Source organism: Eurytemora carolleeae, unplaced genomic scaffold (genome assembly GCF_000591075.1).
Source record: "Eurytemora carolleeae unplaced genomic scaffold, Eaff_2.0 scaffold154, whole genome shotgun sequence".
Classification (NCBI taxonomy): domain Eukaryota; kingdom Metazoa; phylum Arthropoda; class Copepoda; order Calanoida; family Temoridae; genus Eurytemora; species Eurytemora carolleeae.
In genome coordinates, this window is record NW_019396344.1 from 202,834 (window position 1) to 269,309 (window position 66,476).

Genomic DNA, 66,476 nt, shown 5'->3' on the forward strand with positions numbered 1-66,476 from the left:
AATTGAGACTTTGCCACAAACTCTGATTTTCTAATCCCTTTATCTTTGCAACCTACTGTCGTAGACCTTTGATATTTGAAACTATGAATTCTGTTAAAACAAAAGTTTGACGTATCAAAGGTTTAAACCGCTAAGATAAAAATATTAAGGGATAGAATAATCTTAGTTTGGGCAAAAACTCAACTTCTTTGCATAACACTTATTTCAGCTATGTGAATGGCAGTAGAATATAGAATATACAGTACGGATCTTAGCTATGTGAATGTAAAGAATATTCAGTAGTGACCCAATTAAAGGGCTTTAGCCTTTAGGTTTGTTTAGAAAATAAGGCAGCATATGCAATAAACATTGCCTAGGACGCATTAAAGTAAAAGCCCGGTTCAAAGTTTTAAGGCAAAGTTAGAAACAATCTACGTAAAACACTTTTAGTGCATATTTTTTTTTAAGTTGGATAATTAACTCTGGAGTTGGAGTAAAAATATAGTGAATTAATATATATATATATATATATATATATATATATGCGTGCTCTTTTCTTATCAACAAATTTAGCTTTTAAATGTTGCTCTGAAAGTTGCTATTTTTAATCATTCTCAAATTTTGGCGGATATTTCTATTCAAAAATAATAATGGTCCACATTTTTTACGAGCCACGTGCACTTTCTATGGGGTCATGTGAGTTGCCATAAAAAAAAATTGGGCCTTATCGGTTCAGCGGTTGTGACGTTTATTGGATACAAAAAAAACATACAATTACAGTTGCTTATCTTCTACATTTATAAAGATGTGATCTCTGTGTGTCTCTCTGTTTTTGTCGATCATAACTCAGGAACCCCTGGACATATTTGCCTCCAATTTTGATTTGTGAACACTGGAGGCCCACGGGAATGTTCTTAGCTTGGTTTTAAGATTCTAAGTTAAGTGAGTCGACTTTAAGAGCGAAAATTTAGTTTCCCTGTAAAATCGTTCCAGTGCGGGTAAACGGCGGGAGTAACTTTTAGTAACCTTGGCAGCGCTGAGTTTCAACCCAGTATTCTATATAATTACATCCGAGCAGACTCACTAAACATTTTAACTCAACGTAGAGAAACCAAATATTTCAAGTTTAATTTAAAATTCAACTGAATGCAAATTGAATATAAACTAAACTAAGGAATTTTATTTATTAGAATTATATGTCAAATAATGTTTAACAAACTTAAAGTAAATAAATACTGAAGTACATGAATACTAAAGTACATGAATACTAAAGTATATGAATACCAATGTACATGAATACTATAGTACATGAATAATAAAGTACATGAATACCAAAGTACATGAATACTAAAGTACATGAATACTAAAGTACATGAATACTATAATACTTGAATACTAAAGTACATGAATGCTAAAGTACATGAATACCAAAGTACATGAATACTAAAGTAAACGAATACTATAGTACATAATACGAAAGTACATAAATACTTAAGTACATGAATGATATAGTACATGAATACTAAAGTACATCAAGACTAAAGTACGTAAATATTGTAGTACATATAGTAAAGTACATGAATACTAAATCACATGAATGCTATAATACATAATACTTAAGTACAAGAATAATAAAGTGCATGAATAATATAGTACATGAATACTAAAGTACATCAATACTAAAGTACATGAAAACTATTGTACATATATGGTGCATAATACTAAAGTACATGAATACTAAAGTACAAGAATACTATATTACATAATACTAAAGTACATGAACACTAAAGTAAATAAATACTAATGTACATGAATTACAAAAGTACATTAATACTAATGTTTGAAATATTAAAGGATAACACCATTATGTTAAAAAGATACAGGAATTAGAAAATTTGAGGTTGTGACAAAGACTAAATTTATTTCGAAAATCGGGTTTTCTTCTAACCAACCGTTCAAGAACATATTGGGAAAATTACAAAAATTCCAAGTTCCAGCAATTTTTTATTTTTTTATTTTAGGAAATCTGAAAGAACGAGTTCCTGAGCTGGCAGGATTCTGGTTACTTAGGTTTATTTAATTATCATTACTATATTAATAGTTATCTCTCATTTCTGATTTAACTATCTACTCCAACAGTAAAATAGGAGTCCATTTTTTGAAGTTGAAAGGACTCTACGATCTTCAGCATTTGTTTTAACAATTTTCTCCTTAAATAGACGCAACAGATAGAAGTAAGATTAGTAGCGATCAGAAGCGCTTAATTTTCGCCGTAAGCCTCTACCCCCTTTCATTTTTCGCAAACACTCCCTTTAACACATTTTGTAAGAAGAATTAGAATACCATCGGAAAACTTTCACACTTTCTTGCACTGTAAAACCTTTTCTGAAAATTGCATTCTGTATCAATATTTCCATCTATCTATCTTTTTCAATTTTGAATTCTCAGCCTTTGGTGACATTTAATTTATTCGCATTTTTGGTTTATTTAGCTCAAACACATTATACGAAACTGTTCTACAAAACTTCTGGCATTCTTAGAATTCTCAGAATACTAGAATACTAGAATACTAGAATACTTGAATACTAGACTACTAGAATACTAGAATGCTAGAATACTAGAATATTATGATACTAGAATACTAGAATACCAGAATACTAGAATATTATAATACTAAAATACTAGAATACTGGAATACTAGAATACTAGAATACTAGAATGTCTGCAATTATGGTAATGCAATGCAGTCGACTTTGTATTTACAACTTGCATTTTTCAAATTACAAGTTAAAAACTAAACCTAAAAAATAGAAGCATGTTAATTATCAGCTGCTCATTTTTATCATGTTTATATGTCTCTTCTGTTTGAAAGATTGGTAGCAATCTAAATTGAAATAGAAAGTCGTCTTTATTGTATGGATATATTAGACGACGCGACAACTGTAGAATACTAGAATACTTTAATCTGGGAACCCCTTTCAGCTTTTCTCTAAAGCATTAGTTGACCAAGTCGTATTTTAGTTAAGTCCGGGAATGCGCTATTCTGATTGGTTGGATTTGCGATTGCCAACCAATGGCAATAAATCTGACCCAGGGTCTGAGTACCCGCCAAAGAGGGGAAAAATTAGTTAGCCTTGAATCATTGTTTTATTAAAGCAAATTCTGACAAAGTGTTCAGCTGATCAAATTAATATTATTTCTGTTCTTAAAGTATGTCACACATGAATAAGATCGCAATGAAATTAATAAAATGGTCAACTTTACTTAATTTAGTGTAATAATAATATAAACAAATCTAGTGTACTTCTTCAGCTTCCCTTGGCTGCATTTCTTCTCTTTAATACGGATCTTATCCTAGTTCCAATAGAGACTGCTGCAGATATAGTAAGTATAGATCTTATCCTGGTTCTCATAGAGACTGCTGCAGGAGTAGTAAGTATAGATCTTATCCTGGTTCCCATAGAGACTGCTGCAGGAATAGTAAGTATAGATCTTATCCTAGTTCCAATAGAGACTGCTGCAGATATAGTAAGTATAGATCTTATCCTGGTTCTCATAGAGACTGCTGCAGGAGTAGTAAGTATAGATCTTATCCTGGTTCCCATAGAGACTGCTGCAGGAGTAGTAAGTATAGATCTTATCCTGGTTTCCATAGAGACTGCTGCAGGAATAGTAAGTATCGATCTTATCCTGGTTCCAATAGAGACTGCTGCAGGAGTAGTAAGTATATATCTTATCCTGGTTCCCATAGAGACTGCTGCAGGAATAGTAAATATAGATCTTATCCTGGTTCCAATAGAGACTGCTGCAGGAATAGTAAATATAGATCTTATCCTGGTTCCAATAGAGACTGGTGCAGGAACAGTAAATATAGATCTTATCCTGGTCTCAATAGAGACTGGTGCAGGAATAGTAAGCAAAGAACTTATCCTGGTTCTCATAGAGACTGGTGAAGAAATAGTAAGCATAAAACGTATCCTGGTCCCAATGGATATTGGTGCAGAAGTAGTAAGTATAGAACTTATCCTGGTTCTCATAGAGACTTCTGCAGGGACAGTAAATATAGAACAATTATACCTCTGGATTGCACTGCAGGAATAACAAGTATAAAATTCTATCCAGGATATATATGGGGTTACCCACAAAGGATGAGACCGTATAGACAATGAAACTCTTTAAATATGATAATCTCAAGCTTAAAATATTGACTTTTGGTTGTAGTCCTTAAATGGCTTATTTAATAATTTGCCAAATAAATAAGTTTTAGTTTCAAGGAATCATAAATATACTAAATAAGATATTAAAAATTTCGTACTTTAGTCTGTACTGTCTCATGATTTGTGGGTAACCCTGTATCTAACTGAATTTATTTCAAGATTATGGGGTTTAAAGTTTGAATTTACCTCAGGGAATTGGTAAATGGAGAGAAACCATATTTTATTGATGCTAAAACTATAAATATATAAACCTTGAGATAGATGGGTAATATATAAACCATGAGATATATATAAACCATGAGATAGATGGGTAATATATAAACCATGAGATGGATGGGTAATATATAAACCATGAGATGGATGGTAATATTGATATTTAGGTCTAATTAAAAATAATTGTCTTTACAGGGAATGTAAGCGTAATGACCCTCCGTGCAAATGGCCGATTTACAATGGTACCGTTAAAAAAGCTTTGTCTGATTAATTTTAAATAATACACTGGATGTTTATATTTTAGAAGTATTTTAGAAGTTTTGTAGCTGAGATTTAGCTTATTAGCTCCAGGAGCAGCTGAGGTTTAGCTTATTAGCTCCAGGAGTAGCTGATTGTAGGACGAAGGAATAGTGAACTCGTGGATAAGAAGTTTAAGCTTGAGATTGTCATCCTCGTCCAATTCTTGAGCTGTTTCTGACCAGGAGGCTGTGTTTTCGGCCATGGTTCTTTTGTTGTCTGGGGTCACCACTTTAGAAGTACATTTATTGCTTCTAGATATAAATACATATTAAATAAAGAGTGTATAAAAGGAGAGGAAGTTGAGAAGGTCTTCTCCGGTTCTAGGGTCCGACACAACTGATTTGCGGATTTCCTAATCCTCTTTCGGGGATTTCATATCCTCTACAATATTTCATTTAAAACTAAATATTTTCAATTGAGGTTTCTCTACAAAAGTGATTTGCGCATTTCTACTGCAGGAAAACACAAAGGAAAATCTAAAAACCTAGAAAAATGAAAATATTTTCTATATCATTAATAAGATAAATGCCTTAAGGGTATCATTGTGAATTGGGCATTGCCATCTCTGAAAAGGGTCACTTGAATTGAAAAACGCTTTTAACCTTCTTGAAATTTTTTTAAAAAGATTTAGAACATCAAATCTATCTAATCTATAAATAGATTTGTTTAATTTAGATAATGTTTATATTCATCGTGGCAGAGCTGTTTATTGGATTTTTCTCACTTAGAACCATGACGAGGCATCAAGCTTACAGGTATACAGCGAGTATCGAAACATGTCCCCTGTAGGGCTGGGCGCGTTCCTGGTGGAACGATCGTTCTTTACCGAGAAAGAACGGAACATCGGAGTATCGAAACATGTCCCCTGTAGGGCTGGGCGCGTTCCTGGTGGAACGATCGTTCTTTCCCGAGAACGAACGGAACGATCCCATTGTTTCGAAAAAACGAACGCTTAGAACGCATTCTTAAAAATATTGGAAAGATTAGTAAAAGAACGGAACGGAACGGAAATTGCTTGAAAAGAACGGTCGAAATCGTTAACGCGTTCTAAGTATTTTAGAACTCCCGCCCCTCCCCCCGCTCTCACAAAATTATAAATTATCTAAGCTTATTCTTTTAACCCTAAATTTAAAATTTATAATTTAAAGTATATTTACGGCGAGGAACTTTTTATTTTAACCAACTCTTTTCTATAAAACTTTTGTCTTGGATGGAATTGTTCGTTACTAAGAACAGAACGAGGGATGGAAACGTTCTTTGACTAACAACGGAACGAGAGGGATGGAACCGTTCTTTAAATAAGAACGCCAAGAACGGAACGGAACAGGAAGACCGTTCTTTATCTCAGAACAAAACGGAACTGGGCGGAACGGAACGAGAACGGAACAATAAAAAAGGAACAAGAACGGAACGAATTAGCTGAAGGCCCTCGTTCTAGAACGGAACAGAACGATTTCAAAAAAGTCGGAACATGCCCAGCCCTAGACTCCCCTGTATTTAGCAAACAATATGAAGTGTGCGCACTGTAATAAATTATGCATTTTTGAGAAGCCCTTGGCCTAGCGAATTCAAATATGCAAAATATTTTAAAACTGAATGTGTATTGAAGGAAAACTGAAAATGTGCAAATTCCCTTTAAAGGCGTCTGTGCTAAAATGTATGCAAAATGTTTTTGCAAAAATTTTGCAATCTACTACCTTGTGTTAAAATCTTCGAAATGTTAAAATCTAATGACTGGAAGTAGGTTTAAATATAGCTTTAGTCTGGTATAGGTAAAATAAGGCATTCAGGCAGTATTCCTGAGGACTTAGGCAGTAGGTATAAAAGCTCCGCTTTATACATAAAGTTAGGGCCGCATGTGTTAGCTGGAATAGGGGTACTAATACACATTACAATAGATATTACGAATAATCAATAGAATTTCAATTAGAAATGAGATTAAAGGTAATGTAGACGTCCATCTCATTAATAAAGATAATGTAGTTGTTATATCTTGAAAAGTGATAATTTCTCCAATGGTGTCTTACAGATTTTAACGCGCAAGTAAATTTTGTAGAGAATTAAAAATTATCAGATTTTACAATTATGGATATGTAATTACTACTTGATCACACAAAGTTTTAAGGAGTACTTTTGGAAGAGTTGTATAATCATAATTCAATGATTTATTAAAAAATAAGTCTTCAAAGAAAAGAGATAAATTAGAAATGAAGTGTCTTTTATATATATTTTCTTTTTCTATTTTATCAATTTATGAAACATTTAAAGGGACTGTAAGCGTAATTTCATGTGACCCTCCATACAAAGATGGCGATGTCCGATCCATACAAAGAGGGCGATGTCCGATTTACACTTAAAAGCTGCGTCTGATCAAGAATGAATTATGTACCAATTGCCTTACTCCAACAATACTTTAGTCTGTATCAATCCAGATATAACTCGCTTTAGAACTCTATACTCTCTACACGAGAACTAATACTCTAGTCTGTATCAATCCAGTTACAACTAACCCTGTATTCTTAAGAATGTATCAATGCTGATATAATTCGCTGTCGAACTCTATACTCTCACATGAGAACTAATACTCTAGTCTGTATCAATCCAGTTACAACTCTCTCTGTATTTGTCAGAATCTATCAATGCCGATACAACTCTCTCTCTAACATCAATCCAGATACAACACTCTCTGTATTCGTCAGTATCTATCAATCGAGATAAAATGATAGTATCTTCCACATTTTTGATCAGATAAAGGTTTCAAGGAAATCATCGAGAATCTGGCATTGCGATTTTTGCATGGAGGAACACTTGAAATTACGCTTACAGTCCCTTTAATATTTTAATTTTCTAGATTTCATCTGCAAGAGATAACTCAGATGAGTAATCTCGAAGGATATGTCAACAAGGAAAACAATCAAAATATCATTTATCAATCTAGGGCTCTTCATTCAACTTTTACAGATTTTAGTTTTTTTTTGGTATTCTGTCTGCAAAAATATTTAAAAAAATATACACCAACTAGCTAGAGTGCCTGGCTTTGCCCGTGGAATTAAATAAAAACGAATTTTGAAGAGAAAAAATCGATTTTGAAAAAAAAAGATTATTTAGATAACCATAAAGAATTTGTAGATTTTCGTGTTTTCACAAGAAAAAGGCTAAATTATTTTATTTTTCTTTAAGTAAAGCAAAAGTTTTTTCCGTAAAAAAATCGTATCAACATAAATAATTCAAATAGTTTGTTTACATAAAACATGGGAAAACGTTGAATTAGTTAATTTTCTTAAAAAAAACTTTTCAGATTAATTTTGATATATCAGATTTCTTCATGTCCCATATCTACTAATTAAGTTTATTCCCAAATGAGTTCCGTGGTCATAGGACTCCCTCGAGATATGTTTGTAATATTAACAATATTGTGCTTGATAATCTATATCATATAGTCTTAAAATATGGTGTGTTATAAAAACTGAAAAAGCTTGATTTTTTTTAAATTGCAAATATTAAGCGAAATTTTTATTATCTTGGTGGATTCTATTGGCTTTCTTCATTAGTGAAAGGAAAAAGGTATCAGAGTCTTAAAAGAGGAAAATCTTGCAATTGTTTAGTGGATTAATGTATGGAAAACTGAATTTTCGAAAATCTGAAAATTAAAAGATCTTTACCAGAGCATTACCTTTCACCCCTTCATCATATTATGTGTTAAACCCTTTCTTCACTTTTAAAATTGGTTTTGTGAAAAATATGTTTACACCAAAATTTGTAGTTTTGCAACTTATGATCTCTCGCATTTTAACTGAAAAAGCAAAAAATAGATTTTAACGTTTCTCTCTTTGAAATTTCAATTTTTTCTTTGTTAATGTGTTTGAACCATTAAGCTAAAGTACTTGTTTAGTGTTAACAATGTGGGGGGGGGGAGGTGGATAATAAGCTAAGGCTTTTAATATTTTATAAAGTATAATGAAGGTTTCTAATATCATTTGTGTTGCTTCAGCCATCATCATTTTAACAAAAAGATATTGATTGTTTAAATTATCAGGCCTATTCTCCAGACCTTGAAACCAATAAAGTTGTCTAAAACTATTAGAACTACGCTACGTTCTTTTATCATGATTATGTCAAGACTGTTAGTTCTTTAGTTCTACGACTGTATCCTGTTCTGTACACTGTACCGTACTGTACAAGCTGTGTACGCGGGCCGCTGATACGATATGCAGGAAATAAAACCATTAGCCAGCCCTAGCAGCTGTCCGGCTATACTTATTGGAACTGTAAAGTGTAGACCTAGCGGTTTGGCATTTCAAAAACAGTAGCCTTAAAAGCTTTGTAAAATAGAAAATAAATACAATATCCAGAATGTTTCTCTATGGAAATTGATTATTTTCTATTGTGGATTCTCTTTAACAGTGACTGGCGGATTTCTTCTACAGAAACAAATAAGAAAATTGTGACAATTCAAAACTTTAAAAGTTAGAAAAATTACAATATATTCGTCATTTCTCATCAGATGTCGAGCATACACCTAGTCACATTCCCTTGAACTTATCAAAAAGTGTGCTCAATAAAGAGCGAACATTTACAAAGTTACCCACGAAAGATAATACTTTAATGAACACCAAAAACAAATACTTAAAAAAAATTAATGTTTGTCTTTCTCCAACTTAATTGTTTTTTGTTGATTTGAAGACCGTTAAGAATTTAAATTTAAAGTTTTTTAGTTAAATTTTAAAACAATACATTTTTCTGAAATTTTCAATTTTTTCAAATTGTTGCTGCCCTTTAACGTCGACCCCAGAGGTTTCACCCAAAAATTGAAAATGTTTTTAACATTAATATTTATTTTTAAATTTTCAGCCAAGTCGGAGATTATCATCTTTGTATAGGCTGTTCCTGTTGTTAGAAATGACCATTTCTTAATAAATATATATCTATATATATCAAACGATTGATTTTGTTTCTTGTTATGCTATGCTTTTTTGTTGTAAAATGTTTTTCATGAACGGAAAAAATTTAAATTCGTAAAATTTCGTTCAAAGGAAGTTTGAATAAATTTTAAAATTTGTTAAAAAACAAGCTTATGCAGCCCCAGCCCATCACTATATAAATAGTCACACTGTAACGCAAAACTATCTGGGGCTAGTTTTTCCGGGGTTTCGCTGTAAAAAAAACTTATTAGTGGGCTGGTGGCTTATATATTACATTGTTTTCTGTACAACTATAAAATTAGTTTCTTGTTATGGACTTGAAGACAAACAGAACTTGTCAGTAGTCTAGACAGTTCGCGCATTAATCTGGTAAACTCTTTAGTTAGTTTGCTGCAGTATTAATATATTCTTCTCATTTCTTAAACCCATCAAAATGTGGAGGAGAGGGGGGATTGTACATAATAAACCCCCTTCCCCCTCCTCCTCACCAGACGGAAATGAGTCATTGAGTGTACTGTCACGTTGTCTATCTATTGGTCCGTGCAGTATACTGTACAATTCTTGCCCTAGTTTCCTATAGTCAGTCGATCCGGTACTTCAAATAAACCGGAGTTCAACGTGTTCCCACCGTCCCCCCCCCCCCTTCCCGCTGGAAAATCTTTAGGGTTTACTATTATTGACATTAGATTCAACTAAATATTACAACTCCTCTATCCCCATCCCTATGCTAAACTATATCCACCCCTTTTCGCACCACTTTTCCCATCCCAATATCCATCATTATTTTTATCCATTTCCTCTACTTTTCCAACTCTTATCCTAGTCCTCGCTCCTAGATTCATCCTTATTCCAAGATTCCAACCCCCTATTTTTGCCTCCTTTTACGCTTCTTTTTTTGCAGTAATTTTTTTACCGCTCTCCCAATTTCCCAATCCCACTTTTATTCCCACTTTCCACTTATTTTCTTACTCTTCCTACCTTTCCTAATCTAATTCCCACTATGTTTTCCCTCCCATCTCCAACCCTGCTTCAAGCCCTTTTCCACCCCTTGCTTCCACTCCAATCCACAGAGCAGAAAATATCTTTCTTATTCCATCTTGTATTTTCACACCATAGTTACACTATATCTCCTACTCCTATTCCAACTCGTATTTAACTCCATATTTCCACTATATTTCCTAATTCTATTCCAACTTGTATTTTCACTTCATATTTTCACTATATCTCCTACTCCTATTCCAACTCGTAATTAACTCCATATTTCCACTATATTTCCTTATTCTATTCTAACTTTTATTTTTACTCCATATTTCCACTATATTTCTTAATTCTATTCTAACTTTTATTTTTACTCCATATTTCCAATATGACTCTTACTCCTATTCCAACTTGTATTTTTACTCTATATTTTAACTATATCTCCTACTCTTGTTCCAACTTGTATTTTCACTTCATATTTCCATTATATCTCCAACTTCTATTCCTATTCTAATTATTGACTGAATATCGAGTACCTCTTAGACATTGTGAACCCAGGTTTTTGTTCTTTCTATATATTGAATAAATTGTGGTGCTTGGTGCCTTTTCTTTCTGCTATTCAAGCTTAAATAGAACCTTTGTCTCCGTTATTTTCCCGATAAATGAATATGATACCAAAAATGCATTTTTGTCAACCACTTCAGTATTCATCTTTTTTTCAAAACAAATTCAAGCTATCTAGCTCGCCTGCTGCATTTATCTATAAAATAAAGCTCTATGCTCATGTATATATATTTGTATGTAAGTATCTTTGAATACATATTTATATGTTAGCTTTAGCTGCCCAAACAGCGGAATTGAATAGGCTGAATATTTTTGAGGGAACCCATGGGTGTCTGGAGAGTAACAACAGTTAAAAAAAAATTGAAGATTTTTTAAATCGATTTTTTTCTTTTAAAAATAATAATTAGTTTTTTTCAAAATTCGATTAAAAAAATTCCACGCCAACGCCGCGGGCACTTCAGTTATAAGTGTTTATGTATAGTTATATGTTAGCTAGATATAATTGCCCAAATGCCTGAACCAAAAGTGCTGAAATTTATTTAGGTAACCCAAGGGTGCCCGAGGAATAACATAGACAAAAAAATCAAACTTTAGTTTTTCAAAAATAAAAAATAAATGTAATTGTTTTTTTTAAATACCACGGACAACGTCGGGCACTTCAGCTAGTTTTACATAATTTTTTTGTTCAATTATTTTTGGTAAAATAAAATTTTGCAGAAAAAATATGTTTTGCACTACTTTGAAAATCAGGACTGATTTTATTAATTGTGTTTTTATGCACTAAGATTTGAAAATCATTACATTAAAATATTTATATAATTGCTTTTCTACAAAAAATTATTTGAAATCATATACAATTAAAATGTATAAATAAATAATTAAAAAATATGTGTTAAAAATCAAGTTCACGCAGGGTTACCCACAAAGTATGAGACCTTAAAAACGACCTGAAACAGCAGTTTTAGGGTTGAATTTGGGCTGGTTTGCAGTTTACACGCCGTCTTGTAATAATTTGAAGATTAAACAAAGAAAGTTTTCAGCTGATGGGAACAATCAATGTAAAACAAAAAGACTGAGTAAATGTTGACAGTTTTCTCTGAAGTCTCATATTTTGAGCGTAACATTGTATATTAAAAAAAAAATCTAAAAGTCTACAGTGAGCTCTAAATACATGAGTATTAAGTGACAACTTTAAAGTCGTCTTTGAGTTCAATGTTCAAATTTAATAAATTACTGCCGCGACTTACGACCTAGAATTTACTACTTTTTATGAATCTGATTTATGAACCTCTAAATGGGAATTTGAGAATTAGATCTAAAAGATGAAGAAATCGATCAAAAATAACTTTTTAGATCTAAATCTGCACTTTAGACAAAAATGGAATTTGAAATAAAATCATTAGAATTTAATTTGAAATATTTTTTTCTCAAAAATATAGATTTCTGGATAAGGAGTATTTTTGAAAATCTCAACATGAGATATTGAGAATATAAAATCCCAACATGTGATATTGGGAATGTAAAAAGTTCTAATTTTGAGAAAAAAAAACGATTTACAGAATACTTAAATAAACAACAATATATTTTTTAAAAGTTATGTCCGAATGAAATTAAAATAACCTTTAATACAAAAAAAAATCAAAAAGAATTTGACAGTTTTTATTTTAGACAAAAGAATAAATAATTATGAAAAAAGTTAATTAGCATTACACAATACACAGCTATAAAAATTATGCATCAACTGTTGCAACCTGGACAACTAAAAGATGTTCTAGGTCTTAGCTCTTGGCTTTACCTTGTCAGGCCAAAAATAGATTTTTATTCCAGACATGAAGATTTTATAGCTGCAAAGTGTTCAAGTTTTAAAGTATGGACTAGATTTTTATGTAGATAGATTACATATAGAATTTTGTGTCAACATGTTGGTATTTTAGTCTATCTTAAAATAAAAAATGAACCATTTGTGAACTATGCAGATTTTTTACCAAATTAGACAATGAACACTAAGCAATTATGCTAAGAAAACAAAAAATACATAATTCGCCTGAAACTAAAAAAAAATTCTAATGCTTTTCAATTTTGACTTTAAAGCAGAATGATATTCAAATTTCTGTGATATCACACCATGTTGCAAAGATATAGCAAATAATCATTTTAAGAAAGTTAACATATGTAGATAAAAATAATAAAGAAACAGGTTTCAATATAGCAGGGTATCTTGAAGTTACCATCTGCTGTACTGTACACCACTACTCTAGTGACAGGTTTCAATATGGCAGGTCGTCTTGAAGTTGCTATCTGCAATACTGTACACCACTACTCTAGTAACAGGTTTCAATATAGCAGGGCATCTTGAAGTTACTATCTGCTATACTGTACAGTGTACACCACTACCTTCGTGACAGGTTTCAATATAGCAGGGCATCTTGAAGTTACTATCTGCTATACTGTGTCTGTACACCACTACTCTAGCGACAGGTTTCAATATAGCAGGGCATCTTGAAGTTACTATCTGCTATACTGTACACCGCTACCCCAGTAGAACACACACCACCAACAATACCTGCAGTACAGTACACAACTCAAGATTCTTAGTTTTTTAAAGGGAACGATCACAAATCTTACAGTAGGACCCAAAAATTTGTAGAATAGGAAGACGACTTTTAGACTCGAGTTATAATTTCAAATAGTCTAATGAATATAAAAAATAACAATTGTGCTTTGTACTGTATACAAACCCATTTCAATAAAAAACCTTTTTTTTCTTGGAATTACAAATAAGATACCTAACAGGCCGTTTTTCCATTTCTTTTTTTTTGGTTCTTTTTGTAAGATTTGCTCTTCCCTTTGTAAATTAAAAAAGTTACATTTGTAATTGATAGCAATTTGACTAAATTTTTATAATTTTTAGACATTTCTGACCGGCCAAAAAATAGCTTAGAAAAAGTGTCTGTTTGCATATATAGCTTTAAAAATGATAGTTGTGAATACTTTCCTACAGTTATAACAAACCAGCAGAATAATCTCTCCTTCAAGCTTATTGTTCTAAAATTGTTAAAATTAATGAATGGTTATGAAAATAAAATATTAATGATGGGGTTAACAAAATAATGAACGCACAAAAATTGTCCAAAAAATAAAGTCTTTTTCGACAAATATTATTACTTTAGTGTTTACAAAAATTTAATAATTTTGTGACCCAAAAATTTTTGTTTTAAGTAACATCACAATCATAAAACGAAAGTTTTCTTTGTCATTAATTATCTTATTTCTAAAATATTAATGATTTAGTAAAAATATTAGATATATTTTTGGTGAAAATATATTCATGTTTCACTGCATCACTACACAATGATATTTTACCAGTTAATGAAGGGTTTTGGTCAGATTCCTAAATTGTCCAGTAAAAAACAAGTGAATTTCAGATCGCAAAAAGATTCATATTGTAAAAAAAAGTTTAAACAAACAGTTTTTCAAAAAGTCATGTATCCCTCCTGCAGTCCTCCTCTTGCTGCAATAAAAAAATAGGAATTTATCCAAACTGAACTATGTAAATAAATGTATTTATGTCAGCCAAACAGGAAACCATTATTATTATAAGCAATGTTCTTGACCCCCCCCCCTCACATGACTTTGATCACCCACTAATCAACACAAGTGGATTTTAAATCAAATTTACAAAAAGATTCCAATGACTGAAAAAGTTTTAAGTTTGTTTTTCTTGCAGTCTTGCCATTGTAAAAATTGGAAGGGAACTCGAATATTATAATAACTATATCTTTGAAACCTAATGGTGTAAAAATTTTGATAGTTTAAATATTTTATTATTTGATCTAACAGGATTCATAGTTTGAAATATCTAAGGCTTACGACAATTGGTTGCGAAGATAACTAGAGTTTGCGGCAAAGACTCAATTCCTTTGTCGGAACTATATGTAGGTAAATGTTAGCAACAAATATTTCCTGACACCACTTGTCAATACTTGTCTTAAAGGAATATTGTCAAGAAAAATACAAGGAGCTTTTCCTCTGTACTTACTTACAGTTATAATCAGAAAACTCTGGAATAGGAAGTTGACTTTTGGACTCAAGTTATGACTTAGAATAGTCAATTGAACATGGGACACAGCAATTGTGTAGTGTAAACACCAATAGACCCAAATCACTTAATAACTTACTAGTAAAGCTATTTACTTTGCACTTCCTTTACTTCCTAGTCTACAGTTTTCTGGTTACCACTGTATGATTATCCTACATTTTATGATTAAGAAGAGGTGAACAATCATCTATGCTTGCTTTTCTAAAAATCAACATGTAAAGCTTTCATTAGCCATCACCATGTTAGGCTGTTAGAGGTTAGACAGTTTGGTTGTTAATATGTTAAAATCTTTATCCGCTTGTTATATGGGGAAACCGTTTTAGTAAAACTGTGGATTTAGTGCTCAACCGGTTTCTAACCCTCTTGACAGTTTAACTTTAGAGTTCAGAACTTCAGATTAACTCTTTGATTCATTCTTAATTATCTTAATGCGCTTATCCACGGATTTAACTTAAACCCAATATATAAAGTTATATACAGTGTTAATCGATGAAGCAAGCGCTATCCCAAAATAAAAGTTCCATTTTAACATATTAAGATAGTAAACCTTCACCAAACACTATTTTAAGCTGTAAAGCAAAAAAGTCACCGTAGTGGAAGTTTTATGGACTGAGGCTGGAGCTTTTGAATAGTTAATCCGCTACTAAACCACTTCTCTGTTAAGTTCTTAGAGAGCGTGAAAGACTCCCGGGTTTTTATTTTGAATTTTGTATTCTAGGTTTACATCGATTTTTACGCCATCTTTGTAATTATAAAGCAAATAGTTTTACCAACTGCTTGAAAATCAGCTTATGAAGTGAAATGAGTCTGTGTATACTGCACAATTACTTTGTTTTATGTTTACGTGACTATTTAAAATTATAATTTGAGTATTCGTGATCCTATTCCTGAAATGTTTTTTTTTCACAATATAAAATCTCAATAAAATGTTACAAAAATATAAATCATAGAAATTAAATGAAATATTAACTTTCATTCAATTATTGTTTCTCGAAAGTTGCAAACTTGTTAAAATGTTATGAATGATATTCTTTTACAGAAACCAATTTTATTATGTACTAAGGATATCCATTAGACAAAAGTTTCTTTTAATAAACTAAAATGGGAAACTAATTTTAAACTTTTTTATTGTAAACAGATTTAAAACATTTTTTCTTCTAGTTTTTACTTTTTATCAATTAATTTTCAGACAATATCAAAGTTTTGTTTGGATTAGGCACCTTTAATTATATATTTAAGAATGGAATCAAAGAACTTTAGGGAGAAATGTATAGTTGCCATGTCAGGATTATATAACGTAAAAATACCAAAATACCTTCGAGAAATGTATAGTTGCCATGTCAGGATTATATAACGTAAAAATACCAAAATACCTTCGAGAAATGTATAGTTGCCATGTCAGGATTATATAATGTAAAAATACCAAAATACCTTCGAGAAACTCAAGTTTGTCATCATTAATAAAATTACAAAGAACAGAACGTAACGGAACGGAACGGAACGATTTGGAAAAGACAAACGAGGAACAAAGGATCCAGCTGAAAGCCCTTGTTAACGAACACGGAACAAACGAAAATATAACGTGCCCATTTCTATTTTTTCCCCATAACCCCCCCCCCTCTCTCCTGTCCTGTTTAGGACGTAACCCATGCAAATTACGGCGACAATTATTTTTTAATCTAATTATAAATTCTATTGTTGATTTAATTAAGGCAACTTCTTTTCCTCCATCTTGGAGTTTGTTTTGCTTTTTACTGGTTTAATTCAAACAGATAGAAATAGACATCGTTTTGGTAAAAAAAACTAAATTTTTGAGAACGAACGAAATTTTTTCGTGAACGATGGAATGAACGGTGTACGTGTACGGATCGTTTAGAAAAAAATGAACGATCTTAATCTTTCATGAACGATTTCGTTCGTTTTTTAATGAAAGGACGAATTTTTCGCAAAATGTTGTAAAAAACGATAGTCTTTTCAATAAACAAACGATGTTTACGATACTTATATCTTTTTTAAAACGATTTTACTGAACGAACTTTTTAATTAAAAAAGTGAAAAAGGCCCCCATCTCTATCTATAAATAAATCCCAAGAAATGTATGCATTATGCAAATTCAAAACTTTTATCGCAATTTCTCAGATTCAACCGATTAAACTTTTTTTGCATCAGTCGTTGTTTGCTGATTTAACTTGAGTGTTAAGACTGAAATTACTGTTGTTTTGGGGGAACAGATTTTAAGATCAGAAATATTTTCAAATGCTGTAGACTTTACCCCTGTATGCCGAGTTCATTAGCTCCTGATCCAATCAGGGTTCAGTTATGTTTTTGTTGTCTATTCTGAACCAATAGAAATAGTATGGCGGTAACATCTATATTTCTATCTATCTCATTATCCAATTAGAGTTATGAATCCTTCAATCGGCGCTAAACAGTAAATGGAAATATTTACTTCTACTGAAACTATAGTGACTTTACGTATTGTGAACTTCGAATTCGTAGACTTGTTATGCTTTAAACTTTAAATTCTTATTCTGAAAATATTTTAATTACAGGATTTGTTGATTAAAGTTTAAATTTTCTCAACCTTATTTGGTTATTCTTATCTTTGAATCCATTATCCAACACCATCTTTTGTTATCAATCGGTGCAATATGCTTTTTTGTCCTTTACCAATTTTTTTATAGAAAATTTTAAGAAAGAAATTGAATGTTTACCAAAAGCTAAATTTTAATCGTTATATATTTGAAACCTGATGTTGTAAATTTTGTAATTTCAGTAAAAATTTGGAATCTGAATGAAATAAGTTTTATATTTAACCACCTTGTCAGTTATGTTATCTTTTAGGACAATATGTTTTCTTACCGTAATTATCTCTAATTGTTTACATTGTAAATAATTTCAAGAAACTTAAAAATAGTTATTATCAAACCAAACAAACAATATACTTTTCTACTGGAGAACACAATACAGGGTTACTTTAATAGTTATTATCAAACCAAACAAACAATATACTTTTTTACTGGAGAACACAATACAGGGTTGCTTTAATATTTTACTGCGGTGGTAAGCGATTATATCAATACAATGAAGACGACTTTCGATTTCAATTTTTATTTATATCAAGCTTTTAAATAGCATGGATATGCTTTAACATGGAAGTAAAGAGAAGCTGCCAATTAAAAAAGCTTCTCTTTGATTACTTGTAAACTTGTAAGTCAAAAACATCTTGTAAAAAATCAAGTCGTTTCATTGTATTGACATAATCGCCTACCACTGTTTAAAAAAACTACATTTAAAGTGAGGTAATTTTATGTTTCCCTCAATTAAAATCGAGGGACATGTCTGATTCACATAGGTACCCTTAGTCTCGTCGGAGGGACTATAGGACAGTGCAACATTAGAAGGGAAATATACAAATTTGTCTCTTTCTTGATGGAAAACCGATGGTATCTTGCTCATATAGCTATACTCAGATAGAGGTTTTCAGGATATCATTGTAAATCGGACATGCCAATCTTTATTTTTTAATAAAAGATCGTTTGAATTACGTTAACAGTCCCTTTAGTTGGTGAAAATGATGTCTACATAACAGAAGTATTGCATTTTTTAAATGTTTAACGCATGGGACCTCTAAGTAATTGAACACTGACCACAAATTCCAATGTTCTAACCCTTATATATTTGCAATCCGGTGTAATAGTCTATAGACCGTTAATAATAATATATAAACAATGAAATCTTTTAAATTAAACAGATTACAATTATAATATCAAAGGTTTACATTATCCAGTCGCAAACATATCCGGATCAGAACATGCGAGTTTTCTGTTCCTTATCTGTAATTTATTACTTTATCTACAATGGTAATTATAAAACTGTGTAATGGGAGTCGACATATAAGAAATAATTAAGAGTTTTCAGTTTTCAGAGTTTTCTGGTTCTCTCTGTGGTTTATCCTAACAAACTAACTTGTTACCTCTGTTCCCAATCTGAGCTCTGGTTCGACATATCTACCAGGCGCATATAGAAGAAGGGCGGGAACACAAAGGTAAGGAGGGTGACTGTAGACCCGCCCACCAGGTCTAGGATGGAACCAAAGTCAGGCAATGACTCAGCAATGAAGAGAAGACCAACAATGACAAAAGAACGGAAAACAACTCTCTTCCAAGTAAAATCTGAAGCAAAAAATTTAAATTATTTGATTTTTTTAGTTGTCAGGCTCAGATTTAACAATACACGCTTTTTCTAAAGTTTATAGATAGAGAAATAAATCATCTTTTGTAAATGTTTCTCACATTAAAAGCTATTTTGAATCTAAAAATCATTGTTAATAATAAATAAGGGGTGTTGAATTAGATTTGAATTTATATAAGTTTTGATGAATATACTTTTTACGGAATCCCCTGTGTCCGAATTTAATGAAATTAAGCCGCGGCTTAAATTCTTTAAATTCAGCCTCAGAACTTTTAAAATAATAAATTATGCGGTCTAAACCCGGGGTGTTAGAAGAAAAAATTTAGAAAACATACTTTTATAGAAAATATCATTTGATAAACTGGGTTGGCGGATTTGGATTTTATTTAACAAACATACTTTTTTAGAATTTCCAGCACTTCTATTATGAACCATGGTTTCGAGGAAAAGATTATGTTTACAAATATTAAGGGAAAACGTACTTTACAGAATTGTGATACTAATTTCATTTTGATCGGCTAAAAATTAAGCTTCTTTGTGAAGTGTTTTTTTTAACACCCTTTAGTTTGAAGGAAAAGGTTTAAATTTAGATTTGTTAAAAAAACATACTTTTGGGAATTCCCAGAACTCCCTCTATAAACTGATTTGGTGGATTCACAACAATTGGGAATGCAGAAATCAAGTGCGCCAGCAGCAAACATTCAACTGCTATCTTCACCTAAGTAAAAATGTTATTCAAAAATTCATTTATTCTTTTAAAAAGCAAGATATGCAAATACATTATACAAATGTATCATTTTTTATATGTATATTGTGCAGTTCAACCCAGAAATTCGGAAACACCGAAAAAGTTTATAAAATATCGTCTTGACAATTTTGCTCTGGGTAATATACGCTTATACATATATCTCAGTAATGGAAGAATTATAAAGAAATGGACATGAAATATACCATACATGAACCTGAAATATACTATATAATTATACTTTATTAGAAGGTTAAGAAAATGACATTTTTTTAAATTCTTTCCATGTCTCAGAAATTGCATGGGCTAAACTGTTCGTAAACTCAAACCGGCAAAACCGTACTCTTGGAGAGGTTTGAACAATAAGAAAAAAATAGCAGTTGCAATAATTAACCATCGAATAAGCTGTTCCAACGCTGGATGTTGTTTTTATCAAAGTATTAGAAAATCATACAAACAATGATATTTAAGTAAACAGAAGGTTCTTCCACTAAAGGAAAAACAGAAAGGGGGGCCACCAAAGAATGAGACTTAGTGACCTAAAACTCGTAAACTCCGGCAATCTGAATATTTTTTATTATATATTTTATCGAATTATTTTTGATGAACTTACATTTCCATTACACATAGAGTCAACAATATTTCCTTTAACAGCATCTCCCAACTCAAAATATCCAACTGCAGCCATAGGAGCATAGATACACAATAGTACTAAACATAGTAGCATAGATACATAGTAGTACTAAACATAGTAGCATAGATACATAGTAGTACTAAACATAGGAGCATAGATACACAGTAGTACTAAACATAGAAGCATAGATACACAGTAGTACTAAGCATAGGAGCATAGATACATTGTAGTACTAAACATATAGGAGCATAGATACACAGCAGTACTAAATATAGGAGCATAGATACACACTAGTACTAAACATAGGAGCATAGATACACAGTAGTAATAAACATAGGAACATAGATACACAGTAGTACTAAACATAGGAACATAGATACACAGTAGTACTAACATAGGAGAATATATACACAGAAGTACTAAACATAGGAGCATAGATACACGGTAGTACTAACATGGGAGCATATTTACACAGTAGTACTAAACATAGGAGAATATATACACAGTAGTACTAAACATAGGAGCATAGATACACAGTAGTACTAAACATGGGAGCATAAATACACAGTAGTACTAAACATAGGAGCATAGATACATAGTAGTACTAAACATAGGAGCATATATACAGAGTAGTACTAAACATAAAAGCATAGATACATAGTAGTACTAAACATAGGGGTATAGATACATAGTAGTACTAAACATAGGAGCATAGATGCATAGTAGTACTATACATAGGAGCAGAAATATACACAGTAGTACTAAACATAGGAGCATAGATACATAGTAGTACTAAACATAGGAGCATAGATACACAGTAGTACTAAACATAGGAGCATAGATACACAGTAGTACTAAACATAGGAGCATAGATACACAGTAGTACTAAACATAGAAGCATAGATACCCAGTATTACTAAACATAGGAGCATAGATACACTGCAGTACTTAACATGAAAGCATATAGTACAGTATAGTACGTATTTAACATAGAATTGATATTAGGTACAAAATCAAATACAATATAAAAAAGGATCAAATGTGTTATGAACATTTCAAAATGAACTTTGGCTTACTTGTATCTTAAAGATAAAAAATAAAATTCGTATAATGCTGGTCATGCCCATTTTCTTAATTTGGCATTTAATTTTAAAATTAGAAAAATTACAGACCAAACTTAGGAAAACACCAAACTTGGATTTTCGCTAGTAATTTTTTGAACTGAAAGATTACTGTAATTCCCATGTTTTGGGACACCCTGTACATAAGACTTAGAGATAAAACCGGATAAGCAGTACTATTGACCTCCTTAAATTTAATATATTTATTCCAGGAGCGTATACAGGAATTTTTTCAGGGGAGGGGAGCATGATTAAATTTTGTTTTCCAGGGTGAGAGGGTGGGGATGGCTCACCACCGTTTGGGATCTGAAACCCTTCTATAAACCATGGATTTTAGTTTTTATTGACAAATGTTGTATTCCCTACCTCCCATTGCAATTGATACACAAATAGAGAACTGTCTTCTATCCTTCATATCTGACTGTATAGTTGGGAAGTTAGGAGCCCCGGCAAAAGCAAACATGGTGGTGCTGAACGCTGAAAATATAAAATTTAATTTATATCTTGATAAATTCCATAAAGCAGAGTGTGAGTAAATGTCATATCTATATATAAATTTGGCTTGTCTGTTTGTCTGTCTGTTTGTCTGTTTGTTTGTTTGTTTGTTTGTATCCAATAAACGTCAAAACGGCTGAACCGATCGGGCCCAAATTTGTTGTGGGACATCTAGGGACTCCAGGGAAGGTTTATGAATCATCAAAATTTCAAATATTTGTCTCCATCAAAATTCGATCGTCATTAAATTTTTTAAAATTTTGAAAATCCGCGAAATTTTTTGTGAAAATCCGCGAATTATTTTTGTTTTGTTTTACGATGTACACAAAGAGAACATGTTCACAATTAATTTAGGAGATGGGCGCGAAGCGCCCTCTAAGGCTAGAAAGAAGGGCGCGAAGCGCCTTGAATTTCTAGTAATATAAAGAAGACATAAACTCTGAAGGTTTATATCGTTCATCAACATGTTTCCCACATGGGGGTAAAGTACATATAATATAAAGAAGACATAAACTCTGAAGGTTTATATCGTTCATCAACATGTTTCCCACATGGGGGTAAAGTACATATAATATAAAGAAGACATAAACTCTGAAGGTTTATATCGTTCATCAACATGTTTCCCACATGGGGGTAAAGTACATATAATATAAAGAAGACATAAACTCTGAAGGTTTATAACGTTCATCAAAATGTTTCCCACATGGGGGTGAAGTACAAGTATCCAGTGTAAGTACGGAGAGTACGGACGGACTTTGTAGAATTCAAGGTTGTAATGCAAGGAAAGTTAACTGCTATCGCGTTTACTCTGCGTACATATTGAAAACATTTCTCTCTGGGCGGAATGTGTGAACAAGAATAGATGCATCAGTGTTCGTTTAGTATCCGAGGAGGTTAAAAGCATTAAATTTTGATAATTTTGATAATTCACATAATAGTTTCCTATGACCAGAATATTTATTGATTTTTTTATGTGAAAGATATGGATCCCATGTAAGGCTTCGACATCCGTCTTGTGTTTACATTACCGCCCTGTGACAGTACACTGCAGTACAAAAGATGCGTACACTTCTGAAATAACTTTCCTTGCATTACATCCTTTGTAGAATTGAACCTAATTCAAATTCTGCAAAGGCTGGGAAAGCACCTGTTCTCGTCCACAATTGACATCACAAAGTCAAAATGAACCCATATTTATAGTCATGAAGTCTCCTGAATTTCGACAAAACATTTTTTACCGAGTAAAAAAATAGATTAAAAAAAAACGGAAAAATGTCGGACGAAAAAATGGTGCAGTCTTTAAAAAAATAGTTGAGTTGCTGAAGAGTCAAATTTGTTTTTGGTCGAAAAATGGTTGCAAAAATACCTTAAATGCAGGAAATATTTGAATGGGTGGGNAAAGTTTAACATTAAAAGGAAAGAAATCCTCCTACAAAATCCCTGATTTCGCCTTAATCAGATTAATAATCTTACCTCTAGCAATGCCAAGGAAATTAGGAGTTGAATGCTCTCCTATAAGCGTTGTATTTAAATCTGGAATTTCTAAAAAAATATATGTTATGAATTTTAAAATAGAAAAATCTAGAAAATTTTCTGCTTCATCGCGCTGAGATAAGGTTAAAAAGGTATCGTAGCACTCTAAGAACTAGACAACAGGAGAAGATAAAATGTATGAGACAACACTGTTACAACTTTGTGACCTCGTAGCACCTCTAATTTATAATTTGATGCACAAGTATTTATTCGGTTACATTTTAGAAATTCAAAACATCTTTCTTCTCAAGAACTCTGAAGAGTTAAGATCGAAAACACACAGCATTTAAATCTGACGTACAATTCACTTTATTTTGACGTAGCTTACTTATTTGATTCTCAATGGCACTCTTAAAATCATACCTTTGAGACAATGGTCTGGATCCACAACATCCATTGGTAATCTTACCATCACCAGGACACAGGCAACTACTGTTGTAATCAGAGCTCCTATTGCCAACGGCCTGGAGATATAAATATTTTACTGAATATTTCTAGAGACTGATAAAAAAGTTCGTACCAGAAGTCATTTGGCGTTCCAAGCCAGCACGGTGGGATCATAACTGCAGCCACGATGACCATCCAAATTCCAAAGTTTAGCTAAAGATATAAATAAAGAATTAAGAAACTTCTGCGCAAATTGTTTTCCCTTAAATCTAGTAAAAAGTTCTACTGGGTAAAGAATTTCAAATTTGAGAATGAAAATTTACTCTTCCCGAGAACTACTAATGCAAGGTTTCTTATGGAAATAAAACCTCACTTTTACAGATTCTTCTTTCTAACATTATTTAAAATAAAAACTACCTCTAAATTGTATTCATCAAATATATTTTTGATAAAAGAAGCTATCAGCACTATAAAAACACATCCAGCCCCGTACAGGCATAAGTTTATACATGTTATTGCAGCAAACCTAGAAAATTAACAATTTTTTACATTATTGATTGTCAACTGTAAACATACAGAGCTTCCCAGAAAAAATATGACTTTACTAACAATTCTACATAATTTATGGCCTTTTTGTTTTTTCATCTTTGGTCCCCGGCAGTTATAAAGTTATTTCTTTCCTTACCATCTGGGCAGACTCAATATTCAAATTCTCATCATTTGGTGGAGACCCTGTATGTATAAGTACCAATAAAATGTATTTTATTAGACTTTACTCCAAATTTTATGTTAAAAATTAAAAATGTTACGGGGCATCGGAACTTTGCAAAACTGGTTTTTCTCACCTGCCAATTTTTCCCGCTGCTTTCTCAGCAATAGAGGGGTACGGGTCTCTGACTTGTCCTCTATACTCTGGATAGCGTTCCTCTAGGATGACCCAGCACTGGCCTAGCTTGATACCGACAAATGCTGATGTAGCAGCGAAGAACACAAGCATAGCAAGCTCAGCAGGACCTGCAGGAAAAACTAGGCTTAAATATATGTTACTTTACGTTAAATGTAATGTAACATAATAACGTTACATTAAACGTTAATGTGGGTACGTCTGTATGTTACTGTAACGTAAAATAGTGACGTTAATTAATGTTAATGAGTCCTAAAAGGAACGTTATCTAACGTTCTGAGAACGTTATTTGGCTTATTGCAGGTTGCAACAAGAAGATCAAAAAAGAATCTTTAAATTGTAAAATGGTATAATCAGCAAGTAGATAATTTGTTTAAAGCATTTTTTGTGAATATTATTTTGTATTTATGCACTTTAAAGAAAAATTCATGTCCGAACAACTTTACAAGGCCACCCAATCTTCCGTAATAGGGAAAGAAGCAAAAAGAAATTTCAATTTTCAAAGGAATTGAGTCTTTGACACAAATTCTGATTTTCTAATTCCTATATCTCTGCAACCCAATGTCGTAGACCTTAGATATTTCAAACTATCAATTCTGTTACCTCAAATTATCTTAGTTTGAAATATCAAAAGTCTTCAACATCAGGTTCCATAGATATAGGGATTAGAAAATTTGAGTTTGTGGCAAAAACTCAATTCCTTTGTAATCCAAACCAGAAATATGCTCCGGATGGGTAGGATAGTAGAATTGTTAATCGTTTTAAAAACGATCAAAAATACGATAGTTTTTGTTCTTTGTGTTAAGAAAAAGGAAAGGTAAAAACTAACTAATTGTTCGTTCTGAACCTTTAAAAAACGAAACAACGATATTGAAAAAAATGTCGTTTTTGTATTTGTTTCCTTTAGTAAAGTAAGTGAGTCTTTGCCACAAACTGAACTTTTCTAATCCCAATATCTTTGGAACCTGATGGTGTAAACCTCTATTATTTGAAACTTTGATTATTTGATCTGACAGAATTTATAGTTTAAAAAGATCTTCAACATTGAATTGCAAACATAAAGGAATTTAAAAATTAGAGTTTGTGGCAAAGAATAAATTCATTTGAATTTTTAAAAATTTTATTTGGAAATATTTCTACACTGAGGGAAGTTCATTAATGCTTTCTTGCATATGTGAGTATAACATTTGTGACCATTGACAAAATTTTAAAGAAAATAACATTTAAAATTTTCTTTAAATATGAGAATTTTTTAAAAGAAGTTTGTAGTTAATGATCGTTCATAAGTTTCTTTACCCTGTTCTAAGTTTTTTGCATATTATTTGAAATGGTTTCAATATTTATACATTTAGCGAAAACTTCAAGTCTTTATTCTAAAATACGCACACAAAAAATGTAAAAGTTAACTTTAAAGCTTAAACTAATGATAAAAAAAAGTTTGTCGATTATGATCGTTCATACGTTCATTTCCCCAGTTTTAAGTTATTTTCATATTTTATTTTATGGTTTCAATATTTGTGAATTTATACATTTAGCGAAAGCTTCAAGTCTTTATTCTAAAATACCCACACATTAATTGCAAAAGTATTTCATGGCTTATGTTGTGTTTTGGAACAAACTGATTTTGAGGCGTTTATTCAGATTTATGCATTTACACACTAATGTAAAATCTAGATTTTTTTATCTGATGAAACATGTTTTCATGATTTTCAATGTTTTTTTTATCTGATGAAACATGTTTTCATGATTTTCAATATGTTTTTTATCTGATGAAACATGTTTTCATGATTTTCAATGTTTTTTTATCTGATGAAACATGTTTTCATGATTTTCAATGTTTTTTTTATCATTTAATATCTTTCTCATCAAAGTCATTTATAGTCCAGAGTCTAAAACTAAAGAATGCGCGAATTTTAAGTTCGAGGTTAAAAGTTCTGTAAAATAATGAAAAGCTATTTAAATATTAAACTTTCTCAATTTTAAATTTGAATTTCCCGGGAAAATCTGAACCAATCAGAGAAAAGGATTTACGGAGAATATTACATAACCATCGCTAATCAGCTGTTTTTACGTAACTGAAAACAAAACATACAACCGATTTTTGGGTTTACATCCAGAAATTAATTTATCTAAAACGTGAAATTTCTTTAACAAGGTTTTCACTTTTAAATGTATCGTAAAGTTGAATGCCGTTTTCTCAGCTGCAGCTGAATGATGATTGAATAATAGACAAATAGGGAAAATGCAGGATTTCAAGATAATTTAAACCTGTGTTTAAATTTTAACTCGTCGATTTGGGCGAGTTAAATATTTAACCAGAGGGTTAAATATTTAACCTCACGGTTAAAGTTCAGGTTTAAATTAAGTCAGAAGTGGTATTTAACCATGAACTTAAAATTTAAGTCAAAACTTTTCGTTCTTTAGTTTTAGACTCAGTTCTCAGATATTGATGTTAAATGTTTATGTTGAGTTGGTTCGGTTTTCTTTCAGGTTTAATAGTTTGCGTACTGTAAAAGTAGCCAATGTTTTCAACATTTTTTATGCTAAACATTTGCCTTCGTTTTTACTATGCAAAATTTTGACCCAAAAAACGATCGTTTTTTCATTTTTTCATTAAGATATTGCAAATTCTAATACAATCTTTTTGAAATCTTGGAATTTTTATTGATTTTTTTTCTAAAAATGATCTTATAACACTTTTTATGTACAAACCTGTTCCCACCATTGCCATAGGAAGGGCCAGTACACCCGAGCCTGCCATGGTACCAGCCAGGAAGAAGGTTGCGGTGAGAAGACCCAACCCGTCCTCCTTGATCAGCTTGTCTTCTACCTCCACCATTTTCTACAGAAGCGGTTTAAGATTAGATCACAAGAAGCTAAACCTCAGTTTTAAAATCAAAATAAAGATGATAACTTTTGATGGTGAAAGAGCTGAGTTTCATAGCTGATATAGACAGTAGTCATGTACTGATTCTACTGAAAACAGTCAATTTAGAATTAAAATTATAATGATTGATAAGGACACAATAAAGCTTTTGATGAAGAAAGATAGTGCACTAAACATTATTGTACAATCTATTCAACTAAGATATATAATCTCTCATCTGGAGAAAATTCTACAATAAAAAAATTAAAAGCTTATTTTTAACTGAAGTTAACATTTTGAGTTTAAAAGCTAAGATTGCTAGCCCTGTAATAAATCATTATTTTGTTATTTTATTATATATTATTATTTGAGAAAAGAATTTATATTTTGATTTCTTCAAGGTTGAAAATGTTTAAACCGAGAAAATGAGATTTAAGTTTTTCTATTTTGTTTAAAAGATTCCAGCTGAGCAAAATTTCATTTGTCTAAAGAATTTGAAATTTGAAAGCAAAATTTTTGATTTGAGGAGGAAGAAAAGATATTTAGTTTATATTGAGATATATGTTTTTATTGTACTTCAATTTTGATTGTTTTTTTATTTATAAATATTAAACGTGATATCGGCGGAACTAATGGGTTCGTCCTAGTATACGTTTTTTGGACTCATCAACTCATCTATTTCTCATCCCTATATCTTTGCAACCCGATGTTGTTGACCTAACTTTAGATATTTCAAACTATGAATTCTGTTAAATCAAATTATCTAATTAGAAATATCAAAGGTTTACTTTACACCAAACATATAGCAATAAATTGCAATCAAATTAATATATTTCGCATTATTTTTTATTGTTGCTAATGATTATAGGCCATTTGATAGAGGACCTGTTTATGGTTTAGTTATTAAAGAATATCTTAAGTACAAAATATAATTTGCAGTCAAGATTTAGATAAATTTCAATTCAAAATGAAAATTGTACTTTTTGAAATCAACTTTATTTGCCCTATTGCAAAAACAGAAAATAAATTAATTTTACACGAACATGATGATATCTAATCTTTACCTTTGTCCGAAATTAATGAATTTGAGCCGCGTCTCAAATCCGGTTTCAATTGAGCACCGGCTTAAATCATGAAACATTAAATACAATTTTAAGTTGAACCAACCATTTATGAGCCGTGTCTCAAATTTAAGCCGCGGCTCAAATTCTTTAACTTCGGCCTCTTGACATCTTTCCACCGAGCACAACATGGAGTTTTTATTAAAGGGAAAAGAGGTGTTTTTATTGTTTGCAAGAATTTCCGATCAAAACATAAAATTGCTTTTAAAATCCCCTATAATATTACCCTTGTATAAAACAACAGTAAAATGATATCTCTAAAATTGTGGTATTTTTGTAAAAATCTTTTCAATTGTTTTGTAAAAACAAAGCAGTAAACAAATAAATGAATTACGCCATATTTTATCAATGATAGGTTTGAAGGGTAAGCTTTTGCATTGTTTAAGGCACTCTTATATCACCTACATTAGTGAGTTTATTTAGAAATTCCTTTTTTTTACAACCATAACATGAGTTATGAGATCTAATTGCCATAGTTTATTATCTTACCACAAACTTTCGGTCAAAAGACATTTAACCTTTTTTAAAATCAAAAACAAACTTAAATAAAATATCAAATATTTATATAACATATTGTGTGAAAAAAAAAACATTATAATCCCTTAAACTAAACAATTTCAATGATCAAACTTCAGAGGCTCATGGAGCCTCTGTAAAATATAATTTACATGTGTACTGCTACAAGTGTGAGACCAGACTATTCAATGAAAATATTATTAGAAATGATATTCGTTATCTAGTCAGTGTATCATTTTTTTGCAAGGGGGGGGGGTCCTTAAATACGTACACAATATGCTATGGGTTTATTAATAGACTTTTTAAGAAATTGAAAATTTTAGTTTTTCTCTTGATGATCTTTTACAGTAAGAGAGTAAATTACGAAAACAAATGTTTGTAATTTAGGTATTAATTCGGAGATTAGCTATTGTGAACAAAAATTCGAACAGCCTAAGCTCCCCTCCCCCCACAATTTGAAAAATATCTACATTATCTAACGTATTGTCTTGGTTTGTCGATCTGCTTGTTAGTTTGTAGCAAATCACATATGGCCCTGCAGAAGGTTTATGTCTGGTCGAAACGAATCTTAATTTTTTTTAAATCTATCAAAGCTAACGAAAAAATCTGCGAAATTTCGCGTTCATACAATTATAAAGAAAAAGCGGAGGCCTAAAAAGCAACATTTAAACGATAAAAATAATAGAAGAGAGCACCGTAAAAGCTTAGTTTCTGTAGAATTCAGTCCAACGAAGTAGTTTCTTCAATGTACTTCTTTAGCTCGCAGATTACAGCTTATCTATCTAATTGCTCTTATCTTGTAAATACCAGAAATTGAAAATTAATGGATGCACTTTCATCATTTCAATAAAATACAAACAAAAATTTAAAACGTAGTTTAACATTGTTTAATCATTAAACAAGAACTGTCATAAAATTGATTTATTATGAAAATCGATCGATTTTGATGATTAACTGCCTAAAACAATTCAATAACACAAAAGACTTTATAGTAACACTTTTTAGGTTTTATTGTATTTCCAAGCTCCCATTTTTTCATCGTTATCCATTAAACAAAACTTTTCCGTGGATTTTCAGAAATCGTAAATATTGAAATTTTTCCTATGACACATTTTTTTAAGAAACCTCCTCTAGAACCATTTCAGTTGCCACAAAAAATTTAGGACGAGTTGGTTCAGACATTTTGATGTTTAATGGATATGAAATAGGCAGACAGACATGCAGACAAGCCAAATAAGATCATGCATCATAATATTAAAAAGAAATTATATACAGGGTAACCCACAAAGGAAGATACTGAAAAGACTACATGAAACGCAAAAAATATGATGCTTACTTGGTTAAACAAAGGTTTCTGCTTTGACTATTATTGGCCTATTTATTGACAAGGGAAAGACGGTAACCAGTTTAGAGTTACATAGATTCCTAAATTTATGGAAATAGACAGTACGAATTCTGTATAATCGTCTTTGAAGTCTCATCATTTGTGGGTAACCCTGTATATATGAAAACACTACTGTTGAATGTGCTGATGCTATAAAGTCCTAATTTTTTATTCTTATTATTTTTCAACTACAAAAACTTTCCAATCTTCTGGTTGGAAAAAAACTCTTATCTATCAAGTTCAAAGGAAAAAAGTGAACACAAAAGCTTTAAACTCAAATTGTCTAATCCCTTGATTTTTGTAACCTGAGTTTATGTACCTTTGATACTTCAATCTTTGACTAATGGATTTAATTCATAGTTTTTTTTTGTTAAATCTGTTTACTTATTTATGTTTAAAGTTTTGAAATCCTTATTTTTCTTTCAAAATTTTTAAATTGTTTGTTGCATTGTGTGCACAGTTTTAGTAGAATATTGTTTTGTAAAAACTTCAATTGTTTAAACAACATCAATTGACGAATTGAGATTATACTATGAAATGGAAAAATTACTATCCCTCGGTATAAAGTAACTGAGTTTTTGTCACGAATTAAAATTTTTAAACTCCTCTTTTCAACCCAAATGGTGTAAACCTTTGATATTTCAAACTTAGATTATTCGGTTTAACAGAATTCATAGTTCGAAATGAATGTAAAGTAAAGAGAATGTAAAGTAAAGTTTATATGCTGAAATGAATGAAAAGTAAAGAAAATGTAAAGTAAAGTTTATGCTGAAATGAATGTAAAGTAAAGAGAATGTAAAGTAAAGCTTATAATGAAATGAATGTAAAGTAAAGGGAATATAAAGTAAAGCTTATGATGAAATGAATGTAAAATAAAGGGAAATGTAAAGTAAAGCTTATGATGAAATGAATGTAAAGTAAAGGGAATGTAAAGTAAAGCTTATGATGAAATTAATGTAAAATAAAGGGAAATGTAAAGTAAAGCTTATAATGAAATGAATGTAAAATAAAGGGAATGTAAAGTAAAGCTTATGATGAAATGAATGTAAAATAAAGGGAATGTAAAGTAAAGATTATGATGAAATGAATGTAAAATAAAGGGAATGTAAACTAAAGCTTATGCAGATGAAAAGAATGTAAAATAAAGAGAATGTAAAGTAAAGTTTATGCTGAAATGAATATAAAATAAAGAGAATGTAAAGTAAAGAGAATGTACAGTAAAGCTTATGATGAAATGAATGTAAAGTAAAGGGAATGTAAAGTAAAGCTTATGATGAAATGAATGTAAAATAAAGGGAATGTAAAGTAAAGCTTACGATGAAATAAATGTAAAGTAAAGGGAATGTAAAGTAAAGCTTATGATTAAATGAATGTAAAATAAAGGGAAATGTAAAGTAAAGCTTATAATGAAATGAATGTAAAATAAAGGGAATGTAAAGTAAAGCTTATGATGAAATGAATGTAAAATAAAGGGAATGTAAACTAAAGCTTATGATGAAAAGAATGTAAAATAAAGAGAATGTAAAGTAAAGCTTTTGATGAAACGAACTCAAGAATGCATGAAAGAATTGTCAGAAATTTAATTTAGAGAAAATCAAATAATTTTTAAGGCACAAATGTGGGAAGTACACCTTCAGAATAAAATAGTCAGCAAAATGGTGGTTTTACACTTTTTGCGATTTAATTATACTCTATACTTATTTATTCTCTCTGTGCATAATGCATATTGTTGAATTAATGCATGAATTTTGCAATGCCAATAATTGTTTCTGTGTTCTGAGTATTCTCTGTGTATGTGTAAATTTAATGTGTTATGAAAGCCATTAAAATCTTTGTTTTTAATATCACGATAAAAAATTCTGATTTTATTGCTAACTCATTGAATCTTTAAAACCTCCACAGTTAAGAAACAAAAGAATTACGCAGATTTTTGCCACAGCTGTTTTATAGGGAGGGAGCTTATCCAGAGGCGTACCGCGTACTAAAGGTGGGGTGGGTGGGGAGACTAAAATGGGTTCTTTGCCATTAACCCCTCCCTCCACCTTTTAAAACTATTTTTTTGAATACTTTCTACAATTTTCTAATATAAAAGATTTTAAAAGTGGTTTAAGGGAGTATCTGTTTATGTACAAATATAGTTGAACCATGAGTATGCAGTATTTAGGACAAATTCTTTAAGATTCATTTGAGACATATAAAACGTTTCCATACGATGTATAATTTTAATAAAAATCCTTATCTTACTAACACTCTTTTCACCTTCCACCCCTAGCTGGTCATGGTTATGACATAAGAAATTCCAGGGGGGGGGACAATTAGGCGCACAATAATTCAATTATACCCCCTCCCTGGAAAATATGAAAAGTCGCCCCTGTGAATATCTATATGTTTGTATTCAATCCTTGCCAATTTCACATTTATTTGTCTACTAAAAAGAAACACTTATTTATTAAAAATGTTTAAATTTTAACTCAAAGCTATTTCTTACATTAATTTGTATTGCTTTTCTATTTCTAAACTTTGTCATTTGTTACAAATGACATTTGTTATATTAAACATCTAAAATAATAAAAAAAAGATCGTTTTTTTTCGTTTTCGTTTTTTCTTCACACGATCTTTATAAAAAAAAATATGGGTCACAACTCAAAACAAACGATCAATGATAAAATCGTTTTATTGAAAAAACAATCATTTAAAAAAATATTGTTAATTAATATGAGTTTTTTGACAAATTATTCAAATTTATTTTTTATTGTTGGTTAAATAAGCGTAACGTTTTTTTTTGACATTTAATTTCATTTTTGAGAGAATGTTTTCTGACATGATTTTTTTTTGAGGAATGACCTTAACGTTTTCTGACCTAAGTTTTTTTCTTAATTCTGACAAAAGATTTATTTTAACAATATACAAGGTGTCCCACGAAACATGACAGTATGCAAGACGACTTGAATATTGTCTTGATTTTTGATATAATTTGTTATTTGTCAACCTAATTTTAGAAGTAAATTTCTAGAGATAATAATCACAAAATTCCCCTAGTCCTGCCATTTTTAAAATGTGGTCTGCATTTTTTTTGTGCTTTCAATATTGCCCGAGATATGAACAATTTCGTTCAGATTTCGACAATTTTGCTTTTATTTTACAAAATTGAAATCTGAACCAAACTCTATATATCTCCGGTAATATTGAAAGCACAAAAAACGCAGACCTGCACTTTTTGGAAATGCCAGGGCTAGGAGAATTATGTGATAATTGTTTCAAGAATCATACATGTTAAAGTAGATAGAAGACTAAATGTCACAAATAAATTCAAATATCAAAGACGACTTTCAAGTCGTCTTGCTATTGTCATGTTTCGTGGGAAACCCTGTAGATTAACTCGATCTCTGGAATGCCAAAAGAAAAAATCATAAATATGTTGATACCCCCCCCCCCTTAGTTATAAAACGTTCTTTATTTCAAACAAATGTCCCCATCCAGCAAGATTTTAATAAGCCCCTTGATTTCTAAGAACGAGATATACTGAGTACGGAGAGTACGAAATGGCTGTGGCCGAAGAAAGCAATTAAGTGTACACATGTACACTTTGGTAGAGAAAGAACATTTTTCATTGGACTTGGTATAACGCCAGAAATCAGAATCTTGCTGGTTTTTGCTTACTGGAAGTTCATACATAACCTTGCCAATGAGGAATTTGTGAAAATTGCCAGAGTTAGTTAGATTTACAATTTACACTCAGCTGATAATTATTGCTAGGACAGTTTAGGGGGGCCGGGCGCTTCGGCCTGGCCTTAAAGCATATTTTGACCACGGTACTTTGGTATAGTGTTTAGTTAAAAAGGGGGTGGGGGTTCAAAAATCCTTTATCTTATAAATATCCAGTAGATGTGGAATTGTGGGGCCTAAAATATCGTTCTCTAGGAAATTACCGTTCCTCAGTTTTTATCCTAAATATCTTTCTTTAGGATAAACCTTTCCATGTAACGATTTAATAATTCAATACAAAAATTAATTCATTATCAGAAAATGCTCACAGGCCCCGAAGATCATTTTTATGCGTATTTACATTTTATCAACGAATCAAGACAAACGCACTTTAAGAATATTATTAGAATACCCCACTGCACTGTTGAGAACAACTATGAAATCAGTTTACCCATTCTTACTGAATTATGCATTCAAATGAAAACATGCATGAATGCATTTGATGCATCGATGAGGGACGTACACAATGATTTGTTTAGAGGCGAGGGTGGGGGAACTACTTTTTTGACATTCCAGGAAGGAGGGTGGGGTAGGGGGGTGAGCTCTGCCATTAACCCCTCCCTCCACCTTTTAAAACTATTTTTTTGAATACTTTCTACAATTTTCTAATATAAAAGATTTTAAAAGTGGTTTAAGGGAGTATCTGTTTATGTACAAATATAGTTGAACCATGAGTATGCAGTATTTAGGACAAATTCTTTAAGATTCATTTNTTGAACGCTTCTGACATTAATGCATAAAAATCCGAATGTATTACTGAAACATGTAGAATAATTGATTTTATCCTCAACTGACTTGATAGTGACAAATCTACAGCTGGAATTTTGATGTTTACAATTTTGTAGACAGTCAAAATGTTCAAAAAACATAATGTAAAAAATTTACAAAAACTTTATTTTTTCTGTGCGTAAGTTGAAAAGCAACTAAGCGGATAATTTTTTTGAATAACATTTTTTCGTTCCTTATACAATATACATCAAAGCTGACAGAATGCTAGAACAATCCTAACAAATTCAAATTCTAACTTTTGTTTATTTTCCGCACCAAGTGACCTCCAATAATGTAATGTACTTTTTAAAAGGGTAATGGTTTGTCGAGAAAATATACACCCCTGTATTAATATTTGCACACAAAGCCAAAATTTATAGACATGAAAATGTATAGTGATTTTCTTTCGCAAGTTTAAAGCTTTTTTTTTAATAATCAATTTTATACTAAATTAATTTAAGATATTTTCAGATCATGGAGGAGAAACCATTCCAAGGGTTTGGTCCCGGAGTAGATCTAGATTTCAAATTATTTTCATCAGAGGTAGATTTAGTTTTAAAGGGATTGTTGGCCTCATTTCAAGTGATCCTTTAATTAAGGAGAGGGAACAATCGGATTCAAGACAGATAACCTTTTTTCTTTATCGGGTCAGCTTAAACATATGGCCGTTTTTCCAGATTATTAAGTGATTAATTGTCACAATTTTATCCATTTACNGGGGGGGGCATAAGTCGTATTACATTCTGGCCGGTGCACTAGTAGCCTACCCTTACGATATAGGTCATCTTACAACAGATTTTGCATTTAGAATGTCGATTTATAGGTAATTGGGCACAAGGATTTCAATTTTTGGGTAAAAACTTTAGCAAGACCATTCTGTAATTGGAGGGCTACTTGAAGTCCCTTACAGTCCCTATAAAAGAGCACTACCGCAGATCACAACATAAAATTATAATCCAACCTAAATGAATAACAGCTGAACGTTAAATCATTATTACCACTAGTAAAGTTTTGCGGTGTAACCATTTAAACTGCTAAATGAATACTACAAATTTTGAGCTTGTTTTGAAATGCATATCTGTCTGAAATATTATACTTTCTTACTTTCACGCTTATAATCCTACCCAACAAATGTGAAAGTAACAATAATGCATCTGAAATCTGAATAATTTTTCATATTTCAAATTTGAATTAGTGTTTTTTTTTATTTCTTGTAAAAGTTTTCAAATGGTTTTGACCACTACACTACTCACTTTCATGATAGGTAATCTTATGAACTGAACAGTTTTAATTTTCCTCTTTTTCAACTGACTGTAAAGAGGTTTGTGCAAGGTCAATCAATGATATGCAAGGTTTATTCATGCGAAATACTGCTGACAAACAGTCTGTATGATTTGTTTTATAGACAAGGACTTTGGATTTAAGAGTGTTTTATATAAAAATCATTTTTTTTGGAGGGGGGGGGGGCACTTTTACTAAGCGTTATGGAAATATTTTCCCTCGATTGTCTGTTTGTCTGTCTGTATCCAATTAACGTAAAAACGACAGAACACGTAAAAACGACAGAACAATCAACTCACATGACCTTAGGGATGGGTAATAGACCGTCAAATATGGACAATTTCGATATTAGTTATTTTAAAAAATTTAGGCAGAAAAGTCTGCGAAAATGTGAGAATGATTAAAAAAGGCAAATTTCAGAGCAACAGTTAAAAGCTAAAATTTTTAATAGCAAGGGAGTGCCCTTAAAGCATGATACTGTTTACCCTTTTAATGATTCTCTTTTTAATGTGCTTGCTAATTGAAATCCAATGTTAATACATCCCAAATATGGAATTTACATATACTTGAAGATTTAAAAAGCTGACTTCAGTCTTATATTTTTTTTATGTATTTACTTCAATGCAAAATGCGACAAATTATACATTTAAAAAAAAGACTGAGCTAGCAAATTCAGATCTGCAAAAAAACTTGCTAAATTTTCAAATCCTTATGTGTATTTAACAAAAAAATGGAAAATTTGCAAATTCTTTGTATATATAGGGTTTTATAGTGTTTATAATCATATAATCACTGTTACACATGTTTTAAATATTAGCGAATTAACCAGACAAATAAAAGATAGGGTGCTTCGCGACTATCCTCTATTTCAACTTTTAATTGTGGTTCTATATTTAAGTATCTTTGTACAATAATATACAATAAAAAAAAAGTTACAGAATTATTAATATTTTTATTGTGGATTTTCAAAATTCTGAACATCCAGAAACTTTTCCATAGGGGCCATGTGAGGTCCCTCACAAAATTTGGGCCCAATCGGTTCAGCCGTTTTGCCGTTTATTGGAGACAAGCAAAGTAACAATAAAGTTTAAAACTTCTTATGAGAATATGTGAAGCCCTGTTTGTCATGGCAACCAATTTTTCATATTTACAATGTTGTAAACATTTAAGAATTTTAGATAAAAAGTAGATCATTATAAGTATATGTTGCTTAGTGTATGGATATTTACAGTAGTAATAACTAGAAAACTCTGGAATAAGAAAACGGCTTTCAAATATTTAAGTTATGATCATAAATTGACCAAAAACGTTAGACTTAGCAATTGTGCAGTGCAAACAGACCCACTGTACTGAAGATTAAATAAGTCACTAATACAACACAAGTTCTGACTTCTGAGTGGGAATCGGATAAATTACTAGTAGTTGAACATGATATTGATCTACCTAGTCCTCTTCCTTGTACCACCGAGATAAGAGAAATGGTCAAAATAAAACGTAATTAATTCAACGATTTCTGACTTTTTATTAATTCTGACCTCTTTAATAGAGATGTACCCATGTACAGGGTGTCCCACGAAACATGACAATAGCAAGACGACTTGAAAGTCGTCTTTGATATTTGAATTTATTTGTGACATTTAGTCTTCTATCTACTTTAACATGTATGATTCTTGAAACAATTATCACATGATTCTCCTAGCCCTGGCATTTCCAAAAAGTGGTCTGCGTTTTTTGTGCTTTCAATATTACCGGAGATATAAAGAGTTAGGTTCAGATTTCAATTTTGTTAAATAAAAGCAAAATTGTCGAAATCTGAACGAAATTGCTCATATCTCGGGCAATATTGAAAGCACAAAAAATGAAGACCACATTTTGGAAATGGCAGGACTAAGGGAATTTTGTGATTATTATCTCTAAAAATTTACTTCTAAAATTAGGTTAACAAATCAATGCAGCAAATTATATCAAAAATCAAGACAATATTCAAGTCGTCTTGCATACTGTCATGTTTCGTGGGACACCCTGTACAATAAATTTTAAGTTATTTTCTCCTCACTGCAAAGTGTAGAGATTAACGTTAATTTTTTTAAAAGTTCTTTTCCACCAATTTCTTGTCTTCTGTGTTGAATTGAACATTCTGACTAAGATTTATTGGTAAACTTTCATTTTATAAAGACTTTACTTTCAAACAAAGTACATTGATAACCATGATTCAATTTTGTTAAGGTATCAGAGCTTATATCTGAAACGGATGAGAATAAACCAAAATGTGGGAGAGAGGACGAGAGGGTTGGATTGAAACCATGGTTCGGAGGGAAATCAGAATGGTTCGGAGGAACGTTCCAATGGCTCGAAGGAAAGCCTCAAAACAAGAAGCCAGAGCTCCAGAAATCGGAGCTCTTCAAACAGATGATGCATCAGATGCCCAAAGGTTTGAATTTTACAGCAAGGTTTACTGAAACTTGCATTCATGAGTAAGGGGAGAGGGTCAAAGATTTTATTTCAGATAAGGCAAAAAAACGGGGTTGCTAAGAAACCGGAGCATGAACATGAATGTGCATGGACATGAACATGCATATGAACATGCATATGCACAATGAACATGTATATAGACATGCAAATGCACATTTAACATGCCCACAATAATTTTTATTTTCATTGTTAAATTTTGTTCCAGTAAAAAACTTCTTGAGAGAAACCTTCAGCCTGGTTTGGATAAAACAATTTTGCTTTCAACAAAGGAAAACGAATATAATCCAGCAAGCTTTAAAATTCATGAACGTCTATAGAACTCTTCTCATTTATTTTAAAGATTTTTATTTTGGTTCGAGATAAAGATTGAATTTAATTTGACGAAATTATTCAGAGAAATTCCGAATACTAGAGGAACCACGAATACATGAGGAACCACAGATACTAGAGGAACTACGGATACTGAAGGAACCACAATTGAAGGAACCACGGATACTAGAGGAACCACGGACGCTCGAGGAACCACGGATACTAGAAAAACCACGTATACTAAAGGAACCACGGATACAAGAGGAACCACGGATAATAGAAGTACAACAGACTCCAAACCAATGTATTGACTTTGAGCACAAAGAAACCCAGGAGAGCCTACTATAATTTTCTAAATTTTCATCAGTTATTAAAATTCTAAAAATTTTAAACCATACTAAAACATTTTATTCACTCTGAATCATGATATTTCTTTCTATCTAAAAAAACTATGTATACAACTAAATCTTATTTACAAATGCTTTGACAGAAAAAAAAAATATTTTTGAACTTTTTTCGAAAATATAAAACCCCTGGATCAAGGAGAACCTGGTGAACAAGGAGAATGAAAAGCAGAAGGAGGAGAAGAAGATTATCGTTAAATCAAGGAATATATTTTATGACAAATACAGAAGCTATATTAATTATTCCAATCTCAATCAAGCATTTACAGAAAAATATTCATGCAACCAATTTGAGTATTTTAAAGATGGAGGGGATATTATATATACACACATTTTATGTAACACATTATGAGTGTTAAAAACTAGTTTCATGAGAATAATAACAAAGATTTAATGACAAAGGTCGTAATTTCTCCGTGTGATATTTGTTTATTTGCAGACAACCAGTTCCTGAGCGGGGAAAAAAGTACTCAACCACCATCCTCACTTAGGATGCAACTTAGTTTGGAATTAAAATTCTGTTTTTTAAACATAAACATAATTTGTTTTTGCTAGGGTTGACTTCAGATCTCAGCTAGGCTTGCTGCGTAAGATAGCTAAGGCTGCCATGAAAATAGGAGATAAAGTTGAAATCCATGAGAGTAGGGTTGGATCAGTTACATTTGGAGATAAAGAAGTACGCACTTCCAGTTTAGGTAAGATCGGTAGATAGGAGATATATTCTTGAATCTACCCCCCCCCCTCTAAGCTGTAAACAAATTTTTTACGTTTTTATAGTTCTAAAACCTATGGTATACCCTTTGAATGAACAAATAATTTACTAAGTGGTCCAGAATGTCTGAATGTTAAAAAATCATACAACAGTCACCTCCCCACCCCCTCCACCGGTTAGGTGTGGGGCCCTGTAATATATATTTAGAAGAAAAAAAACATTCGATGATGGGGTGAGGGAAATGAAAAATTGGGCAACTTCCGGCAAGTTTTCCTATATCTTTTGACACTTTTACCACAAAAAACCTTCAATTTTCCCCTAAAAGTCTATTTTTCCTAAACGTCTATTTTCCCAATTCAGATTTCAAAAAGGGGAAGGAGTTAGAAATATTTTTGAGACAATATTTATATTTAAGATAAACATTAGGCCCCTGTATTTAGGATCTAAAGAAGGATCTGAGAATATCAAATTGACTGGGTTTAAAAGAATAACTAGTCCGGGACTCATCTCTTCAAGGAATATATACATCAGGAGCCCATCAAACTCTAATTCTAAATTCTTATTCCTTCTTATTCCAAAGACCAGTTCTGAATTTATTTTTAAAACATAAATTTTTTGGTATTTTGAAATGATTTTAACAAATCGCTATCTTTTTTTAAATAAATTAAATTGAAAAATCTTTTTATTATAAAAAGCGCACTACAGGCTTACAGCTTCTTCGAGTAAGATTAAAACATTTAAAGTGCTTCAGGGCCCCCGGGGTCTTTTTTATGAACTCGGTCAGTTTTTGAAAATCATGGAAATCAATGTCGTGGATTAAAAAAAAAAATTATTCACACCGCTAGCAAATAAAGAAAAAAGTTTCAGACTCCTGTGGCCTCTGGTTTCTGAGATTGGCCATTATTTTTAATTAATTCTCAGAAACTGGCGAGAAACATAGTTCTTGTTGTATGTATTCTATACATCAGTCAAAAATCAAGATCAGAGTCAATTAGAGAAGAAACTAGAAAGAGAAAGTTTACACCGATAAACTTCAATGAGGATCAACCGAAGGAAACAATTAAGGTGAATATTTCGAACCTGTGAGTCTCCTAGAGTGAATTTAAGTTGTTTTGAGAGATCAGTGATCGGAACATTTGTTTAAAGTATTGTTCATTGTGAACGCTTAATCCATATATCCAATGTTGGCACTTTCAAAATCTAGATAAATGTTAAATCTAGAATATTTGTTAATCTGATCTACAGATTAATCAAATTATTTAATCTTTATTTGATATCCGGTATGGTAATTGTACCCTGCAGGGATAACTGAAATGAAGAAATTAAGCATTGATTCTCAAATTAAAAGTGCTCACAGTGGATATGAAGCGATCGGGATTATGCATATTGCATATAGTATCCAATACTCATAAACTATTCAACTTTCCTCAATGTATTTTTAACAAGCGTAAATTCACTGAAAACATTTAAAACCATATCTCAGCGAGGGGAAAAAGGCCAGCAACAACAATTTTTAGTCCGAGCCACATTCTCCTCATTTTTTCGTTCGAGCCACCTTGAAATCCTCGTCCTTCCAATATTATTTTTTTAAAGTGTTTAATCCTCCAATATTAAACTTTTTTTAGGAATCGGCCCACGTTAGGGCATAATTTTGAATTTTTTGTAAATCGAAAAAAATAGTTTTATTTGAATCAAAGTTTTCGAGTTCAATGTCCTGAAAAATGTTCACCTTTTTATATTCCTGGTTTAGAATGCCGCAAATAATTTCAAGTTATAGAATTTTAATCTTTTTTGTTTATTATAGTGTAAAATTTACATTGTACGTACAATGTACAGTGTACACTGTACATCATACGGAGTTCAATTGAAAATATTCCTGAAAGAGGTTCCTAATTCATAACTCAAATTTGAACAATGGTTCCTTGGCTTGTTTTTACAGGGAATAATGCAAATCAAAAAGTAAAGTTTGTTTTGCCGCAATACCGACGCCTAAAGGACCGTACCACTCACAATTTCCCCAATCTTAGAATATAATAAATATTTATCTAACCATTAGAATTGTATTGTAGGTACAAATAAGATGAGATTTTAAATAAAAAAAAAGTATATTTTTAGAATAATAACTCTGATTGTGAGGAAGCCGATCTTAGCAAGAAGAAATTCAAACCAATAGAATTCAATGCTTTACCATACAAAGACGATGTTGATGTTACAGACGAGACTAAAGAAGATAAGATTGCCTCTGGAGTTGATTTGAACAAGTTTATCCTCCCTAATGTTGAGTTTAGTCTACCCAGCTCGACTCCTAGTCTACCCAGCTCAGAATTGATTGCATCAAGTCGAGCTTTAATCAACCAACCAATATCTTCTTTGGTAACATTTAAAAAATGTTTTTGTTTTGATGAAAGTTTTGTTGAAAGAAATGACAGGGTAGATAATTATATAAAAATATCTACATATAACTTTTTCTTCTAGGTCTAGAGTTCTATATATGATAAATTTACAATTTTTTGGGATTAAGCTACTTTATTCATAGATATCAAGTATAAACAAAATATTCCCAATAAAAAATCATTTGATGAATGTTGTATCAAATATATTTTTGAGGGGTACCTAGTAACAGCAACCATTATAATGCACCTTCTAACAAACATTTAACGGATCTCAAATTTGCTCTTTTATGCATAATGCATATATTTAGGGTTCGGGGTTAGGTGTATTCGGACCGGATTTGTCTGGTTTTGGAACTCAGTTTCAAGAAATTAGATCCTTCAACTTTTTTACCCAGAGGGTTGAATCCATACAAGGATATGGTTCCATTAGCTTGGAACTTCAAGGTTCAGATCTGCAGGAGTTTAATCCTTTAAATCCTACGAAACCGGGGATCAAATCCAGGTTAGGATTCAGTTCCACAATCTCTAAAGAAAATGAAGAGGAGGAGGAGGAGGAAAATGATGAATTTGATGAAGAATGGGAAAAATATTATCAGGGACTAGATTTGATGATTGCAAAAAGTGGTTGAACCGAATACATAGTTGAACTACTTCTCTTTAACAAGGAGAAGTGGCTCAACTACGATTATGCGGTTCAGCTACTTCTCGTTGTTCATAAAATCTGGTCCAAGGTCGCAGTACAACGCTGGTCAACTGTACCAGGAATAAAAATACCTAAGGTAAATCATAGTTTTCCTGAAACTAACTCAACATCATCTGACTTTATTTTAACACTATCTCAAGAACAAATTTGTAAAAGGTTCAATTCCCCCCCCCCCCCATAATTATCAAATCGTGTATAACAAATTCAAAATGGGACTTCTTAGTATATTTTTAGCTGTTACATTAAAGTATTTCTCCATAAAATCATTGAAGTATTTCTCCATAAAATCACAACTTTACCCAGGAATGTAGTAATAACCTTTTATTTAAAGATCTAGAAAACTCAGGAATAATTGTCGTCAATCCTTTTTTATATATATTTTTTAGTTTGTCTAGTCATCAATGTTAATATGATAAATATGCAAAATTTTGAATTCTACAATTATAAAGATTAATGGCGAATTATAAACAACATTTAAAAAATTGTTCCTAGGAGAGCGAGGTGAACCCCCATGAAAGCTTAGTATTTTAAGAGAGTAATTTTTAACGTTTCTTTTCTAAAACTGTCCTGTTCGAAATATATCAGTTACACCAATTATGAGCAACAAAATTCTAATCAAAATTTCAAATTTAAGAATAAGACGATAATCATTCCACTGTTTTATGGTCTAACTGTATTTTTGATTCAGCGGAAACATTTAGCGGCTGTGTCTGGCTTGTACGGAGGAATGGTCGGAAAGATTACAGCGGAAGAGTGGGCAGACAATAACCATCCTAGTTGGCAACCTGAGCGAACCATATTTGAGGGTAAGCAGTGAGAACCAGTAAACTCCGGATACACGAAGACGACTTTGAACTCAATTTATGACTTTACCTATAACAATTAGACAAAGCTAAATTTACCGATAACAATTAGAAAAAGCAATCGGTGGACTAAGCCAGTGGGGTCGGTCAATCAGGCCTAGGATTAGGCCGGGTACTGTAAAAAGTCTGTCATAGTTAGCCCTCCGACAGGACTATACCAAGAAAAGTGAACCCTGTCGTATGTTTATCTGGGTAGGGCGACATACTGTACAGAATATGGAACCGGGCTACCATAGGATCGGGTCAGTATACGCTGTTATCTGGCAGGCCGGTACACCAGGGCAGGTCCTGTTCAAATTCAAATTTACTACGGCCCAGAGTGTGCGTGCTGTGTAAAAAAAATTTCATTTCAATGCATAAGTGTTTTAATAAGTCACTATCCACAAGACTATTTGCTCTGTAACAAAGTCAAATACTTATTGAGTTTTACTTTAATATCACCTTCCTATATCCCAGTGTTACGGTTCTCTCTGTATCTTCACGCTTTTTTGGTTTAGTGTCATGATTAACTCCTGAAGACGATCTCCGGTAAGACAAATCCATGACGCTTCATTATTCTATAAGTTTGTTTCTTTCAATAGTTTGTATTTACTGAGATTGTGTTTAAGAGATTTTATTTACTGAGATTGTATTTAATGAGATTGTATTTACTTAGATTGTATTCACAGAGGTTTTATTTACTAAGATTGTATTTACTTAGATTACATTTACTGAGATAGTATTTCTGGAGTTTGTATTAACAGAGTTTTTATTTACTGAGATTGTATTCACTGAGATTGTATTTACTGAGATTGTATTTACTGAGATTGTATTTACTGAGATTGTATTTACTGAGATTGTATTTATATGTACTTACAGAGATTGTATTTACTGAGATTGTATTTCCGGAGTTTGTATTTGCTCTGTTGGTCTTTCAGGAGTTTGTATGGCGCCAAATGAACAACTTTTAAATTGAGTAAGGAGCTTCTCGCCCCCCCCCTGGAAAAAATTTTGAATACTCCCCTGCTGAAGTCGTTAAATCAATAAATATTGCATTTCCCTCCTCGACTTATCTAAAATGTTTGATTTCCAGGAATCCTACGTGAAGAATTGCCCCAGTTGAAGATGCCGAAGATTGTAAACTTAAAGTGGGGAGGAAACAGGGAATTAAACACGATCAAGGCAGGAAGAGTATTTCTTTAAACTTCTATTTATAGATGTGCATTTATGATTCACAAAGGTACCATCAAATGCGTTGTGTTCTCAAGATTGTAACGTCTCAATATAAGTGACTTACAGATTTTTGCTTCTAAACAATGGAGGATTAATTCTCAGAACTAACTTTTCAATTCAGAAAAACGACGATGTCTTTAAAAAGTACCGTTGTAAATCGGACATTTGCCCCTTTTTTGATGGAGATCACGGTGCGCCTGAATAAAATCAAGATTTGGAATTTATGCAAGTAGATCAATAAAACACGAGTTCTCTCAAAAAGATCTTTGTGAAAAAGTTTCATTATCATTTTTCTCAATTATTTTTATTTTCAAATCACACTAACCTTATATCTGAGGCATTTCAAAAGTCTTGATTTTGTTCGGGCGCACTGTGAGGTCAATTGAAACTGATATTAAGTCTCTGAAATGGAACTGATAATGTAATTTCAAATGACCCGACGTTTGTAGCATAACGGTACCGCTAAAAGGTTTGTCTCTTCAAGTACTAATGTGATATCCATGCTCCTCATAAAAAAGTTGGTTATTTACAAAGGTGAGTTGATCTTGCTACAGAAACATGTGAGAATTTAATACTTTTCAAGCTGGAATAAAGGACGACATCTTAAACATTATTGACCACAATAAGGTTCAAAGGGGTACCGTTATGAATCAGACACGGCTTTCCTTAAATGTGAAAGCTACAGAAAATTACACAATTCGTCTTAACTTGCTCATATAAAGAAGAATATATGTAAAATTTCGCGAATAACGATTGACGGAATTGGGAAAAATGAACTTGCAATGTAGTATTAATAACACTATAGAGGGAAAGAACAAAAATTAATTTCTAATTTAACAAATTAATTTTTGGAACACTCGAACACTTACTTCAAAACTTAAAACTAACTTGCTCTGTTGGCCTAGGATCTGTCCTGCTTCCCTGAGATGAGAGTAGAGGCTAAACTTCCTTTGGTCAACATATTAGGAAAAATGATCTTCAGTATTAAAATTTATATTTTCGTACCCTTCAAAATCATTATTCTAGTACATTCATGTCTGCCATTTTTTTTATTGTTAAACGCAGTGCTATGAATCATTTTAATTTTGATACGCTTCCGGATCCAGGATCTTCATTGGGAAAAAATGGATCCAGGTCATGAACATCTCATGATTTAATGATCTCATGACTAAAAAAGAATGTTATAAAAGCTATTTTTTTCCTTTCTTTTTTATTTTTATGCTTGAATAAAGAACACATTTAATAAACTCTCTATTTTCAACATTTTAGATTTGGGTTTGAAAGAAAAATATTTTTTATTGCAGTTTTTTGTTGATATTTTGATCCTTGGATCTGGATCCGTGGATCCGCATATTTTTGCGAATTCGAATCCTGATCCAGGAACCCGAAATGTTGCAGATCCAATGGATCCGGATCCGGATCCTGAGCACTGGTCAAACGTTTGTGAATTGGCCCATGTTGAGTTTTTTTTCTGACCCCTGATAAGACATCGTATTTTTCATTTAATCGTTCTCATTGCTTATTTGATAGAATCGACATCAGTAGACGAAAGGAATGAGGTTGACGTTATAAAAACCTACCAACTTTGTTTTAAATACCTACCGACTTTGTTATAAAAACCTACCAACTTTGTTTTAAATACCTACCAACTTTGTTATAAAAACCTACCAACTTTGTTTTAAATACCTACCAACTTTGTTATAAAAACCTACCAACTTTGTTATATAACCCTACCAACTTTGTTATAAAAACCTACCAACTTTGTTATATAAACCTACCAATTTTGTTATAAAAACCTACCAACTTTGTTATATATAAACCTACCAATTTTGTTATAAAAACCTACCAACTTTGTTATAGAAACCTACCAACTTTGTTCTCTTTTAACCTTTAGTTTGCAATTTCTCCTTCACAATATTCAATATTCAAACTCAAAAAGTACAATATTGATTAATTCTTATTAATTATTTTTTAAATATTTCCGTCCTATACCATTAAGACATTACTTTTTCCAAATCAGAGACTGGTCTCAGGAAGACGACATTAAACCGCTCCGATGCTGAGTCCCATCTTGTAAAGTGGGCCATCAATAACAGGTCTCTACAGCATGATAAAATACATAAAATAATGAAATTCCCCCAGCACCCATTCCACCGAAAAATAACTTTTTTTGTTATTTTAACTTTTTTATTTGTTTTTTTATTTAAATTATTTAAATAGATTTTTTAAAAATTTATTCTTGCATTTATTTTTTTAAGGAGTTTGGACACATCAGATCCGTCTGACAAGGCAGCAAGAATGATCAACAGTTTGATGTAAGATTTGTAAAACCAATATATTTTGTCTCACAGCATAAGGATAATAGTTATCAGTGCCATACAGGATACCAGGCACGATATGAGACCAGTGTTTATGTGTTAAATGTTCCTTTGTCATTTGTAAATTTACAACCATTTTGTAAATTGATATTTCATAGGTAAATAGATTAAAAATAAACATGTATAAGTTTATTTTGTAAATTGTTAACACGTAATTGTAAATGCATTAGTCTCTAAGTATCATCAACATTTATTTTTAAGTTGGCAAAAANTGATTTGATTTTGCACTATGACGAAAAACAAACGTTTTGAACACATTTTTGAATTGAAACTAGCATCGTTTTTGTGAACGTAATAAAAAAGATGAATACGCCCATATTCTAGCTTTCATATATTTTCTATTTTTATTAAAATCAATTATTTCTTTATCCTCATTATATTAAATTTCTCATTCTTTATGAATTCGTTTGTAGATTTTTTAAAATTCTTAAATTGTCGTCTTTTCATTAAAAATTCCAGGAAATCTTGGAAAAATGTTTATGAACATTACATTATTTTTTTAACCGATTATCAAAATCATCCTTCTAGGACGATCCATGTCAATTAAAAAGATTGAATTTGCGCTCTTGCTAGACAATTATACACTGATTGGTCTCAAATGACTCCTAAAAGATTTCTCCACAATACCGCATTTTCAGCTAAACTACCATGTCTAGCCGGTCACTCCCTTTAAGAAAGTTTTGACCTGAAAAAATGTTCCCAAAATCAAATTTACCTCATATTCTTTGTGTTGGTTCTCTTCCTGTTCAGAGTTCTGTTTAGAGAATTGGTATTTTCACCTTCATATACTGGATCAAATGTCCGGCATTGGTCATAGAATTTTAGAAATTCTTTGAAATAAAAATTGTGAATTTTGAAAAAAATATAGCTTTTTTTCTGGCAAGGTAATAAAGAAAAATAACATCATTTTCCTTGTTCCTAAAGTATAAATCTTAAATTAAATTTTAAAATGAAAAGATTTCTAAAAATGTTTTTAGAAAAATGAAACAGCCTCCAGTCTGTTTACATTGTAAATATACTTTGCTGGTTATCTAGTTAGTTACATTGGTTTGTTTCTTTGTATCCAATAAAATTCAAATTAACCTAGGGAAGGGTTTCAGCGAACGAAAACTTTTGTGAAAAAATGCAAAACATATTCGAAAATTTTGTTCTTTATTCGCAAACTTGTTCGCGAAATTTCACATTTTTCGCGAAAATGAAAAAAGCGAAAAGATGCGAAAACGATGTGAACGAAAATGGGAGAGACCTTAAGCGGACAAAAAATCGTTGTTCTACAGTACATGCATTGTATTTTAAACAAAAGCAACTATGATTATAGGTTGTAATATGAAAATGTCGTCTTCATTATCAAAAATTCTGGAAACAGGAATAAATTTTTTTAAAAGTAACTCTCACATTATAACAAAAAAGCCAGGACGTAGAGGCTAAGGAGATCATCTATACCTTATATCAAGAGATTACTGAATAGTAATAGATAAACATATATATGCTTTTACCACTATGACAAATTTCAAATGTATTATCTTATTGTATATGAATGTTAATCCTCGGATTTTTATCATAATAAACTCTTTTTATTTTATAACAAAAAATAAAAAATATCATGAAATATCAACTATGTACGAATGCGTCGAAAAATGATCGATGATTACTGGTTATAATATCTGAATAATTTGTTTGTAATTAAATTATTTTTTTGTCGATTAGAGTCGAATATTGGAACTTTCTGAAACCAAAAATATTTTTGGACCAAAATGTTCTCTTCGTCGAGACAGTACAATTGCTCCCCACGCGAGAAGCTTTGAGATACAATTGAAGGTCAAGTCTAGAAACTGTATAATACGTCGAATCAAAATAATTGTAACTTTATGAAATGCTTGTGTGCGTGTCTTGATGCAACGGTTATTTCTAGTTTTTTCATTTTTTTTCTAGAAATATCTTTAATTTTTTTAAATAGTAAAAGTGAGAACCAGTTAAACCGTTTAGCACTGTACTATAATATACAGCTATTAGTATTTAGCACGATAATTACTTTATAGCACATCTAAAATCAAAACCAATTTTTTTGAAAAATACGAGAAGTGAGAACCAGTTAAACTGTTTAGCACTGTACTATAATATACAGCTATTAGTATATAGCACGATAATTACTTTATAGCACATCTAAAATCAAATTTACCATTTTTTTTAAAATACGAGAAGTGAGAACCAGTTAAACTAGTTAGCACTGTACTATAATATACAACTATATTGGCTTATAGCACGATAATAACTTTATAGCACATCTAAAATCAAATTTACCATTTTTTTTTGAAAAATACGAGTAGTGAGAACCAGTTAAACTGTTTAGCACTGTGCTATAATATACAGCTATATTGGCTTATAGCACGATGATTACTTTATAGCACATCTAAAATCAAATTTACCATTTTTTGGAAAAATACGAGTAGTGAGAATCAGTTAAACTGTTTAGCACAATACTATAATATACAGCTATATTGGCTTATAGCACGATAATTACTTTATAGCACATCTAAAATCAAATTTACCAGTTTTTTTTTGAAAAATACGAGAAGTGAGAACCAGTTAAACTATTTAGCACTGTACTATAATATACAGCTATATTGGCTTATAGCACGATAATTACTTTTATACAGCTATATTGGCTTATAGCACATCTAAAATTAAATTTACCAATTTTTTGAAAAATACGAGAAGTGAGAACCAGTTAAACTGTTTAGTGTTGTGCTATAATATACAGCTATTGACATATAGCACGATAATTACTTTATAGCACATCTAAAATTAAATTTACCATATAAAGTGACAATATGTGATAAAGTACACAAAAGTTTCACAAAAATAATTTTTCAATCTTTATTCTCTTTATGTCTAATTCTGACCCACAAAGGAGTCTGGTCAGTTTTAGTTATTTTTAAACTGCGAAGTTTGCACAATACTTTTTCATTTCCAAAGGGTGGATCCGCATTTGAACTACTGCCGTTTGAACTATGGTACGTTTGAACTATTGCTCGTTTGAACTATTGTTCATTTGAACTACTGACATTTAGATTAAACAAAAATGTGCTATAAAAATAAAAAATTAACATCACGTTACGTTACATATCAGATAGACATATGGCATGGTGCTTGGAAATCCCAGAAATTTGATAACGGCACACAGCTGGCGTAATCTGATTCTTTGGAGGGAAAAATTAGAGTTGCCCTAGTATTATATACAATCCATAATAACTCTTTAAAGCTAGAGATGGACTTCGCTTTTGTAAACGATTTTAAACCATTCAAATTAACTTTAAAAAACTACCGTTTCTATACTGAACAAATAAATTGTACAAAATAGTATGATATAAAACGTTGTTTTTAATTACTAAACAAACGATTTTTTACATGAAACAATTATTGAACGAACAATTTTACTGAACGAACAATTTTCCTGAACAAATGATCTTACTGAACGATTGTTCACTAATAAAACAAACAGAATAGATGAAAAATTCACGATATTTTAAAGAACAAACAAGTTCAATTCTTTTTTAATGATAGAAAAAAATGTAATGGGTCGTTCACAAACGATGAATGAACGAAATGAAAAAAGCCAATCGCGCCAATCTCTATTTATAGCTGCAAGCTATTATTTTGGTTCGCAGTGCTAAAATGTTGTTGGACGAAAATGTTCTCTTCATCGAGACAATACAATTGCGCGCTAAAAAAGGCTAGAAGCTTTGAGATACAAAGAAAGGTCAATCTTAGAAACTGTATATTACGTCGAACCAAAATAATTGTTGATAATTGTTGTAACTTTATGAAATGCTTGTGTCTTGATGCAACGATTATTTCAAGTTATAAACTTTCATTTTTTCTAGAAATATCTTGAAATTTTATTTTAGATACGAAAAGAGAGAACCAATTAAGCTGTTTAGCACTGTGCTATAATATACAGCTATTGGCTTATAGCATGATAATTACTTTATAGCACATCTAAAATAAAATTTACCATATAAAGTGACCATATGTGATAAAGTACACAAAAGTTTCACAAAAATAATTTTTCAATCTTTATTCACTTTATTTTACCAATGCTGACCTGGGGACCAAAGGTTCTGATTCTAACTTGGAACCAAGGAGTCTAATTCTGACCCACAAAGGAGTCTAATTCTGACCCACAAAGGAGTCTGGTCAGTTTTAGTTATATTTAAACCGCGAAGTTTGCAAAATGCTTTTTCATTTCCAAAGTTTATGACCTTATTTCTACCAACATTGGGGGAATGCGGGAGAGGGGGAAGGGAGGGGGGTGACAGGAGGACAAGGGAAAGGGAGGGGGGGGATTTTAGTACAATGGAGCGTCCAGAATAAACTAAATTGGAAAGCCCAAATGTGTGCCATGGTTTAACAACTATGTTTATTGTTTAGTGCGAGTAAACGTGTTTAACTGAACACAACTATTTTCAAGTATATAACGACCTTTTGAGGAACAAGTAAAGAAGCAAACAAAGAATTATAAAAAAAGATTAAGAATGCAGCTAACAGCTTGGATCCTTGTTTTCCTAGCTTTCATTCATTCCGGTAAGAACCAGCAATTTGCAATTGTTGCAACTAATACATCTCTAAAAACTTTTTAGAAATAGTTTAAATTCAAAAGATGACTAGTATGCCATTGCTTTTTTGGTTCTCATTGTATATCTTTGCATTTTTGACATTTCAAACTGAAGACTTTTGATTTGGCAGATCTTTAGGTTAAAATTAATAGGATTAAAAAATTAGATTTTGAGGCAAATAACCATGTGGTGTCTGTGTTCAATCTTATTTAGGGTTTTTAATCAGAATTCCGTTGCCCGGAAATGGGCAAAATTGCCCGAAATTGCGCGAAACTACAAGGCTCAGGGCAAGTTAAATCCACTTTGAAACCCATTGGAAAACCGTTGGAAACCCATTGAAAACCCATTGGAAACTCGTTGGAATCTTGTTGGAAGCTTGTTGAACCCCCATTGGAAACCATTGAAAATTGTTGGAAACCTTTTGGAAACCCATTGGAAAACCATTGAAAACCCGTTGAAAACCCGTTGAAAACCCGTTGAAAACCCGTTGAAAACCCGTTGAAAACCCCATTAGAAAACCAATGAAAGCGAGTTGAACCCCGTTGAAATCCTGTTTAAACCCCATTGAAAACCTGTCGAAAAACCGTTAAAATCCTTTGAAAACCCATTGAAACCCCGTAGAAACCCCATTGAAAGCATGTTAAAACCCCGTTGAAAACCCGTTGAAAACTGGTTAAAAGCCCGTTGAAAACCCGCTGAAAACTTGTTGAAACCAGGCGCGCAACTAGACATTTGGTTAGAGGGGGGCTAGGAGGAATTATTTTGCGCGAAGCGCGAAAAATTTTTTGGCCCCCCCCTAAACATTTTTAGGGGGGGGCAAGAAAAATGTGTGTTATACTTAAACAATAAAAAACTTATATTTAGTTTTTTAATTAAATGATTATATATAGAACTCTTTAAAACTGTTCCCGCATATTCATGGCTATTTATCTATTTTCGCAAATACTAAAATTTACGTAATATAGTATAAAACTCATTGAAAAATTGTCAAGACGACATTTGATAAATTCTTTCGATGTATTCGTTATTATAAAGGGTTTCACAGTAGTATAATATATTTTATGATATGTTTTAGGCTGCGGAATTCGTTGTTTTATTGACAATAAAGTAGGCTCGCAGATTTGCGCTACCGGAAATGGAATTGCCAGATGCGCAATTAGGACCGAAGGTAAAATATTTTTTCATTAATCGAGAAAAGATCGGTAAATTTTGGACAGTGAGAAGAGAAGACGCGACTTTTAGCCTCAAGTTATGACTTTAAATAGTCTACAGAGATTGAGACACATCAATTGTGCAGTGGAAACAGACCCATTTACTCAACTGAGGGATTTAATGAGTCATGCCAGTAAAACTCTTTCCTTTTCTTTAATGTCGTCTTACTATTCCACAGTTTTCTGGTTATCACTGTAATATCAAAGTTAAAATCCTTAATTTTTGCTTTTAGAAGCATTAATCCTTTATAGTTCGGTTCAGGGTTTCTCATCTTTATAAACTTTAAATGTATATTCAAAGTTTAAATACTTTTTGGACGCTCAAAAACTTTTTTTAAGGATTTTAAGTTATTTTGTAAAATTTAAAAACCACAAATTTGTAGATTCCTTTTAATAACATTGCAGCCGTATAAATCTTGTTTTAAAGGGACTGTACGTGTAATTTCAAGTTAATCTCCATGCAAAGATTGCAATTGCCCGATTAATAACGGAACCCTTAAAAGCACTGTCTGTTAATGTTTACAATTTTGAAGCTGATAATATTCAATTGTGGTTTCTACTGATGCAGAAATTAAACAGTTCCAGAGGAAAACGACAATATCTTCCACATTATTGATCAGATAACGATGTCAAGGGCACAGTTGTGAATTAGGTATTGTCAACTTTGCATAGAGATTCACTGAAAATTACGCTTACAGTCCCTTTAATATTGACCTGAATTTTGCTTACAGTCCTTTAATGTTGACCTGAATTATGCTTACAGTCCCTTTAATATTGACCTGAATTATGCTTACAGTTTCTTTAATATTGACCTGAATTTTGACAATTACAATGCAAGTTTGGGATTGCATGCTTACTTTGGCCTTACAAAAAGACCTCGCCTTCTAAATTCATTTTTCTTTAAATCTTTAATTTTAGTGTGCAGTTTACAGAAGAAATATTATAAAAAGAAGTTACAAACAGATTAAGTTAAAAAATATGAAAATGGATTAATTCTCGAAAAGAAAAATATCTTTTGACGAAAATTTTGCTAAATCAATTTGACTTTTGAATAACGCGCCACTAGACAGAAGAAGAAAAATTATGCATATTACTTTGTGCCCTAATAGCTCCTGAGTTCTCTAGTTTTAATTTTACGCGAGGGAGGGAAGGCACACCACCTATTTTGTTCGTCCGAACACAAATGACGTCACAATTCACCATAATTTTGTCCGACCACACCTTTTTTTTGTTTTCATTCTTTTTATAGTACTTAAATAATTTTATTCAAATTTTGAGCTTTGTCATGTTGTTTAAAATGCTTAATAATATAATTTATTATTTTTCTTTAAAGAAAACCATCTTATAAAGGTTCAATTAGCATTATACAATCACAGAAATTTATACTCAAAAATGTTCATTTTTAGTTGTAGATTCTAAAAATCATAGCGATTATAGGGAGTGGGGGCCATGCAGCCATTATTATAGGGATTATAGGGAGTGGGGGCCATGCAGCCATGAGCCCAGCAATATCCTGTTAGAACATAGGTAGTTAGCAGAACCCTGCCCGAACCCCACAAAATCCCAGCAAAAGACTGCTCAAGAAAACAACCTTTTCTTGATTTTAAAAAGAAAAAATTTCTCAAAAAATAAAACGATGCTTTAAAACTGTAAATTGTAAAATTGTGTCTTCTTATATTTAAGAAATGCTTCAGATAGAATGATCACAGTGATGAATAGTTGATATGTAAAATCTTGCATATAAATGTATTTTGCAACTCATTATTTCTTATTTGAACTATACACAATTCATTTAAAAATGTGTAGATGGTATATAATCATAATATTTATAATTCCTTTACAATTCATAATATACTTTCTGCACATTTTTGTATGAATGGTGTATAGTTAGAATGAATGATAAATATTAAGTTTGAAAATACATTATTATAAAAGATAAAAGATTTTTAAGTGTACATTCAGCTTTCAGAGAAACAGCGACTAGGTATTAAAAAGTATTCAGAGCTACAGGGTGAGAGAGAAAACGGCAAACTACTGGGTTCAAACTGGATATTGCTGAGCTCATGGCCGCATAGCCCCTCCCCCTTCCTCGAGACTCTCACCTGGTGGTCTGAAGGAAAAATATGTGTTATGGAATGGTCCAGGCGATTATAGGTTTTCAGTTTTGTGCTAAATTGGGCTTAATTACTGTCTTATTTTTTAACTAAAATGAACTTTAAGTTAAATCAAATCATATATAGAATACCATGATGTTGCCTAAATTAAAATTCACTGCGTTCACTGAATAATCAGAAAATGATGCAAAAATGATTGCGTTTAAAATAATCGTATTGAAGGGAAGGGGGCAAGGCAACTGGAACTGTTACTTGTAGAGGCAGCAAATGGAGTAACCCCTGCTATTCAGGGCCTGAATATATGTTCAGGGGTAATTACCCCTAGAATTCTAGGGAGGGGTATTTACCCCCAGGCTTCTAGGGGGGGGATTTACCCCCAGGATTCTAGGAGGGGGGTAAATAACCCCAATAACCCCCCTTATGGCCGCCACTGGTTTCAGAAGAGAAAACTTTTACGGAATTTTTTTAAAAATGAACCAAAACTATATACAACACTTCTTGTCTAGTTGGCGGAGTGACGAGCAGATACTGTATTGGAGAAGCCAGTAATCTGGGCTGCACAGCTGATGGCACTGGGACAGTTTGCATCTGCGAGAGCAACGAGTAAGTAGCCATTTTGAAATTTAATTTCACGCCATTTTGAAATTTATTTTCACGCCATTTTGAATTTATGCCTATTTGAATATTCGTATTTTCGTTTGAGCACTTAAATCAAACAGCTAAGGAAGATTGTTGTTTTAACATTTTTTATTTATGGTTCGCCATTAAACTTAATTTGGATGATTTTTTAACTTTTCAGAGTTAAATTTATTGGGGCCTAATGAGATTGTAGCCATGTGTGTAATAAATATACTGTAATGTCCTTATATTCCTTGTTACCTGTTATTTATTTATCATATGTTATATTAATTTGATTAGCGCGGTCAGCGCAGACTACTACCTGTTAGACAAACATATATCAGTTCTATATAGACTTCGAACTGACCCACCTATTTATGCAGTGGCATGTTCAATTCACCACGGTAAACTTAAAAGCTTTTAATGAGCAAGAATTAATTAAAAATCCATGCTTTTAATTTATTGTTAACAATCTAAATAGATGGCGTCCAGATAGGTGGTAAAGAAACTAAGGGAGTTAGCGAAAATATCTTGATATGACTACTGCATATAGGGTACGGTTGGGAATCAGATATGCCCCATTTTAAACGGAGTGTCACTTAAAATTTTAACAACAATCCCTTTAATAATTTATTGTTGTTAAGATGTAACGAGTCAGCTACTAGAGCAGGAAATAATGCACCATCACTGGAAGCTCTAGCTGTATTAACTCTTGTATCTTGTTTTATTACTCTTTATGTTTAATCTAAATGTTAATGTTAAGATTTATAAGAAATTTTTAAATATCAATCAAAGTTATTGAGTTTTCGCCCCAAACTCTTATTTTTCTAATCCCTTATCTTTGCAATCTGATGTCGTGTACCATGCTAAAATGTAATTCTTTGAGATAAAATAATCTAATCAATGGTTTACACCATCAGGTTGTAAAGAATTAGAAAATTTGAGTTTGTGGCAAAAATTTTGTAAAACAATTAAATTCATAATTTTGTCATTTAAATCTGAAAACTTATTTTAAAGAAACAATGTTTTTAAAAGCTTGTTTATAGTCATTAAAAAACGGATGAAATCGAATAAAAATATTATTTAAAGAACAAAAAGGACAAAGGCCCCTAACCTTTTGATAATAAAAATAATCTTTAAGATTAGTAAACATGCATTTAGTTGAATGTAATTTAATTGATTGAAAAAACTTTTTTTAATGGATTAACACGGATGCCCAGTGCGCACTGGCCAGCACTAATTGGAATGCCTTTGGAACCCTGGTATATATATTCTATAATATCTTGTTCCAAGTTCCTTGTTCCCTGTTCCTATAATATCTTGTTCCTGATTCCGCATTCCCTGTTCCCTGTTCCTATAATATCTAGCATAATTCATTATTTGTATTTAAATTGTCTTGATATTTTATTAGATAATTATTTCATACTTCTGGCATAATTCATTATTTGTATTCATATTGTCTTGATATTTTATCAAATATAATTATTTCATATTTCTAGCATAATTAAATATTTTTATTCATATTGTCTTGATATTTCATCAAACATAATTATTTCATATTTCTAGCATAATTCATTATTTTTATTCATATTGTCTTGATATTTCATTAAATAATTATTTCATATTTCTAGCACAATTCATTATTTTTATTCATATTGTCTTGATATTTCATCAAATATAATTATTTCATATTTCTAGTATAATTCATTGTTTGTATTCATATTGTCTTGATATTTCATGAAATAATTATTTCATATTTCTAGCATAATTCATTATTTTTATTCATATTGTCTTGATATTTCATCAAATAATTATTATTTCATATTTATAGCATAATTCATTGTTTGTATTCATATTGTCTTGATATTTCATTAAATAATTATTACATATTTCTAGCACAATTTATTATTTTTATTCATATTGTCTTGATATTTCATTAAATAATTATTTCATATTTCTAGCATAATTCATTATTTTTATTCATATTATCTTGATATTTCATCAAATATTTTCATATTTCTAGAGGATCTGGTGGACAGCTGATGGGATGGGCTGTATTAACTCTTGTATCTTGTTTTATTACTCTTTATGTTTAATCTAAATGTTAATTTTAAGATTTATAAGAAACCAGGTGTTTTATATTAAAACGTGTTCTAAAATTTTTTTTTTCAAATATCAATCAAAGTTCTTGAGTTTTCGCTCCAAACTCTGATTTTTCTAATCCCTTTTCTTTGCAATCTGATGTCGTGTACCATTCCAAAATTTAATTCTGTTAGAAAAAAATCTAATCCATGGTTTACACCATCAGGTTGTAAAGAATTAGAAAATTTGAGTTTGTGGCAAAAACTCAATTCTTTAGATGAGAATTTTGTAAAACAATTAGATTCATAATTTTGTCATTTAAATCTAAAAACTTATTTTAAAGAAACAATCTTTTTAAAAGCTTGTTTAAAGTCATTAAAAAACGAATAAAATCGAATAAAAATATTATTTAAAAAACAGTAAGGACAAAGGCCCCTAACCTTTTGATAAAAAAAAATAATCTTTAAGATTAGTAAACACGCATTAAATTGAATTTAATTCAATTGACTGCAAAACTTTTTTCTAAAACGGATTCAGTGCGCACTGGCCAGCACCAATTGGAATGCCTTTGGAACCCTGGTATATATATAAGACTTGTGGTCTAAGATGTTTTTTAGTTTTCTAAAACAAACGGAATCAGTGTCAGAAAATAAGGACATTTTTTTAATCCATTTTATGAAAGCTTTCAGGCCTTTTCAGATTAACATGGTAATTAACGTAAAAATTGTATTTTTTAAAATATTCTTAACATTTGTTATTAAAATTATATTTTTAAAAATGTTCTTAACATTTGTTATTAAAATTATATTTCTTTAAATGTATGCAAAAGTACAAGAAAACACCTGAAAAACAGATATTTTTCAATAGATTATTCAAATGTAATTTAAATTAGAGGTTTTTAAATATTCTTTTTTTCAATATTTTTAATAATTTCACAAAGAGTTTGCTCTCGCTATTGTACATTTTTGAATTTCAAATATTTTCAATAATATTTACTTTTGAGAAAATTGAAGAGTATTGTTTTTTTTTAGAGTTTTTGGAATTAATAAATTCGTTTTTTTCTTTGTTTCTATGCAACTCATTCTTACAAACATTCATTAAAATGAATAAATATTTTAAACTTTGAGACGTAGATACTTGAACAGGATTGTTTTTTTTTATGTTAGATCAATTTATGAGATAAAAAGTAAAAATTAAATCTAACTTGTAAATCCATCCTGTAAACCTGATTTGAATGATAAAATGTGCATTTCAATTGTTCTCAGGTTGATTTCCAACTTTGTTATCAATCCCTTTATATACGTTTAATTTCATAAACATAAACACGTCTTTTATTTTCCCACAAACAGAAAACTTTAAAGTGGAACATAAGGGTAGTTTAAAGTGCTAAAAGGATAACAAGAATGAATTAATTTAAAATATTAATTTTGATAATTTTGAAAACTGATTTTATATAATCATAGTCTCTCTGTACAAACTTAAGTTGCACATTCCTTACTGCAGAAAAGCACATCTGAATTATCAGAATTAAAAACTTTTCTACCTTCATAAACATTATAACTTTGATATTTTAGATCATTGTCATCTTTATATAAATAATCACTTAAAATTACGCTTACACAACTTTTAAGAAAATTTTCGTTCGCTTGCAAAAAATGCGAAAATTTTCGCTTCAATCTGTTTCACGAAAAAAGAATCTGTTTCGCGAAATAGAAAATGCAAAAAATTTGGCGAAAAATGCGAAAATTTTGCAAAACAGAAAATGAAAAAATTTCGCGAAAAAAGTAATGCGAAAATTTCGCAAAAAAAATGGAAATTATGCAAAAAATAGATTTAGTTGATAACAAGAGCAAAAAAGTTGCGAAAAGTCATGAAAAAAGACTAATTTTTGAGAATACAAAATCAAGACTTACAAACGTCGGACTAGTACAAACGTCGGACTGGTACAAACGTCGGACAGTACAAACGTCGGACAGTACAAACGTCGGACAGTACAAACGTCGAACAGTACAAACGTCGGACCAGTACAAACGTTATAAACAGTGATTACCGTATCGCAATTAAACTAAAATAATTTTGCCAATTACTTCTTTAAACTAAAGTTAAAAATGTTGCTTTATATTTCTAAAATCCACATTTCCTGGGGGCGGGGCTAAAAAAGAACAGATGATTAAGCAAAGATCACGGCATTTTGCCAATTTAAAGTTGACCCAGTCCAGAAATTAATGCAAAAGATGTGAATATCTCAATCAATTTTAGATGCAAAGCCAATGCAGCACTTTTTAAACTTAACACACATAGTATTTGTTTTGTAAACTCCAAATAGATCCAGACTGCTAGAAAAAGTTGCATCAATTTACGAGACTGGGTCGATTTGACATCTAGCGGACTCGATTATACTTTTTACTATGTCTAGACATGGACATTTTCGAAATATATACTGCGCTATTTATACAATATATACAATATATACAATATATACAATATATACTGCGCTACAATTACAATATATACAATATTTACAATATAAATATATAATTTACTTGTTTGAGGGTTTGTCTGGATCAAATAATAGCAGTTGACATGTACCTGGGGCCAGGGGTGCTTTATGGCCTATCAAGATCTAAAATTGTTACTTTTTAAGGAAGGTACAATCGATTGTCTAAAATAAAACAAAAACAACCAACTTTCGTTAACCTTTCGTTAACGTTTCGTTAACCAAACGACAAATAATAAAATAAAAACTACTACTTCGTTTTTAATGAAAATACCCGATTCTTTACACAAACGATCGTTTTTTACGTTGTTGACAAAACGATCAGTCCGCTTTTCATGGAAAAACGGAAACGATCCATTCCTACACCTCTGTGTTGTTGTTTTATGCTCTAAACCCCGAAAAATCCTTATACACTGAAATCAACATAAGAAAAGTAAAAATAAAGTAAGAAAATAATCGTCAAGTTTATTTATTTGAAAACATTTTACTGCGTATTAGAAAGCTGAAAATACTGACGAGCAGTCTTTCTTGTTTGGTTTATTTTGCAATAATTTTCACTTTTTCAGACTTAAGCAAACATATCAAATTTTATTATTTAAAGTTAATTAAAACTTCTGGACAGAAAAGTTAGTACAAATTTAGTTTTGTATGGAAATACTTATTAGTCATGGACAAATACAATATAAAAAAAATTCAAAGAATGGGCACAGGATTTTAAAACCATTCAAAGAAATGTATTAGAATGAGTTTATACTATTGTCATTTTTTTTAGAGTGCTTCGCTACCATTTTTAAATGTTTTTTTTTCAGACATATTTTCCCGCATATAACTTTTTAAACCTTTTCCCAATTTTTAATTTATTCTTTTAATAAAATGTGTGAGCGTATATTTCTAATTTTCTAATACTAGCCTTAGAGGGAGCTTCGCGCCCATCTTCTAAATTAATTGTGAACATGTTTTCTTTGTGTACATCGTAAAACAAAACAAAAATAATTTGCGGATTTTCACAAAAAATTTCGTGGATTTTCAAAATTTTTAAAAATTTAATGACGATCGAATTTTGATTGAGACAAATATTTAAAATTTCAATCATTCATAAACCTTCCCTGGGGTCCCTAGATGTCCCACAAAAAATTTGGGCCCGATCGGTTCAGCCGTTTTGACGTTTATTGGATACAAACAGACAGACAGACACCCAAACAGACAGACAAGCCAAATTTATACATAGATTTCTACAGTAGTGTTGGATTTATTGGAATTAAATATTAATGATAATAGAAAAAGTCTGGACTGATACGTATTAAGAGTTGGCGACATAGTTTAAACTCCATTATTGAACAGGACAAAGGCCGGGAGTTTAAGGGCGAAGAGGGGTTAAAAGAAAGTTGTATTCGATTCGATTTATTGAAAATTGTAAAGGAATGAGTCTTTGCAACAAATTCAGATTTTTTTATTTTTGTACATTTGTAACCCAACCCAATGTCATTAAATTTTTTAATAAATTTGAAATATCAAAGTTTCCACCATCTGGTTGCAAAAACTCAATTCCTTTAACTTGTGTGTGGAAAACCGCAGACAAAGCTGGGTTTCCTAGCATTGGAGCCACAGTGTTTTATTCAAATCGATAGCTCATAATACAATTAAAATAAAGTTGTTTTTTTAACTAAGTAATTATTTATTTATGAAATATAACAAAAACATATTAAAATAAATGTTTCAGGAGCAAATATTTAAAAAAACCTCCAAAAGTAGAGGTTGTGGGAATATTTCCCCCCAATTCTAAATTTTGATCCACCATGGTAAAGAGGAATCATATTTTATCCATATTTTACGAATGCATCTTCAAAATTAAAAAAAAACCATTTCTATAAATATCTTTTTATGATTTTAAACTATATGTGCCAGTAAAAGCTGGTTTTTATTATATTTATAAAACATACAGTGCATTAACGCTAAATTTCTCTATTTGCATTACAGAAAAAACTAGTTAAAGCTAGTTTTTTAACAATATACTTATAGGCTAGTGGTGGATTTACAAAAAGTTTATATCGTGGGACTCATAGAGCTGTAGATTATGAAGACGACATTTAGACAATATTCTGTGTATTTTCTGTTGCTTAATTGCAAATTTCTGTTTATTGGAATATTAAAAATGAAAAAATTCCAACTGTAAGCGTAATTCTAAGTGGAAACCCATAGAGTAATAAAACGAAGAGGTAAAGCTTACCCAAGATGTACACAACTGACCTCCATATTAATTAATTAATAGAGGGGTCGGTTGTGTACATCACGATATGTTTAATTATCCAACACTGTACACTTGTAAATAGAGGGATCGTATTTCTTGGAGGTGGTAAAATGTAGATAATTTAAAATTGTCAAATGTGTGCAGTCAACATCCTCGAATTCTTTTTATATAAAGAAAGAAAATCTAAAAATTTATCAATTGAAATACGATCATTCTATATACAAGTGTAAGTGTTAGATACGTAAACATATCCTGATGTACACGACCAACCACCCTATTAGTTAGATAAGCTTTACCTCTTCGTTTCCTTTCTCTAAGTGGTAAACCATGTATATCCCCGATCCTATCCGGTAACCTTTGACGATTAAGGATTACAGACTGTTCCTTATTTACACTTGTAATCTACGATTGTAATTGTTCCACACTTTGTCTGTAACTGGAGGGTCACTTGATACTTCGCTTACAGTCACTTTAAATATGACAGTCGTCTTCTTTTCCAAAGTGTTCAGGGTCTCACTGATTAAACTAGTTTTATTGAAATTTTTCTGGAGGCAACAATTGTACAATCCATAAACATGACCCCAGAGGTTAAAGGTAATGTGACGTCTGCCAAAAAAAAACTTGGTGTTTTGTAGACGTTTAATAATTAAAACATTGAATGAAAACTTCGCAGAGTGGGTCGTTATTTTACTTAATTGTCCCAGGGACGTTAAGTCGCTTAACGTCTCTATTTCTAGGTCGGTAATGAGATAAAAAGTTAAAAACAAAAGTTTTGTAAATTACTACATTTTAAATTGCTGGGGCACTTTCATTTTGGGTTTAAGTGCATGACCACTTTTTTGGATTAGTTTTCAAGAAATAGGAAAACGTGAATATTTCATCAAAAGCTGTCCAACACCCTTGGGAGTTGCCTTCGCACCCTTCCTGTTCCGCAATTCAATGCAATATTTTTCAAATCTACAATAACTCTTACTAAATAATTTATTAAGGCCATTAATTCGGGGTTTCTAGGTTTCTAGTAATAAACCAGTCAAAGGGTCATGACTAATAAATGATTAATAGTGTAAGCTGGATTTATAGATATTTTTGGTACTTATTAATATGTAAAATTGTCTACCATAACATGCTAAGACAAACAGAAAAGTACGTTGTCTCATTTAAGTCATTTTTTAATTTTCTTTTATTGATCTTTATTTATGTCGAAATGCTTAGTGCATTAATTCAGGATTTTCTTGATAAGAAGTAATAAACCAGTCAAGGGGTCATGACTTATAAATATTTAATAACGTGAGCTGGATTTATAGATATTTTTGTTATTTATTAATATCTAGAATTGTCTACCATAACATGCTAAGACAAATAGCAAAGTACGTTGTTTTATTTTTTTATTTTTCTATTATTGTACATATCGGCAATAAACTCAAGATTCTCAAGGAAAAAAAGTAATAATCCAAGAAAAAAAGTTATATACCCCCAGCCAATGGGTATTGTAATGACTAATAAGTATGTAGTAATATGAGTTTGATTTATAAAAAAATTTATTATTTATTAATATCTATAATTAAGTCACCAATGGACAATTAGAAAAATATAAAATTAAGTACGTATGGTCTCATTTGAACCATCCTCGTATTTTTATATTTTTCTTCATCTTTCGCGAGGAAAATTGTCAATTTTGGCGATAAATGATTGTTCGTTGTAAAAATATGCAAAACAGTTTTTTAGGAAGAAAAAGAAAAATTTGAAAAGGAGCTCATAGAGTAGTGAGGGAAGGAAGAGAGAAATGGGGTGGGGGGTCCTAAACTGTGCCCCTCCCCCTTAACTTAAATTTGTGTACACCTTTTGTACACCTTTATTGGGACTTCCCTCTCTGTGTACAATTTTGATGTGAACTCAAGTTCCAAATATTAGATCCAATAAAAATGCAGCATTAAATATTGTACTGCAGTTCCAAAAAAACCTCTGGATCGTTAAGGGAATAAATCTTTGAAATAAGAATTGCTCGTTTTATTGCAATCTATGGTCATTGAATTATCACTTTAAAGTATATTTCCTAAGTGTTTTGAAGAGAGTGACCACCCCCAAAGTAGGAGTTTTGAACGTCGAATTTGCGCTCAAACTCAGGATTTACAGATCTTTAAAAAGTTTAATATTTCTCAAATGAATCCTAAAGAAGTTTTCCACAACACTGCATACTCAGTTCAACTACCTTACATAGCCGGTCACTCCCTTTAAGTCATTATCATATTGCAAAATTGGGGCTATTTTTAATTTAACATTATATTATTAATTAACAAAAATAATTAAACCAAATTTTAAAATTAATTGGATTTAATGATTCAGTAAATTGCAAAAAGTCTCTGTGTTTGAATAATATACAATACTAGCTGAAGGGCCCGGGGTTGCCCGTGGATAGAAATAAAAATAAAACGATAAAAATTTACTTTTAAAAAAAAATTAGAATTTTTTTAAGCCTATGTCACACACAGTTTACCCATGAGTGTCCACACAAAACTTTAGCCTATTCGGTCAAACCGTTTGGCCGGCCAGAGGGAACATAACATTATACCAATGTCTTATTATATAGATTTTACTCATTAAAAATTTGTTTTGTAAATCGTAATTTAAAGTAACCCCACCGGCCACCCCCCCCCCCCC

The 66,476-nt window shown here is 31.3% G+C and overlaps 4 protein-coding genes across 11 annotated transcripts in view; 3 read left to right on the forward strand and 1 right to left on the reverse strand.

Moving 5' to 3' along the window:
• The window catches only part of LOC111701383 (transmembrane protein 17), a 17,497-nt gene extending 7,856 nt beyond the window's left edge, over positions 1-9,641 (forward strand). For both annotated transcript variants that reach the window (XM_023472648.1, XM_023472649.1), the window contains exons 6-10: positions 2,001-2,049; positions 3,279-3,363; positions 5,385-5,464; positions 7,561-7,615; positions 8,746-9,641. In XM_023472648.1, coding sequence (XP_023328416.1) covers positions 2,001-2,049; positions 3,279-3,363; positions 5,385-5,464; positions 7,561-7,615; positions 8,746-8,784 — 308 coding nt within the window. In that variant the 3' untranslated portion in view covers positions 8,785-9,641. The remainder of the gene's footprint in view (positions 1-2,000; positions 2,050-3,278; positions 3,364-5,384; positions 5,465-7,560; positions 7,616-8,745) is intronic.
• Positions 9,642-12,816: 3,175 nt separating this feature from the next.
• LOC111701355 (amino acid transporter ANT1) lies at positions 12,817-36,979 on the reverse strand. Of its 5 annotated transcripts, none has more exons than XM_023472606.1 (14): positions 36,959-36,979; positions 27,998-28,127; positions 25,227-25,395; positions 24,799-24,907; positions 24,515-24,594; positions 24,358-24,458; positions 23,935-24,003; positions 22,333-22,443; positions 20,825-20,922; positions 20,076-20,184; positions 19,249-19,447; positions 15,429-15,473; positions 14,169-14,218; positions 12,817-13,736 (listed from the first exon to the last, which is right to left on the reverse strand). In XM_023472606.1, exons 1-14 carry the CDS (start codon positions 36,962-36,964, stop codon positions 13,642-13,644), a joined length of 1,371 nt encoding a protein of 456 aa, XP_023328374.1. In that variant the 5' UTR covers positions 36,965-36,979; the 3' UTR covers positions 12,817-13,641. The 5 variants fall into 5 exon arrangements, with proteins under 5 accessions (XP_023328374.1, XP_023328377.1, XP_023328376.1 ...); XM_023472609.1 differs by lacking the exon at positions 36,959-36,979 and adding an exon at positions 36,704-36,725; XM_023472608.1 differs by lacking the exon at positions 36,959-36,979 and adding an exon at positions 30,484-30,544.
• Positions 36,168-48,554, forward strand: LOC111701354 (uncharacterized). 3 transcript variants are annotated; one of them, XM_023472603.1, is made up of 15 exons: positions 36,168-36,248; positions 39,213-39,417; positions 39,853-40,100; positions 40,311-40,375; positions 40,727-40,866; positions 41,324-41,399; positions 41,852-41,948; positions 42,999-43,313; positions 43,585-43,872; positions 44,008-44,055; positions 44,668-44,785; positions 45,915-46,003; positions 46,960-47,020; positions 48,075-48,150; positions 48,313-48,554. In XM_023472603.1, the coding sequence occupies exons 1-15, from the start codon at positions 36,180-36,182 to the stop codon at positions 48,371-48,373; spliced, it is 1,956 nt and encodes a 651-aa protein (XP_023328371.1). In that variant the 5' UTR covers positions 36,168-36,179; the 3' UTR covers positions 48,374-48,554. The 3 variants fall into 3 exon arrangements, with proteins under 3 accessions (XP_023328371.1, XP_023328372.1, XP_023328373.1); XM_023472604.1 differs by having other exon boundaries at positions 42,999-43,256; XM_023472605.1 differs by having other exon boundaries at positions 39,853-40,031.
• A 4,260-nt stretch (positions 48,555-52,814) lies between these two features.
• On the forward strand, positions 52,815-57,929 carry LOC111701396 (uncharacterized). The gene is made up of 4 exons (XM_023472672.1): positions 52,815-53,016; positions 54,124-54,216; positions 56,880-56,976; positions 57,636-57,929. The coding sequence occupies exons 1-4, from the start codon at positions 52,968-52,970 to the stop codon at positions 57,733-57,735; spliced, it is 339 nt and encodes a 112-aa protein (XP_023328440.1). The 5' UTR covers positions 52,815-52,967; the 3' UTR covers positions 57,736-57,929.
• Positions 57,930-66,476: the final 8,547 nt, after the last annotated feature.

Coding starts and splice junctions, on each gene's coding strand:
- LOC111701354 (XM_023472603.1), top strand. CDS start 36,180: ATGGAGGAGAAACCATTCCAAGGGTTTGGTCCCGGAGTAGATCTAGAT. Junction 39,418..39,852: donor GATGCATCAGATGCCCAAAG/GTTTGAATTTTA, acceptor GAAATTATTCAG/AGAAATTCCGAATACTAGAG. Junction 41,949..42,998: donor AACCGAAGGAAACAATTAAG/GTGAATATTTCG, acceptor GTATATTTTTAG/AATAATAACTCTGATTGTGA.
- LOC111701355 (XM_023472606.1), bottom strand. Junction 24,908..25,226: donor GCAGCGGGAAAAATTGGCAG/GTGAGAAAAACC, acceptor TTAATTTTCTAG/GTTTGCTGCAATAACATGTA. Junction 14,219..15,428: donor CCTCTTCTTAATCATAAAAT/GTAGGATAATCA, acceptor TAACAATTTTAG/AACAATAAGCTTGAAGGAGA.
- LOC111701396 (XM_023472672.1), top strand. CDS start 52,968: ATGCAGCTAACAGCTTGGATCCTTGTTTTCCTAGCTTTCATTCATTCC. Junction 53,017..54,123: donor CCTAGCTTTCATTCATTCCG/GTAAGAACCAGC, acceptor GATATGTTTTAG/GCTGCGGAATTCGTTGTTTT. Junction 56,977..57,635: donor TGCATCTGCGAGAGCAACGA/GTAAGTAGCCAT, acceptor ATTGTTGTTAAG/ATGTAACGAGTCAGCTACTA.